The sequence below is a fragment of the Neoarius graeffei genome, chromosome 16 (assembly GCF_027579695.1).
Source record: "Neoarius graeffei isolate fNeoGra1 chromosome 16, fNeoGra1.pri, whole genome shotgun sequence".
NCBI classification, from domain to species: Eukaryota; Metazoa; Chordata; class Actinopteri; order Siluriformes; family Ariidae; genus Neoarius; species Neoarius graeffei.
Genome location: NC_083584.1, coordinates 47,880,017 through 47,952,105, shown reverse-complemented (window position 1 = coordinate 47,952,105; position 72,089 = coordinate 47,880,017). Strand labels below are relative to the sequence as shown.

Sequence of the window (72,089 nt, the reverse complement as noted above, 5' to 3'; positions counted from 1 at the left end):
TAGTCAGCAAGGTCACAAAGGACCCCAGGGTAACTTCTAAGCAACTGAAGGCCTCTCTCACATTGGCTAATGTCAATGTTCATGAGTCCACCATCAGGAGAACACTGAACAACAAATGGTGTGCATGGCAGGGTTGCAAGGAAAAGGCGATTGCTCTCCAAAAAAAGCATTGCTGCTTGTCTGCAGTTTGCTAAAGATCATGTGGAAAGGCCAGAAGGCTATTGGAAAAAATGTTTTGTGGATGGATGAGACCAAAATAGAACTTTTTGGTTTAAATGAGAAGCATTATGTTTGGAGAAAGGAAAACACTGCATTCCAGCATAAGAACCTTATCCCATCTGTGAAACATGGTGGTGGTGGTAGTATCATGATTTGGGCCTGTTTTGCTGCATCTGGGCCAGGACAGCTTGCCATCATTGATGGAACAATGAATTCTGAATTATACCAGCGATTTCTAAAGGAAAATGTCAGGACATCTGTCCATGAACTGAATCTCAAGAGAAGGTGGGTCATGCAGCAAGACCCTAAGCACATAAGTCGTTCTACCAAAGAATGGTTAAAGAAGAATAAAGTTAATGTTTTGGAATGGCCAAGTCAAAGTCCTGACCTTAATCCAATCGAAATGTTGTGGAAGGACCTGAAGCAAGCAGTTCATGTGAGGAAACCCACCAATATCCCAGAGTTGAAGCTATTCTGTACGGAGGAATGGACTAAAATTCCTCCAAGTCGGTGTGCAGGACTGATCAACGGTTACCGGAAATGTTTAGTGGCAGTTACTACTGCACAAGGGGGTCACACCAGATACTGAAAGCAAAGGTTCACATACTTTTGCCACTCACAGATATGTAATATTGGATCATTTTCCTCAATAAATAAATGACCAAGTATAATATTTTTTCTCATTTGTTTAACTGGGTTCTCTTTATCTACTTTTAGGATTTGTGTGAAAATCTGATGTTTGAGGTCATATTTATGCAGAAATATAGAAAATTCTAAAGGGTTCACAAACTTTCAAGCAACACTGTATTTGATAAAACTATGATGGTGTAGGCCTACGTAACTCATCAGATAAGTCCCCTAACATAAAATAAGTTAGTATCATATTAAGATAATTCCACTATTTTGTAAATTGGTTTCTGTCGTAATCCCTGATGTGGGTGGAGCACAGAAGCACGGCAGGCGAAAGTTGGGGTTCACACAGACACTTTATTTTACTTATTTTCATTAGCTTTTCAGCTTCTCTCACACGTGTTCTGGTCAGGGGCGACTCTTCTCTGCTCTCCCCCTCCTTTTATACTCCATCCCTGCAACACACACACACACACACACACATTAATTGACACCAGGTGTAATGACTTAGCCACTTACCTTCCCCGACCCCGCCCTCCATTCAGACTGCTGCTTGGCCACGCCCCCGTTGCCACAGTTTCATTTTCGGAGTAAAAGCTTCCACACCCAGTGAAACTGGCTAATTACTGACATTTTCTCATATGTAGAGGGTCTCTGGTTATTACTTCCTTTCATTCCTGTTAAGATGTCACAAAAAAGCTGCTGAGCTAAGATGTATAAAAAAGAAAAGAATAAACACAAACTGTATATGCAAGCGGTTTTGAATAATGCATTAGGTTTCACTCTAAGAGTTATAGTATGCATCACAACTGTTTACATTTTACGGGTTGTGTGTATAGGTGTGTGTTTGCTGTTAATTAAGTGTTGTATTTTCTCTAGTTACAAATGTAGCTTTGGATAACACCTGAATATCACACTGCATTCCAGATTTGGTCCGTTTTTGCTGTTATAATAATATTCACTTTTCTGATGAGGCGTTCCACTAGATTTTGGAGGATGGCTGTGGGGAGTTGTGCTCATTCAGCTTCAAGAACATTACTGAAGAGGTCTGGGGCACAGTCAGTGTTCCCATTCACCTCAGTTAATATTAGTGTCAAGGTAGCCCAGAATACACCTGGAAGTACCTCAGGGTCAGGATGATCTCACATGGATGGCACAAAATGTTAGGAAGAACGCAACTAATTGGAATGACTCTTCATTGTATTGTTCTAGGGCGGCATGGTGGTGTAGTGGTTAGCACTGTCACCTCACAGCAAGAAGGTCCTGGGTTTGAGCCCAGCAGCCAGCGAGGGCCTTTCTGTGTGGAGTTTGAATGCTCTCCCTGTGTCCGTGTGGGTTTGCTCCGGTTTCCCCCTTAGTCCAAAGACATGTGGTTAATTGGTGGCTCTAAATTGACCGTAGGTGTGAATGGGTGTCTATGTGTTAGTCCTGTGATAACCTGGCGACTTGTCCAGGGTGTACCTTGCCTATAGTCAGCTGGGATAGGCTCCAGTTTGCCTGTGACCCTGTAGGACAGGATAAGCGGATACCGATAATGGATGGATGGATGGATGGATGGATGGATGGATGGATGGATGGATGGATGGATGGATGGATGTATTGTTCTGGTGTTTGGATAAAACGCCATAAGATCATCTTTGGAAAGACTTCATCTCCCATCTGCCTTACCATAAGATCTTTTCTGTAGAATATATCAGCCTGAATTTGTGTTACATATTTGCACATTTTAAATATTTATTAAGATCAACACCTGCACTCAGACATTACTGCCCACAGTTTGTGCCTAATATGGAAGTATGATACCAATGGCCTAATATTCTACTGATTTGTCATTGACGTCAGCAAAGCAAAACTGTTACAGCAGTCCTCCAGCTCATGTATTAGTATAATTATGTGTAATTATCTTGTTGAAATCAAGCATGTTTGTTAAATGACCCAAATTATGAAGGTGAACCATTTTATTGAGCATAGGCTACTTCTCTGTCAGATGTTAATGCATTTATGTCATAGTAATATATAAATGCCTTGGTTTGAAAGTTGTGGTTGATGAGATAATCCAAAAATATAACTAATTGAAAAGATGTATAAAAACTTAAATGATTCACCGCAATCAATCACAAAATATTGTAGTGAAGCTACTACTTGCACTTAGTGGTTGGTCATTATAATAAGTTAATGATGACAAGATTTTAGAGGATTTGTAATTTTGTAGTATTTTTTTGTTGATAATGTTTCTTTATATATTCTCTGGTGTCAATTCACTGCAGACTTTTTAAATATGCCCCGTAAACCCTAGTTAGTTACTTTACTCAAACCAAAAATGGTTTGTAAATGAGTAAAATAGTAGGCCATTGCTTTCATATTTCCATACTAGGCTCATACTATGAGTAAGCAAGTCTAAGAGCAGTTGGTGAATTTATTACCTCCACCAGTTTTGTTGGAGGTTATACTTTTGTCTCTGTCTGTTTGTTTGTCTGTCTGTCTGTTCCCAACGTAACTCAAAAAGTAGTAAACTGAATTTGATGAAATTTGGAGGAAAGGTGGGCCATGGGCCAAGGAACAATTGATTAGATTTTGATGCAAATCCGGATATGTATATGGACCCAGTTCTTTTTTTTTTGGTCTGTTCCCAACATAACTCAAAATGTAGTGAACGGATTTTGATAAAATTTGGTGTACAGCTTTAGTATAATCCTATTTTGATGTTGATGATATGTGGCTTGGTGGAGGTATGCAAAACAAGCAAAAGTTGTCAACATACAGTACACAAATATGTGAATGGTGAATATCATTTAATAACATTCAAAAATGAATTTCTCTTGCTAGATTTGAAATACAAGATCCTGAAAGCATATAAGCACATTCTCCTTTTGGCTATGCACTCCCTTCAGGACAGAGTAACCACATGAATATGAGATTAAAATAAAATGAGATTGTAGTAGTACCCCAAAAAGAATAATCAGTGGTGTAAAACTGAGTTATATTGCTTCTATTATTATATTATTAAAATATCATAGTAATTAACCTGAGCCCATGGTCTACATGGAAGCATTGGAAGTAAATGTAGATGTAAAGTTATCTGTCATGTAATGTAATCCTGAGCTATCAGGAAGTGATAGATTAACCCTGATCTATCACTTTAATCTAAGGATCATATTGTATTTAATATGGATGTGTAACTCCTCTGAATAGAAATGTTACTACTGGAAAGTACTATCTAGAGAGAGAGAGAGAGAGGCCAAGTTAAAATATTTGGCGTAACTTAGATTTAAAGAAATAGAATTATGAGCTCCTGTAATTTGCCGTTATTATTATTTTTCAGTAAAGATTGAGTCCAAGGATTTTGTTACATAAATTATGCTGCCCTTGAAAGGCATTTAATTTTCACACCTATTATAAATACAGTCAATAGTTATCAAATCTGTTTGCAGCTCATAAGAAAATGGTGTTCAGGTTTCCATTCTAATGGTATGCACTAATAAAATGATGAAGCTTTGTGACTCCAGTACTGCAGGACAAGGAAAAGAACTCTGTGAAAAACTAGAAAAATAAACCATGGAAACAAGAAAGCTAATGAAATTGCATGTGTGCTATTTATTTATACAAAGATACAAAGTTCTGTTGCTCTTAAAGCTAGACAGCCTTTCGATTTCATAAAATTGGTGAAATTTAATTCCCTCTCAAATTTGGTCATTGTGATATATGTTTATTTTTGTAATATCTCACAAAATATCAGACCATTCTGTGGCTGGGAAGTTGTTTAATTTGAGGGGATTCCCTTGCAATTAAATGTGCATGAAATCGCTTGCTTCGTGCAGTCAAGCAGACAGAGGAAGTCCTTGTGCGCATGCGCAGATTTACGTTCTTCTTCTTCTTTTGGAAAAAAACTAATAAAATTGGAAGTCTCTGATTTGAATTCAGTAGCTTTCGGTCCACTAAACAAAAATAATTGGGCGTCAGGGAAAATTCTTTTAACGACCTACACTTAAAAAATCTGAAAGGCAGATTACCTTTAAGCAGACCTCTAAGGAAAGGTAAGATTTGTCCTTGTATTCCAAATGGGGAAAATAAGTATGCATGAATATATAAGTCACTATTCTGTGAATAGTCTTGCTTTACTCCTAGAGAACAACTGCCCTCCTCCCATGGTGCTGATCATGACCAGCTCAACAGGGACTGGCTGTAGCTAAGGGTCTGCAGTCAACAAACATAATCTACAGATCTAATAATAATAGGAAATGTGGCTAGGGGCCACTTACCAGTAGTGCTGTCAGCTTCTTAGCTCAATTAATGTCATTATGCAAAATATTCACATCCACACACCGAACCCAATCCTCCTAGGGTCCAGTTCATTTTCTCACATAGCCTGGTCAGCAATTCAGGCTTTGTTTAACTCAAGTGAGACCTAAAAATCCAAGTGCAACAAAAAATATAACAACATTCATCATGCTCATGTTCATTTGCACTTGGATTAATATTTTACTATTAATTGTTGTTTCTTTCCTGTTTATGTGGTGGTAAGTAAATGTGCTATTGCTTTGAACTAGAAAGGTCATAATATACCGGTATTGAGGTATTTCACCCACGTGACCAAGTCATGTGATGCTGCCATTTTGGACGGCACGGCTCGAATCAGTTTGAATGCGAGGAAGGCGACAAACGAAAAACATAAAAGAAAAAGGAGCGAGATGCAGAAAACACCTTCACTATCCAGTGACGTAGGGCATTTACAGGGCGAGCAGAGGGAAAGGTATTTGCAAAAATTGAGGTTAGCAGGCTTAGAGAACGACGTTTACCTGCTTCCACCAGGATTGCTCACTGACGTACGGAAGTACACGAAGCCCTCGTCCTTACCTGACTTCGGCCCACATGATCTGTATACCTATGTCGTTAAAAACCCATCGCCATACACAGGTATTGATCTGAAAGCGTATAAGAGTTTGGATGCCTAAAAATATTTTGTGTCAGGCTGGGTAACATGCCTACATCAGCGGATCGTCCCTGGAGCCAGTGGTCGCCATCTTATTACAGCTAAGGTTTGTTCACATTTTCATTTACTTTCGGTCCTCAGCATAAACAAAATGTTATTAAATGTCATTGAAATAACTTCTTAGTCTGTTGAGACATGGCCCGTTATAAATTTGCTGTTACCAGGCAATGTCCAAGAACTGTATTATTAGGGTCGGTGTAGTTGTAGCAGTGCACTAGCAGCTAGCTGTTAGCACTAGCTAATGTCAACAACAGTAGCTGGTATGTTACTGTAGCAATGTTTACGTTCAGTCATTTGGATGACTGTTAAAACCTTTCAGTCTCAAGTTTTTCCTTTACTGGATTTACTAGTTTACTGAGCTAGCGCGCCGGCCGCCGGGGAGCTAGCGCGCGCTAGCTCCCAGCTTGCCCGAGCGCGCTAGCTCAGTAAACTAGTAAATCCAGTAAAGGAAAAACTTGAGACTGAAAGGTTTTAACAGTCATCCAAATGACTGAACGTAAACATTGCTACAGTAACATACTAGCTACTGTTGTTGACATTAGCTAGCTTGACGTTCAAAATGGCGGACACCGGGGCTTCACGTGACCCTGTGACGTCAGGTGAAATACCTCAATAGTCCTACACCATTGTAAGGTGTAGAAATCAGAGAAAACAGCATTTTGACTAAAAGTAATCTCCATCAAACATGTCAAATAAATGCAGATACAGTGTGATATTGGGTTGTATAATCACTTAAATTGTGTTTTTTTTTTATTTATTTAAACATCAACATGTGGCATTTACCCTCACAGGTGAAATACAAATAAAAATAGACATAATTAAATATAAAATAAAATGAAATGAAATAATTAATATATAAATATACACTATATAAAACCAATTCTTTTGTATTTGCTATCCAGGAAAGATGTTTGGGTTTGAGATGAATGAAAAATGAATATGAGATGATAGGTCAGAATTTCAGCTTTCATTTCCTGACATGCACATCTACATGTATTTGATAACTAACAGTGTCTTGCAAACGTATTCCTCCCCCTTCATGTTTGTCCTGTTTTGTCGCATTACAAGCAGGAATTAAAATGGATTTTTGGAGGGTTAGCACCTTTTGATTTACACAACATGCCTGCCACTATAAAGGTGAAAATTGTTGTTTTATTGTGACACAAACAATAATTAAAATGAAAAAACAGAAATCTGGAGTGTGCATAGGTATTCACCCCCCAAAGTCAATACTTTGTAGAGCCACCTTTTGCTGCAATTACAGCGGCAAGTCTCTTGGGGTATGTCTCTATTAGCTGAGCACATCTAGCCACTGGGATTTTTGCCCATTCTTCAAGGCAAAACTGCTCCAACTCCTTCAAGTTAGATGGGTTGCTTTGGTGTCCAGCAATCTTCAAGTTATGCCACAGAATCTCAATTGGATTGAAGTCTGGGCTTTGATTAGGCCATTCCAAGACATTTGAATGTTTCCCTTTAAACCACTCCAGTGTAGCTTTAGCAGTATGTGTAGGCTCATTGTCCTGCTAGAACGTGAACCTTCGTCCCAGTCTCAAACCTCTGGATGACTCAAACAGGTTTTCCTCCAGAATTGCCCTGTATTTAGTGCTATCTATCATTCCTTCAGTCCTGACCAGCTTTCCTGTCCTTGCAGATGAAAAATATCCCCACAACATGATGCTTCCACCGCCATGCTTCACTGTAGGAATGGTGTTCTCAGGGTGTTGGGTTTGCGCCTCATGTGGTCTTTCCCATGATTGCCAAAAAGATTAATTTTAGTCTCATTTGACCAGTGAATCTTCTTCCACATGTTTGGGGATTCTGCCATATGCTGTTGGGCAAATTCCAAAAGCAATGGCTTTTTTCCAATCTGTGGAGTGTATGGCTTAAAGTGGTCCTATGGACAGATACTCCCACCTCCGCTGTGGTTCTTTGCAGCTCCTTCAGTGTTATCTTTGTTGTCTTTATTGCATCTCTGATTAATGCCCTTCTTGCCTGGTCTGTGAGTTTTGGTGGGCGGCCTTCTCGTGTCAGGTTTGTAGTGGTGCCATATTCTTTCCATTTTGCTATAACAGATTTAATGGTGCTCCCTGGGATATTCAAAGTTTGGGATGTTTTTTTATAACCCAACTTTGATCTATACTTCACAACTTTGTCTCTGACCTGTTTGGAGTGCTCCTTGATTCTCATGTTGCTTGCTTAGTAGTGTTGCAGAGTCAGGGTCCTTCCAGAACAGGTTGATTTATACAGACATCATGTGACAGATCATGTGACACTTTGACTGCACACAGGTGGATCTTAATCGACTAATTATGTGACTTATGAAGTGAATTGGTTGGACCAACTCTTATTTAGGGGTTTCATACAAAAGGAGGTGAATACTTATGTACACTCCAGATTTCTGTTTTTTCATCTTATTGTTTGTGTCACAATAAAACAATTTGCACCTTTAAAGTTGTAGGCATGTTGTGTAAATCAAATGGTGATAACCCCCAAAAAATCCATTTTAATTCCAGTTTGTAATGCAACAAAACAGGACAAACACCAAGGGGGATGAATACTTTTGCAAGACATTGTAGAAGATGACGCTTTCTGTTTGAACCCACCCATTCTTTAAGTAACCAGAAGTATTGGAACATGTGCTTGACAGTTGTTTCTTGTTGCTAGCTTGATTGTTTAAACAGTTAATAGCTCTGAATGTCTATGCTTGGTTTGAGCCCTGGGTTTCACCTCTGGTGACTGCATTTGTTATTAAAAAGGATAAACCACCAAGAAAACCAGACAGCTGTCTCTGGGAGAAAAGCAAGTCCTTTCAAAGCTAAGAAAAGAGGTGAAAATGAACAGAACCGTTGCACAAGAATTAAGCATAGCCAGTACAACAATTTTGGAATGTCCTGAAAAAGAAAGAAACCATTGGTATAACAACAACCAGACATCAAACATGTTGGCTAAGGAAAATAACAGCAGTTGATGACAATCTTTGTAAAAGCTGTGAAGAAAAATTCAAAAACCACATTCAGTGTCATCACCCACAAGAAGAATCAGAAGGCCACATTGGAATTCATAAAGAAATTCATCCATCCTTCGTCTATACGACTTGTCCTCCTGAGGGTCATGGTGAGCTGGAGCCAATCCCAGCTGATTTAGGATGAGAAGCAGAGTGCATACTGGACAGGTTGTAAAGATATCACAGAGCTTAAACCAAGAGATAAAAAGCCATTCACACTCACACCTATGGACAACTTAGAGGAGATAGTTGATGTCTTTGGACTGTGGAGAAAACTGGTGCACTCGTACAAAACCTACACAGGCACGGGGAGACCATGCACATTCTACACAGAAAGGCTCAAGTCGACTGACAGATTTGAACCCAGAACCCTGCTTGCTGTGAGGCAACAGTGCTTACCGCTACACCAGCTTGCCGTGCCTTGTAAAGAAATACAAGCTCATCAGTCAAGCATGGTGGAGGTAGTGTCATGGCTTGCATGGCTGCTTCTGGAACAAGCTCAATAATCTTTAGCAGCAGAATTTCAGAAACATTCTGTTTGTCAACTTACAGAGAAATGCATCCATTCTAAATGGGAGGACCTTCATCATTCAGCAAGACAACGACCCTAAACATACTGCCAACACAAAAAGGACTTCACCAGGGGAGAAAAGTGGAAGGTTTTAGACTGGCCAAGTCTATCACCAGACCTTAAACCAACCCCAAGCAGTATTTCATCTCCTGAAGAAGAAACTGAAGGGAGACACCCACCAAAACAAACAACAGCTGAAAGAAGCTGTGCTACAAGTCTGGAAAAGCATCACAAAAGAAGAATGCAACAGTTTGGAGATGTCACTGGTTCACCAGCTTTCTCCAGTTATTGCAAGTTATATGCAACCAAATATTTAAGTTATTCCATGAAATCGAGTCGTACATGAGCTGACAATTGACAAGGAGTGTAGTGCTTAGTTGGCTATAAGCCATGTATGACGAGATTGAGTGGAATAACTGTTTTATTCTATCCACATTCACTGGATTTTGAGAAACAGAGCATATTTATTTATTTATTTTTGCAAATTCAATAAATAAAAACTTTATACAATACGTCCGACAAAATAATTTCCACTTAGAATGTAAACAAACTGGCGAAATGATGGTAGCAATTTGTGAAAAATGCTATAATAATAATTCTTGAAAAATAAAAAAGATACGTTCTTACCATCAAAAACTTTTAATCCCTATTTTGTTGCTTTTTTTCTATTTTGGGGGGTTCTGTTTTCAAGTAGCGTTTTTATTTTGTCCTCGGTTGGTTCAGCAACACACTCTGCTATTTTCCATCCAGCCGTTATCTGTAGCCGCTTATCCTGTTCTACAGGGTTGCAGGCAAGCTGGAGCCTATACCAGCTGACTATGGGCAAGAGGCAGGGTACACCCTGGACAAGTTGCCAGGTTATCGCAGGGCTGACACAGAGACAAACAAGCATTCACGCTCACATTCACATTTATTTTTCTCTATTCACAGTCTATGAGCTGATAACCTATTAGTATAGTAGCCAATCAGAGCATATGATTGCTCATATCCGGTGAATGTGGATAGAATAATAAGTGTTAGTTTTACCATGAATATCTGTTCCATTACTTTTGCTCATCAAAATTTGGGTGGCCTGATATCTAAGGTACCATGTTCTAAGTTCCATCCATCATCCGTAACCGCTTATCCCATGCAGGGTTGTGGGCAAGCTGGAGCCTATCCCAGCTGACTACAGGCGAGAGGTAGGTGTAACAGTTTGTATGGGTGGGTGAAGCACAGAGGACGGCAGGACAGAGATCAGGTTCAGCAACCGGGGTTTTATTGCCACACTTTTCAGTGAACAACTTGTGAATTCAAACAGACACACACACAACCGGCGTCTGGTTCGGGGATGAGCTCCTCTGCTTTCGCTCTCCCTCAAGTAGGGCGCGGTCACTGGGAAGACACACACAAACACAGGTTAATTGACATCAGGTGTAGTGATTCTGCCACTTACCTTCCCTGACTCCGCCCTCCTGTCACAGACCGGCGCTTGACCACGCCCCCGCTGCCACATACCCCCACCGCCCAACTCAGGCCGGGCGGCCGTCCAGCCTGCAGCCGACTCCCCCCGACGGGAGAGGAAGTCCACCACGACCATCTGCGACCCCGGTCTGTGGACCACCTTGAAATTAAAGGGTTGGAGCACCAGATACCAACGGGTGATCCGTGCGTTGGCATCTTTCATGCGGTGGAGCCACTGGAGGGGCGCGTGGTCTGAACAGAGGGTGAAAGGGCGTCCCAGCAGGTAGTAACGGAGGGCGAGGACCGCCCACTTGATTGCCAGGCACTCTTTTTCGATAGTGCTGTAGCGCCCCTCCCGCACCGACAGCTTTCTACTGATGTATAAGACTGGGCGGTCCTCCCCCTCCACCTCCTGGGACAAAACAGCCCCCAGCTCTCTGTCCGACACATCCGTCTGTAACATAAAGGGGAGAGAAAAGTCAGGGGAGTGTAAAAGTGGCCCCCCACACAGTGCGGCCTTTACCTCAGAAAAAGCCCGCTGGCATTGTTCGGTCCACTGGACCGGATCTGGTGCCCCCTTTTTAGTGAGATCAGTCAGTGGGCTGGTGATGTCCGAATAATTAGGTATAAACCTGCGATAATAGCCAGCCAGCCCCAGGAACTGTCTCATCCCCTTTTTGGTCTTGGGCCTCGGGCAGGCTGCAATTGCTGCGGTCTTGTTAATTTGGGGACACACCTGCCCGTTGTCCAAGTGGAAGCCCAGATACCGTACTTTCACCCGCCCAATCGCACACTTCCTCGGGTTGGCTGTGAGACCCGCTCACCTCAGCGACCTAAGGACGGCCCTCAGATGTTCGAGATGCCTCGGCCAGTCATTACTATAGACGATAATGTCGTCAAGGTAGGTGGCCGCATAGGTGGCGTGGGGGCGGAGGACCCTGTCCATCAGCCGCTGAAATGTAGCGGGCGCCCCAAACAGCCCAAACAGAAATGTGACAAATTGGTGTAAACCAAACGGTGTGGAAAAGGCTGTTTTTTCTCGGAATAGTGGAGTCAAGGGGATCTGCCAATATCCCTTCATTAAATCCAGTGTCGAATAAAAGTGAGCAGTGCCTAGTCGATCGAGCAACTCATCAATACGAGGCATTGGGTACGCGTCGAATTTAGACACCGCATTGACTTTTCTATAGTCCACACAGAACTGGACTGACCCATCGGCCTTGGGTACCAAGACCACCGGGCTGCTCCAGTCACTGTGGGACTCCTCAACGATGCCCATTTCGAGCATGGCCTCGAGTTCCTCCCGAACCACCTTTTTTTGTGTTTGGGTAGCCTGTAAGGGCAGCTACGCACTACCACCCCCGGGGGCGTCTCTATGTGGTGCTCTATGAGGTTGGTGCGGCCGGGCAGGGGCGAGAACACGTCCGAAATCTCGGTCTGCAACTGGGCAACCTCCGCGAGTTGGGTTGGGGAGAGGTGGTCTCCACAGGGGACCGGAGAGGTATGCGATGTCAATGCGCCTTTTTGAACCTCCGGCCCCAGCTCCGCCTTCTCCGGAACCACCGACACCAATGCTACGGGGACCTCCTCATTCCAGAGTTTGAGTAGATTGAGGTGGTAAATCTGTAGTGCCCCACCCCTGTCCATTCGCCTCACCTGATAGTTGACGTCCCCGACTTGCCGTGTGACCTCAAAGGGTCCTTGCCACTTGGCGACTAATTTAGAGCTTGATGTGGGCAACAGTACGAGTACTTTATCTCCCGGTACGAACTCTCTAAGGCACGTACCCTTGTCGTACAGGCGGGCTTGCCGTTCTTGGGCCTGCCGCAAATTCTCCTGGGTTAGGTGCGTGAGGGTGTGGAGTTTTGCGCGCAGATCAATAACGTACTGAATTTCGTTTTTACTTGGTGAAGGTCCCTCCTCCCAATTTTCTAGCAGCACATCTAGAATGCCGCGCGGCTTACGCCCATATAATAATTCAAATAGGGAGAACCCCGTGGAGGCTTGGGGGACCTCTCGCACTGCAAATAACAAGGGTTCGAGCCATTTATCCCAGTTACGTGCGTCCTCACTTATGAATTTTTTAATTATGTTCTTGAGGGTGCGATTAAACCGTTCAACTAAACCGTCCGTTTGTGGGTGATACATGCTGGTGCGGATCGGCTTAATGCCTAATAACCCATACAGTTCGTTCAGTGTTCGTGACATAAACGAGGTGCCTTGATCAGTCAGAATCTCTTTCGGGATTCCAACTCGGGAGATGACGCGGAAGAGTGCCTCCGCAATACTGCGTGCTGAGATACTGCGAAGAGGCACGGCTTCCGGGTATCACGTTGCATAGTCCACCAGAACTAATATAAAGCAGTACCCTCGTGTTGACCGATCTAATGGCCCGACGAGATCCATCCCAATTCTTTCGAACGGGGTCTCGATTAACGGTAGGGGGCGCAAAGGCGATTTTGGAATGGCCGCAGGATTTACTAACTGGCATTCACGGTACGCCGTACACCACCTACGGACATCGCCGCGAATCTCTGGCCAATAGAATCGGGCCATTATTTGAGCTAGTGTCTTATCCTGCCCTAGGTGTCCAGCCATGGGATTAAAGTGAGCCGCCTGGAATACCAATTCCCGGCGGCTCTTCGGAATTAAAAGCTGCGTGACTCGCCCTTTAGTTTGAGTGTCCTGTGTCACTCGGTATAATCTATCCTTCATAATCGTGAAGTAGGGGAAGGACTGGGTGACGTTCGGCTGGAGCGTTTGACCATCGATTACTCTCACTTGGTCAAACGCATGCCGCAGAGTTTCGTCTCGCGACTGCTCTAATGGGAAATCTGCGAGGGATTCCCCAACAGAGAGAGGAGGGACCGGCGGCTCCTCACTCTGACGCGGAGATGACGTAGACGGCTCTGCGACAGCTGCTCCCACCAAAGCGACACCAGGACCTCCCCCTATTGAATGGCAGGACCCACTCTTCGCTAAGTGTGTCATTAAATCCCGAAATCCCGGCCAATCAGTCCCCAAAATTATAGAGTGGGTAAGGCGAGGATTAACCGCCGCCTTCACTATAAATTTTTCCCCTCGGAAAAAAATGTGGACCAACACCAAAGGGTAGCTGTGAACATCTCCGTGCACACACAACACCTTCACCCCCTGTGCTCCCCCAATGCCTCGTTTTGCACCAGGCTTTGGTGAATTGAGGTCTGATTACACCACGCCCACCTCCATTACCGGGCACTGTTGTTGGAGGTGGCCCGGCTCCCCGCAGCGACAGCAAACCGGCCCGGGCTTCCTCTCTGCACTGGTGTTCTGGGGCTCACTCACCTGAGGGGGGGGGAGAGACAGACACAGAAGGGAGAAACGGGAGGGCACCGCGGGTGTGGCAGGCTGGCACCGGTGGCGCCGACCCCCACCTCCGCGGTGGGGGAATGGGGCGAGGGCGAGACACAGGAGGAGAGGGAGAGAGAGAGAGAAGAGGAGAGGAGAGAAGAGGCTGTCTGCTGTCCTGCCGCTGGGACAACCGCCATATGGTCCTCCGCCAGCTCGATTGCCAGATCCAGCAACACCAGGCGGTGGCACTGGACCCACTCCGCGGTTCCTGCTGGCAGGCTCACAACGAATTGCTCCAGCACCACCTGGTCGATGATCCCCTCGGCGTCGCGGTTGTCGTCCCTCAACCACCGCCAGCAGGTGTCCCAGAGTTGCTGGCCAAACTCGAATGGCCGGCTGACTTCCTCCAAGCGCAAAGCGCGGAAGCGCTGATGCTGCTGCTCAGGGGTGCGCCCCACACGCTGGAGGACGGCCTGGCGGAGGTCCGCGTAGGCCAGCCGGCGGTCGGTGGGGAGCTGTAGCGCGGCCAGCTGTGCCTCTCCCGTTAGCAGGGGGAGAAGGCGCGCTGCGCGCTGCTCCATCGGCCACCCCGAGGTCTCCGCAACTTGCTCGAAGAGCGTGATGAATGCCTCAGGGTCGTCCTGCGGGCCCATCTTGGTTAGGGTGAGGGGGACGGGCCCGCGGTGGGAGCGCTGGTGGACCCCGCCGACGCGAGGAGGTGCCGGAACGCCTGACGATCTTCTTGCTGGGCCAGCACCAGGGCCTCGAACCGCTGTTCCTGCTCCTTTCGGAGGGTGACTAGCGCCTGGTGCTGGCTTTGCTGGGCCGTGGCGAGGGCGTGGACCAGTTCGGTGAACAGGGAGGACTCCATGGGGCTGTTCGGCTGCTGTGCTCCAGATCCCGGGTTTCGGCACCACTGTAACAGTTTGTATGGGTGGGTGAAGCACAGAGGACGGCAGGACAGAGATCAGGTTCGGCAACCGGGGTTTTATTGCCACACTTTTCAGTGAACAACTTATGAATTCAAACAGACACACACACAACCAGCGTCTGGTTCGGGGATGAGCTCCTCTGCTTTCGCTCTCCCTCCTTAAGTAGGGCGCGGTCACTGGGAAGACACACACAAACACAGGTTAATTGACATCAGGTGTAGTGACTCCGCCCTCCTGTCACAGACCGGTGCTTGACCACGCCCCCACTGCCACAGTAGGGTACACCCTGGACAAGTCGCCAGGTCATTGCAGGACTGACACATAGACACAAACAACCATTCACACCTATGGTCAATTTAGAGCCACCAATTAACCTAACCTGCATGTCTTTGGACTGTGGGGGAAACCAGAGCACCCAGAGGAAACCTACGCAGACATGGGGAGAACATGCAAACTTCACACATAAAGACCCTCGTTGGCCACTGGGCTTGAACTCGGAACCTTCTTGCTGTGAGGCAACAGTGCTAACCACTACACCACCATGCCGCCTTATGTTCTAAGTTGTTTAACACATGTGGATGTAAATATCAGGAAATGAAAGCTATAATTTTGATCTGTCATCTCGTATTCATACTTTGATCTTGAACCCAAATATCTTCATTGTACAGCAAAAACAAAAAAATTGGTCTTCTTGTTCCAATACTTTCAGAGGGGACTGTATACTATATAACTAGGTAGGATAAGTTCTCAAATTGAAACGCTAATGAAGAAAAGAAGCATCTTTTATTTGTTTAATTACTACAATAAAGCTCTGTATGTCCAACCTACATACTAGGCTTTAGTTAGGGATCAAAATGCTTGATACCTATGAGAAACTTTATGTATTTCCAGTATGGAATACCAAAAACAGCAACTGATAAACCATTTTGAAGAAATTTTATATTACTGTTTTCACATGGCTCAAGACTGTCATCTAGTGGTCCAACCAGTCCAGACACTTCAAAAAAATAATTATTCTAGTCATGCACAGACATATTGAGTGCCATTTCCAGTTTCCAGAACATGACATCTGACAAATTTCCAACTTAATTAAGAACTCTACCATTGCTGCTAATAAATAAAGCCCAACTTTCAGCCAGTTTTAGATGGTTTAGTAATTGTGTCCTATCTGATTTTAATGCCAAGAACAGGGTCTAACCAATATCTGTCCAGGAGGGCAATTTGTTGCCAGTCACTATTGACAAAACCATGGTGAAAAAGCATTAATATTGCTTCTTGAAATAGGTTGTTTTAGAACCATGACATCACATGAATTGATGAACCTTAGCTGTATTTCAACAGTGGAGCAAGTCTGTCCAAAAGCATGAGTTAACTCACTTCATAGTACTCCCCCAGTTGGCTCATATTTATATAAACCAATATGGACTGGCCACTTTATTAGAAACCCCCTTTGCCTTCAGAACTGCCTCATTTCTTTGTGATTCCACAAGGTGTTGAAAATCATACTTAAAAGACCAAACTTTAAGTCATCATATAATTGCTGCAGATTTGTCAGTGGATTCACATCTGGGGAGACCACTGAAGCACACTGAACTCTGTGATATGTCACATTACTGTGCTGGAAGTAGCCATTATCCACCATCTATACTGCTTTTCTATCAGTTGCAGGGGAAGCTGGAGCCAATCTCAGCTGACATTGGGTGAGAGACAGGATACACCATGGACAGGTCACCAATCTATCACAGGGCTAACACAGAGGAACAACCATTCACAGGAAGTTTTAGAGTAGCCAGTTGTTGCATGTCTTTGTACTATGAGAGGAAACCAGAGCACCCGACAAAACATGCAAACTACACACAGAAAGGTACCAGAACCTTCTTGCTGTGAGGCAACAGCATTGGCACCGATGCTGTGGGTGCTCAGGCGGTCAAGCAAGCACAGAGAATGCTGAGCACACGTGTATCAGCATAAGTCTAGGTTAAATTTACACTGATTTGATATAAGAACTTCATGGCTGGTGCTAGATTAGATCAAATGAAGGGACTACATGCCTATGATTGGTTATTTTGCTGTCGGTCCCTTGCTCCAAATCCTAACTACCAATCAGAGTGTTATTCCAGACGATCTAATCTATTTCCAAACTACTCCTGACTCAGTATTCATGGCGTGTACAATAGCCTTGAAAAGACAGACTTAGGCCCTGTCCACATGGCAACGGATTCAGGTGAATCCGATACAATTGTTTATCGTTTCGGCCTGGCGTCCACACGGCACCGGCGTTTTGGGTGCCCCAAAATGCAATCTTTTGAGAACGGGTTCCAGAGTGGAAAGATCTGGCAACGTTGCCGTTGCGAAGTCGTCTGGATGAGTAGAACGGATTTGTTTACGATGACGTCACAACCACATGACTGTGAGTGCTTCACGCTGGGTAGAAGTGTAACGAACTCGATGCGAGTTGTCAACAAATCCTATAACTTGGTTCATGAAACATGCTTACAAAATATTTTCACTGTGAATATTTATTGTGTAATGGTGCAAAGTGAGAGAGAGAGAGAGAGAGAGAGAGTGAGAGTCAATCCCGCCAGCAAAAATAGGGAAAAAAAGGAGCGATCTCACCTCTTCAGATGTTGGTTTAAGTCCTACAATACATTCCTCAAAAAGGGTGTAGAAGAACAAATTAATCCATCAACGTGTAGCATTCAATTTATTCCGGACCATTAAAGACGCCGCCTTCCACGTAGAATCATACGTCATCCTCGCCGCCATATTGGATGGGTCAAAGCGGAGAATAAAGATGCCTCATTCATGTGCTGCGTTTAACTGTACCAACAGGTTTGCCGTCCAAACGAGATCACATGGGATTACCTTTCACAGGTGAGACTGGAAAAATACTTTTCATTGTATTTGGTCATTATAATGTAATTTTACGAACAGATTTTTCTGACTTTGTGGCTAATATGAAGTCTCGCGCATAATAGTTTATGCGCATGCGTCCTTACTTCTTCTATTGTTCTGGTGTCTCCGAAGGGACCGTCTTACAGCGCCCCTAGAGGTGTGGCATGTGTATTGCATCGTTTTCAGCAAGCATTGTGTTGCCATATGGACCTGATATTTTACTGATCATTGCCCATATGGACGCAATATTTTTTTAAATAACATCTCGTTGCTGTTGTCGTGTGGATGTAGCCTTAATGTTAACAAAATGGACAAATTTGTGGTTAGAAAACCAAAATCAATCATTGAGTGATGCCTCGAGTGCCTCACTGAGGATGGACAAAAGAAGGGAAGGACTTATCAGTGCCGAGTTTCCCAAAAGCATCGTAGCATAAAGATCACCGTTAAATGGTAGCACGAGCAGCACAATGAACACACTCTCTCTCTTTGCTTGTTAAGATGCTCTTAGTGTTAAGAGGCTTTTGGGGAAACCCACCACAGGCTAGTTGGAAAATTAAATTTCTCTGGATAACCTCCAACTCCACAAAAAACAAAGTGCTTTTAAGGTTTGCACTACAGCTAAAAAGATGAGTGCCCCACTTCAATCATCAACACATAAGCTTTTATTAAAGATGGCATTTCAAGCTGGGCTAAAGCACTTGAACAATTCAGACGAAAAGTCCAGTCTGCACTGCACTTTTGCTAACATTGTTTCAGCTACTAATCCAGGTGTTAATGTTGCTGCTTCTATGTCTGTCAGTAAACAAAAGGAGGTGGATGATGCTAGAATCACTTTGTTGGTTATTCTAGCCTCACTTCATTATCTTTCGTGTCAGGGATTGGTGATTTGAGGGAAAGCAGATGCAGAGTCCAATTTGATCTAGTTGCTAAACTTGCGTGCTAAAGATTTACCAGAGTTGCAGTCATGGCTGGTTCATGAGGAGACCAAGTGGCTGTCTTACAATATCCTTAACAAGATGACTGAAATTATAGCCCATGATGTGCTGAGAATGCTAATTGAAGAAATAAAGTCTGGTGAGTTTTTCCTCTTTGATTATGGATGAGACAGCTGACATTACAAAGAACAGGTGTCTATTTGCTTATGTTTTGTGACTGAAAACCTGGAGACATCTCATCTCATCTCATCTCATTATCTCGAGCCACTTTATCCTGTTCTACAGGGTCGCAGGCAAGCTGGAGCCTATCCCAGCTGACTACGGGCGAAAGGCGGGGTACACCCTGGACAAGTCGACCTGGAGACATTAAAGACTGAATCATGTGGCTTTAATGAACTGTCACAAGAATATTTCATGAAATCTGAACCTGGATGCAATTGCAAATGAATTCATCAAGCACACAGCTACAAGGAGAGACATTTTCCTCATGAAGAAGTAGACTAGCATCAATGGTGAGTGAAAACAAATCCAACTTTAAGAGCTTATTTAGCTGTGTGGGCCAATGTGTTGATTGACTGTATTTTACTGTGTGGGCCTGTAGGCTATCTTTGTGTGTGTAACATTTATTACGTATAACTCCTTTTACCTGTTGAGGAGACCTGCAGCATCTCACATCAGGCACGGTGGTATCAGATTTATGTTGGCATTTATTATTACTTTCACGTTTCATCAGTTAAATTTTTCATGTAAAAACAATTGGAGCTGTCCACTTTCAGCAGTATGTGAGCATGTTTGTTGCCGCAAGGTGGGGGGGCATAAATTGGCGCCTATGGGCGACAATACTAACCACTGCTGCCCAGTTGTCATTATGTGATGGGTAAATTGTGGCCGTAAAGGGGTGCAACATAGTCAGCTCCAAAACTCAGATTGGCTGTGGCTTTCAAATGATGCTTGCTTGGCATTAAGTGATGCAATGTGTGCCAGGAAAACATTCCCCATGCCATTACAACAGCACCAGCAATCTGAACCGTTGGCAAAAAGAACCTAATTTGGGTCCACGAATTTATGGTGTGGATGCCAAATTCTGATCCTACCATCTACATATTACAGTACAAATCAAGATTATTCAGACCAAATGACATTTTCCCGGTCTTCTACCGGGAAAATGTACACACTGTAGCATCCGATTCATGTTCTTGACTGACAGGCGGTGAACCAGAAAGGTTGTCACAACCTTTCTGAAGTCCACAACTTTGTACCGGAGTCTGTTAAGATCTCCCCTTAAAGCTCATTCAGGATACTGAACAGAAATAAGTTTCTCAAATAAAGATTGCTGCATGGCTTGCCTTGCCTTGTATACACTGGCTAGATGACACTGGAGTGACCTTGTGGACCAACCTATGGTTTCTGCTCAAAATTAAATAAAAAATTCTATTGACCATGCAGAGTTGCATGAAGGTGAACCTGCTGAATGTTGTTAGCCGCAGTACCCACCTTATGCTACTATTTAGACCTAATGGCAGCATTTCAGCGATCCATCATCCATAAGCACTTACGGTATCCTGTGCAGGGTCGCCGGCAAGCTGGAGCCTATCCCAGCTGACTATGGGCACTAAACCTCGCTCATTTGCACTATTCTGCACTACCTCACCTAAACAGCTATTAGTTTATTCTGCTTATCTCATGTTTACCTGCTATACCTCAAGTGCCCTTGACTGTTTATTTGCTTCAATTTGTGTGTATACATACGAGTGTTTAGTCCATGTCTAGTTCTTATCTAGCGTTTATACTGTTTGTATTGTTTATTTCAATTATTCTATTTTTATCTGAGTGTTTAGTCTATGTCTAGTTCTTATTGAGTGTTTATACTGTTTGTGTTGTTTATTTCAATTATTCTATTTTTTTTATTTATGAGTGTTTAGTCTAAGTCCAGTTCTTATCTGTTTATACTGTTTATTATTTCAATTATTCTATTTTTGAGTGTTTAGTCTATGTCCAGTACTTATCTAGGAGTGGTTATACTGTTTGTATTGTTTATTCAATTATTTTTTTTTTTTTTATTGCATTGCCTGTTTGCACCGTGGGTCAGAGAGGACTGTAATTTCATCTGTGCTGTATGTCAAGCATGTATAGCATATTTGACAATAAAGTTGACTTGACAATGTTCTTCAAGACAGAGTAAACCACTTGGTACTTCTGTCAGCAACGGCTTTGCAAGATTCATGACGAATCAATAAGTGGTATTTTGAGCCATTTGCAACTCATAAATGCTGATGTTTTAAAAAATAACAGTAATTTTGTCAATACTAACACCAGTATTGTGTTGCATCATCACAGTCATCACGTTTAGATTACAGCTCAAAGAAATTTGTGTGCAGTCTCATATCATCTCTCGCCACTTTATCCTGTTCTACAGGGTCGCAGGCAAGCTGGAGCCTATCCCAGCTGACTACGGGCGAAAGGCGGGGTACACCCTGGACAAGTCGCCAGGTCATCACAGGGCTGACACATAGACACAGACAGCCATTCACACACACGGTCGATTTAGAGTCACCAGTTAACCTAACCTGCATGTCTTTGGACTGTGGGGGAAACCGGAGCACCCGGAGGAAACCCATGCGGACATGGGGAGAACATGCAAACTCCACACAGAAAGATCCTCATCGGCCATGGGGCTCAAACCCGGACCTTCTTGCTGCGAGACAACAGCGCTAACCACTACACTACTGTGCCACCCTTAGCGGGCAGTACGTCTTTAAATTTGAAATAGGTTTTGTGAAAATATTTCCAGTACAGCAGTCTTAGGCCTAATATCAGGATGGAGTTGAGTTTGGAGCTTCAAACATCACACACAAGGTTTTACATTTCTGCACCAACAAGGATTTATGTTGCTGATAGCAACTGTTTATAGGAGAAAAGGAAAAAAAATAAATAAAAATTCAACCGGTCACATGTTCATGCATAATACTTAAAAACAAACAAACAAAAAAAGGTACAGAATACAATTTCCTGTAACTTCTTTAAAATGATCATGACCTGGCCAAAAAAAAAAAAAAAAAAGTTATGCGCACACACATCTAGTTGGACCACTTTTAGCTTTGATTATGGTGCGCATTCATCATGGCATTGTTTCAACAGTTTTATGCAACATCACAACATTTATTTCTATCCAGAGTTACATTCATTTTTTGCCAAGATCTTATCTTGATGACGGGAGTCTCAAGCAGTTCCATAAAGTCTTCTCCAGCACATCCCACCCCAAAGACTTTTTCAATGCAGTTAAGGTCAGGACTCTGTGGTGGTTAATTCATGTGTAAAATGATTCCTCGTGCTCCCTGAACCACTTTCACAATCTGAGCTTTAATTTTATTCCTGTGCCATCAGGGAAGAAAAAAATCCATTAATAGGATAACCTGATCATTCAGTACCTTCAGACGATTTCATTTTATTGCCCCATAATGTTTCTGAGCCTCAACCTAACCAACTGAAGCAACCCCAGATCATGACACTGCCTCCAGAGGCTTGTCCTGTGGCCACTATGCATGATGGATGCATCACTTCATGAGCTTCCCTTCTTACTCCAGACACGCCCATCACTCAGGAATAGGGGCAATCTGGATTTATGACCTTTCCATCGCTCCAGAGTCCAATCTTTATGCTCCCTCACAAATTGAAGCCTTTTCTCCTGATTGGTCTCAGTAACAAGTGGTTTTCTGACAGACACACAGCTGTTTAGTCCCAATCCTCTGAGTTCTCATCACACCACGACTGCGGAAATGAGCCTACTTGCACTATTAAACATAGCCGCAAGTTCTACCGTCGATTTTATGATTCGACTTAAAAAGTGCTTAAGTGATCTCTGATCAGTCAGTTAAGATTTCCCCCTCCCCCACCACATTTTTCCCCATGAAGTTGGTTCACCACCATTTTCCCAGGATTTAAATAACGCATTAGACAGTTCTTAATCCAATTCCAGTAATCTCAGTGGTTTTCTTTGCTTGATGTAGGACAATAATTTGACTCTTCTGAAACACAGTAACCCCTTTCCCATGAGCACAGGATACATCTGACATGTTTGTGTAAGAAATGAGAAGTTGCTCACTATCAGTTAGGGTTAAAAATTGGTGCAGCAGAAACAATACTAATCACTGAAGTAATTATCCAATCAAAGGCTCCCAAGTATCTGCTTATTTAACTCAAATTGGTGACTTAAGCCAGGAAGTGAATTGTTCCAAGCCAAGAAACCCAGTTAAACTGAATTAAATGGATAAACCACAACAATTTTCATATTGGTCAGTCCCTGTTTTACACTAGTTCACAATCTCATAACAATTCACGTTAAAACCTGTTCTTAAGTGCTGACCTTGAAATGTCCAGCCATGTGCCGGGGGGGCACACACAGGAGTTAAAACTCAGCAGGCAAAATGTTTAAAATAATTTATTTTCAGAAACTTCTACAATGAATATTGATTAACATTGTCACTATATAAAATATGTACATAAAGCTCAGTCTGAAAAATAATTGCATTGGCAGACCCAGAGGTTTGTGTGCTGGGTAGATAAGTTATCCATTCAGATTATTGGTATACTCTGTTGAAAATGAGGCCGATTGCATCAGGTCAGCATGATCCGAATTTAAGACAGACGACAGTTAGACTGCTTGGAATCCCTCCCCTGTTGGTTATGAAAATAGATTTAAAAGAAGGAGAGAAAGAGGGGGGGAAAAGTTTACATGTTCATCGGTGCCAATAAGTCATCTATACAAACACACACATGCTATGGTAGTGAAGACTCTCCCCCCCCCCCCAAAAAAAACAAAAAACCACACACAAAATAAATTATATATTATATACACATACATACACACATACATACACACACACACACACACACACACACACTATTTTTTTATTTTTTTTTTATATATATATATATATATATATATATATATATATATATATATATATATATATAAAAACACACATGGGCTGTCAAACGATTAAAAAAATTAATCACGATTAATCTCAATTTCAGACAGTTAATCGCGATTAATCTTTTTTTTTTTAATCTATGTAAATTAAAAAGGCTTTTAAAGTGAAATGTTACAATTAAAATGGTGAACACATTTTATGCTAAAAGTACTTGTTAAAAACTGCTGGACAAGAGAAAATGGTACGGGAGTTTATTCACTCACATACTAGGCAGTACTGAACATACAAAACACAAAATTGGATTTTGTGATGGATTAGGGAACTGTAGTCTCAAATAGAAAACATGTAGTCACATACTACTGTGTCTCAGTTCAGACATGTGTGACAAAAGAAAAAAATGAAATAAATTGTGCTGGAGTTGTATTCAGTCACAGCCAATTGAGGTTTTTCACCCACGTGACCAAGTCATGTGATGCATCGTTAGGCTGCCATTTTGGACGCCACGGCTCGAATCAGTTTGAATGCGAGGAAGGCGACAAACGAAAAACATAAGAAAAAGGAGCGAGATGCAGAAAACGCCTTCACTATCCAGCGACGTAGGGCATTTACAGGGTGAGCAGAGGGAGAGGTATTTGCAAAAATTGAGGTTAGCAGGCTTAGAGAATGACGTTTACCTGCTTCCACCAGGATTGCTCACTGATGTACGGAAGTACACGAAGCCCTCGTCTTTACCTGACTTCGGCCCACATGATCTGTATACCTATGTCGTGAAAAACCCATCGCCATACACAGGTATTGATCTGAAAGCGTATAAGAGTTTGGATGCCTACAAATATTTTGTGTCAGGCTGGGTAACATGCCTACATCAGTGGGTCGTCCCTGGAGCCGGTGGTCGCCATCTTATTACAGCTAAGGTTTGTTCACATTTTCATTTACTTTCGGTCCTCAGGATAAACAAAATGTTATTAAATGTCATTGAAATAACTTTAGTCTGTTGAGACATGGCCCGTTATAAATTTGTTGTTACCAGGCAATGACCAAGAACTGTATTATTAGGGTCGGTGTCTGTATTGTAGCAGTGTACTAGCAGCTAGCTGTTAGCACTAGCTAATGTCAACAACATAGTAGCTAGTATGTTACTGTAGCAATGTTTACGTTCAGTCATTTGGATGACTGTTAAAACCTTTCAGTCTCAAGTTTTTCCTTTACTGTATTTACTAGTTTACTGTAATTATGATCCGGCAGCTATTTACACCGGATCCAGTGTAAATAGCTGCCGGAGCGCGCTCCGGCTTGCTCCCCCTCAAATTAAGCAGCGTGCTCCGGCTTGCTCCCCCTCAAATTAAGCAGCGCGCTCCGGCTTGCTCCAGGAGCAAGCCGGAGCGCGCTGCTTAATTTGAGGGGGAGCAAGCCGGAGCGTGCTCCGGCAGCCATTTACACTGGATCCGGTGTAAATAGCTGCCGGATCATAATTACAGTAAACTAGTAAATACAGTAAAGGAAAAACTTGAGACTGAAAGGTTTTAACAGTCATCCAAATGACTGAACGTAAACATTGCTACAGTAACATACTAGCTACTATGTTGTTGACATTAGCTAGCTTGACCTTCAAAATGGTGGACACCGGGGCGTCACGTGACCCTGTGACATCAGGTGAAATACCTCAATAGGACTTCACAGTGCTGTGCAAACAAAAATAAATTGCAGTTGGACTTCAAGAAAGACATTTAGTGTCATATCACAGTGCTACAGCATACTGAAATCTCACTTTACAAAAGTATTTTAGAACTGCAAAGTGCATACCAAAACCAACTCAATCACACTCTTCTTTTGAAATGAAACTTCCCGTTTAACAGACCTTTCTCCATCACTCACACTTACTCTTACTGAAGCAGCGCACGACAAGCCTCAACAGGAACTATGGGTGACTCGCAGGGCCAAATTAGAATTTGCGTTAACGGCACAGTTTTTTTTAATCGCGATAAATTGAGATCGCGTTAATATCGCATTAACTTCGACAGCCCTAACGTGTGTGTGTGTATATATATATATATATATATATATATATATATATATATATACATACACACGGAGTGCAGAATTATTAGGCAAGTTGTATTTTTGAGGATTAGTTTTATTATTGAACAACAACTATGTTCTCAATCAAACAAAAAGACTCATAAATATCAAAGCTGAATATGTATGGAAGTTAGAGTGGGGTGTTTTTAGTTTTGGCCATTTTAGGAGAATATGTATGTGTTCAGGTAACTTTCACTGTGCAGAATTATTAGGCAACTTAATAAAAACCAAATATGTAGCCATTTCACTTATTTATTTTCACCAGGTACACTGATATGACAACTCCAGATTTGCTAATAAACATATCTAACATTCAAACACAAAACAAAAACAAATCAGTGACCAATATAGCCACCCTTCTTCATGAGGACACTCAAAAGCCTTCCATCCATAGATTCTGTCAATTTCTTTATCTGTTCACGACCAAAATTGTGTGCAGCAGCAACCACGGCCTCCCAGACGCTGTTCAGAGAGGTGTACTGTTTTCCCTCTTTGTAGACCTCACGTTTTATAATGGACCACAGGTTCTCTATGGGGTTTAGGTCAGGTGAACAAGGGGGCCATGTCATTATTTTTTTCACCTTTCAGACCTTTACTGGCTAGCCACGCAGTGGAGTATTTGGACGCATGAGATGGAGCATTATCCTGCATGAAAATCATGTTCTTCTTGAAAGATGCTGACTTTTTCCTATACCACTGCTTGAAGAAGGTTTCTTCCAGGAACTGGCAGTAGGTCTGGGAGTTGAGTTTGAGTCCATCCTCAACTCGAAAAGGTCCAACAAGCTCGTCTTTGATGATACCAGCCCATAGCAGTACTCCACCTCCACCTTGCTGGCATCTGAGTCGGAGTGGAGCTCTGTGCCCATTACTGATCCAGCCACAGGCCCATTCATCTGGCCCATCAAGAGTCACTCTCATCTCATCAGACCACAGCACCTTAGAAAAATCAGTCTTAAGATATTTCTTGGCCCAGTCTTGACGTTTTATCTTGTGTGCCTTACTCAGTGGTGGTCGTTTTTCAGCCTTCCTTACCTTGGCCATGTCCCTCAGTATTGCACACCTTGTACTCTTTGACACTCCAGGAATGTTGCAACTCTGGAATGTGGCAGAACTGGATGCTAATGGCTGCTTGTTAGCTTCACGCTTGATTTTCCGCAGATCATGTGCAGTTATTTTGCACCTTTTTTTCCCCCCACACGCTTCTTTCGACCCTGTTGACTATTTGCAATGAAACGCTTGATTGTTCGGTGATCACGTTTCAACATCTTCACAATTTCAAGAGTGCTGCATCCGTCTGCAAGACATCTCACAATTTTATACTTTTCAAAGTCTGTCAGATCTCTCTTCTGACCCGTTTTGCCAGAGGAAAAGAGGTTGCCTAATAATTATGCACACCTGATATAGGGTGTTGATGTCATTAGACCACACCCCCTCTCATTACACAGATGCACAGCACCTGATATACTTAATTGGTAGTAGGCTTTCAAGCCTAAACAGCTTGGAGTGGGACAACATGCATTAAAAGGATGTTGTGGTCAAAATACTCACTTGCCTAATAATTCTGCACTCAGTGTATATAGAGTCAGTCACCAATTGTGCAAGTTCTCCCACTTAAAAAGATGAGAGGCCTGTAATTTTCATCATAGGTACACTTCAACTATGAGACAAAATGAGAAAAAAAAATCCAGAAAATCACATTGTCTGATTTTTAAAGAATTTATTTGCAAATTATGGTGGAAAATAAGTATTTGGTCAATAACAAAAGTTCATCTCAATACTTTGTTATATACCCTTTGTTGGCAATAACAGAGGTCAAACGTTTTCTGTAAGTCTTCACAAGGTTTTCACACACTGTTGCTGGTATTTTGGCCCATTCCTCCATGCAGATCTCCTCTAGAGCAGTGATGTTTTGGGGCTGTCACTGGGCAACACGGACTTTCAACTCCCTCCAAAGATTTTCTATGGGGTTGAGATCTGGAGACTGGCTAGGCCACTCCAGGACCTTGAAATGCTTCTTACAAAGCCACTCCTTCATTGCCCGGGCGGTGTGTTTGGGATCACTGTCATGCTGAAAGACCCAGCCACGTTTCGTCTTCAATGCCCTTGCTGATGGAAGGAGATTTTCACTCAAAATCTCACGATACATGACCCCATTCATTCTTTCCTTTACACGGATCAGTCACCCTGGTCCCTTTACAGAAAAACAGCCCCAAAGCATGATGTTTCCACCCCCATGCTTCACAGTAGGTATGGTGTTTTTTGGATGCAACTCGGCATTCTTTCTCCTCCAAACACGACAAGTTGAGTTTTTTACCAAAAAGTTCTATTTTGGTTTCATCTGACCATATGACATTCTCCCAATCCTCTTCTGGATCATCCAAATGCTCTCTAGCAAACTTCAGACAGGCCTGGACATGTACTGGCTTAAGCAGGGGGACACGTCTGGCACTGCAGGATTTGAGTCCCTGGCGGCGTAGCGCGTTACTGATGGTAGCCTTTGTTACTTTGGTCCCAGCTCTCTGCAGGTCATTCACTAGGTCCCCCCGTGTGGTTCTGGGATTTTTGCTCACCGTTCTTGTGATCATTTTGACCCCACGGGGTGAGATCTTGCGTGGAGCCCCAGATCGAGGGAGATTATCAGTGGTCTTGCATGTCTTCCATTTTCTAATAATTGCTCCCACAATTCATTTCTTCACACCAAGCTGCTTACCTATTGCAGATTCAGTCTTCCCAGCCTGGTGCAGGTCTACAATTTTGTTTCTGGTGTCCTTTGACAGCTCTTTGTTCTTGGCCATAGTGGAGTTTGGAGTGTGACTGTTTGAGGTTGTGGACAGGTGTCTTTTATACTGATAACGAGTTCAAACAGGTGCCATTAATACAGGTAACGAGTGGAGGACAGAGGAGCCTCTTAAAGAAGTTGTTACAGGTCTGTGAGAGCCAGAAATCTTGCTTGTTTGTAGGTGACCAAATACTTATTTTACCGAGGAATTTACCAATTAATTCATTAAAAATCCTACAATGTGATTTCCTGGATTCTTTCCCCCCATTCTGTCTCTCATAGTTGAAGTGTACCTATGATGAAAATTACAGGCCTCTCATCTTTTTAAGTGGGAGAACTTGCACAATTGGTGGCTGACCAAATACTTTTTTGCCCCACTGTGTGTGTATATAAAAATTCTTTGGACCAGCCTGACTTCATTCAAGATATCTACTCAAATGCAGCAAACCAAATGTAGTTTCAATTCTAAAAATGTATCATTACTGCTATTAGACAAGACCCAACATGCTGCAAACCATCAGCCCAGATCATCATGCACCCAGTATATAAGATGAAGCCAAGTCCAAGGTCCTGCTAGCATAGCATGCTACAGACTGCTAAGGGTTCTTGATACCTGTTGTCTCTGCTGCTGTCGTTGGTATTCTTCCTCACTAGCAGCAAGGGCCTGAGCCAGGGCCAGATCCTCCTGCTCCTGAGGACTGATCACGCACGCACGCACACACACACACACACACACTTTAAAACAGGTGAATCTTCGCATAAGGCATTATAAGATCAAGGTGTATCAACTTGGCAACCTGAGCACAGTCGGCGTATTTCGGGCCGTTTCAGCCAGTGACATCTCTAATGCACGCTGGAGAGCCTGCTCATCTGTCTAGACCCCAGGAAAGACAAATGTGCTTCATTATTTATGGCCATTTCCAATTCACTAGCATTTCAGAAAGTATTGGACATTAAATATTTAAAGTCAGAATGAATGAATATAGTACCAGTCCAGCCTGATAGGATGCTGATGAAGGTATTACATTCTGTGCCGCAGGGGAAACCACAGAAGGGGCTGGAGTCCTTTGTGCACTGCAGAGAGAACAATATTACTCCAAACTAAAGGCACATAACACAATCAAATGAAGTTTAACAAGGTATTTAATCAATATGTCTGACAAATACCACAATTATTCACAGAATTTTCACTCACCTACTATTCTGAGCACGAGCTGGTCGCCCTGCTCCAGTCAAGCTCCCTATAATGGATGAGCCTGCAGCAGTACCGCTGGAGGCACCCTGAGCTCTCATTAAAGCAGCATGTCTGTAAATAAATAAAACACAGATGGATGAATGGATAGATTCACTATATGGCCAAAGGTATGTGGACACCTGACCATCACACCCATATGAGGCGCTTTCCCAAACTATAGAATGTCTTTATATGTTGTAGCTTTATAATTTCCCTTCACTGGAACCACGAGTCCCAAACCTATTCCAGTTCCAATATTCCTGTTTACAAAAGGGAGCTTCATGAAGACATGGTTTGTCAAGGTTGGAGTGGAACTACTCGACTGTCCTTCACAAACCCCTGACCTCAACCCCAATGAACATCTTTTACCTCTTTTCCCATTAAGGCAGTTCCATGGCCAGTTTGGAGCTAGTGCCTAAACTCAAACCAGTTCCTTGTTTCAACAACCAAAGAACTGGCTCTCAGCCAGAAATGCTGGTTCCAGAGCGATACCAACTCTTTGGTTCTTAGTGCTAGACCAGCACTCATGTTAGGGGCCGGGATTATCATGACCAACAAGACTGAAACTTTGTGACCAACGTTTTTAACCCCCCCCCCAAAAAAAAAATTAAATTAAAAAAAAACCAAAAAAAAAAAACCCAGAGCTGGTATACATCCAGCCTGACTAATCCAATGAAGGAGAAAAATTAAAAAATAAAGACGACAATGTAGTCTGCCACTGTTGTGCTCAGCAGTAGCGGAGCTGGCTAGTGGTGATAGAGTTGGCCAACACCGGGGAAAGCGAAGATGTATAAAGTGATGTATAAGGGGGAAGCCATGGCCTAATGGTTAGAGAAGCAGCTTTGGTACCAAAAGGTTCCAGTTCAATTCCCTAGACCAGCAGGAATGGCCTGAAGTGCCCTTGAGCAAGGCACCTAACCCCCAACTGCTCAATAAGTTGCTCTGGTGTGTTGCATGTTGCTCTGGATAAGATGCCAGTAATGCATCTTATCTGCTAAATGCCAGTAATGTAATGTGGAAAAGCAAACCTCTTCTCAGAAGCTTTCCAAGTTGAACCAGCTCCAAACTAGCACCTGGTTCACAATGGTGGAAAGGTGACTGCACCCCAGCCATGTTTCAATATCTAGTGGAAAGTCTTCCCAGGAGTTATGTATGTATGTATAAATAAATAAAAAGAGAAAGGGGGGGGCAGCAACATCTTAATATCCATGGTTTTGGAACAGGATGTTTAATAAGCCCTGTGAGGACCTGGCGACTTGTCCAGGGTGTACCCCGCCTCTCGCCCATAGTCAGCTGGGATAGGCTCCAGCTTGCCTGCGACCCTGTACAGGATAAGCGGCTACAGATAACAGATGGATAGGTGGATGTTTAACAAGCATGTAGAGGTGTGATGTCAGATGGTGTCCACATTTTTGGGCATATAATGTATATTACACAAAGTATTAAAAAATAGATCAGGCCCTGAGAGATAAACAGCATTATTCGACATGTCCTTCCAATAGGGTAAGGCAATGCTTACCCTGATTTAGAGACTGGTTTGCCATCAGTCTTACAATCATGGTCCAGTGGATGTCTGTGCTTAAGACAGTAGTTCAAGTGGCATTGGTCACATGTTACATGAATCATCTCCTTCTGCTTGCAGCCTCCCTTAGAGCACTTATTTGTAAAAATCTTGATCAAAACAGGAAACATGGTTCAGTTCACGTCAGAGATAGGAGCATATACTTCAAGTTTAAAATGTTAATACCTTTCTTTTCCTCTGTGCAGGATCGGACTTGCAGTCACGGTCTATGTGCTCTCCAACTTTAATGTCTGGCATTTCCCCTCTTTTAATCGGAATGGGAGTATTACACAGTGGACACACTGGGACCTGGACATCCTGAGCAAGAAAACCACAAAGCAAAGCAATCATTATAAGGACCCTGTTAAATTGCTACTCATTCAATGGAGCAATATTTAATCGACCTATAACCAGTAATGGGCACAAGTAGCTGACTAACATCCTTGTTAACTAATTAGCTGTGAAATTTTAAGTATGCAGCTTTTTCTGTATAAAGATGGTCTACCTGTGGGAAAAGACTTGGTTATAGAAAGGTGAAGCAGTCCAACAAAGGAGTTCACCATTGTGCAGCACAACATTGTCTGTTTGCTACAGGGTTTTTTTTCCTCTTTTCCAGGCCTCTCACTAGAATTTTATCTCCTCGTTTCTCATCAGGTTCTGATCGATGTTTTAGGTAGATCTTCCTTTGAGGAACAAAATTTAGTCCCTTGTTGATTTTCCTGTTGTAAACAATTTGTCATGGAGGTTTGTCCCCTCTCACATGGTCACATTTTCTGTTCTGTTTGATGTTTTGGTAGTCATGATTGTTTTGGTGGCAGGCCAGATGAGCTACTATATCCTTGGTGTTCTGGTTGGAATTGGTGCTTCACAGTGCAAAAAGAAAACGGAGGAAACTCACCCACAGATCTTGCCATGACTGGGCAATATTTGCAAAGTTCATCTCTCCCTTGCTTCCACCAAGACTTTAATACTAAAATTAAACAGCTGCATCTCTGACCCAAGTAGACTGTCATCATCCTTTTCAGCTGACCATGAGTTGTCAGACTTGCTTGCCTCAATGCAACACTTCACCAGCCAGCTCAATTCAAGATTCATTTTATTGTCCTACTGTACACTGTAGGAAATTTGGCTTCCACCCATAAAGCAGCATCCTACATAAACAACCTCCGGTGTGCCAGTCAGTCAAGGCCATGAATTCCACAAAAAGGGTTCTGCTGGTAGTCACTGAAGCTTAAAGTGCCATTCCACCATTGGATGTATTTTTTTGGCATAAAATACAATATATTTTATGACAACATGACTAGACAGAAATCTTTTAGCTTCAAAATGATATATCAAACATAATTTGACAACGACAAGTATATTAAATTTTGCGACCAAAGTCACCTACCCTTTTAATTTCCACGCGGTAGTGAAACGTGATGTCATCGGCAGGTTCCCCTTCTTGTGTACCACGTCATGTGTGACGTGGCACAGATTATCAGCAATGGCGGATAGAACGCGATTTCCACTTGTCGATTGCTGTGCCGATATTCACCATCGACCGTCTCCTTTGGGCATCACTTGCTATTTTCCTTCGCTTCTTTTCCGAAGCTGACAATCGCGTTCTATCCGCCATTGCTGATAATCTGTGCCACGTCACACAAGAAGGGGAACCTGCCGATGACATCACATTTCACTACCGCGCGGAAATTAAAAGGGTAGGTGACTTTGGTCGCAAAATTAATATACTTGTCGTTGTCAAAAAAATTATGTTTGATATATCATTTTGAAGCTAAAAGATTTCTCTGTCTAGTCATGTTGTCATAAAATATATTGTATTTTATGCCAAAGAATACATCCAATGGTGGAATGGCACTTTAAGTCAAAACCAGAGAAAACTTGATGTCTTTTGTCCTCATCCTCTTTGATCCATTTGCTGCTTCTGAGGGCATACCCCCACTGGGCGATCTATACCATGCCAGAGTGCATTCAAACCCCTTCCCTAAAGTCTGGTTCGTTTGACAACTATTATGCTTAGGTGCAGTTTTACTCGCACCACTTGGAAGAGGTGCGCTTCCAAGAGACTCTGGGTTAATACCAGGTCTGGTTCTCACCCTGTCAATGAATGTGAATGGTCATAGTCAAGTAAAGCCACAAATTTCTCCTTTGACGTCAGCAACCTCTGTAAAAATCTTATCCTTATAGAATGATTTACTAAAAAAAAAAAAAAATCAATTAGATTTGATAGCTTTGCCATAGCAAGATCTATACATGTACATACATTATGGCTGGGAAACCACTATAGCTTGTGCCAATTACAGTGGCCCCATTGTACCGAATCTGCATGTCTTTGGACTGTGGGGGAAATCGGAGCACCCAGAGGACACCCACACAGACATGGGGAGAACATGCAAACTCCACACAGAAAGGCCCCCGTCAGCCACGAGGTTCGAACCCGGAACCTTCTTGCTGTGAGGCGACAGTGATAACCACTACACCACCATGCCACCCTGTTTGTATAACAGACTTTTGTTGTCTGCAAGAGGGCTGTGGCACCAGACCCAAAACAATCCTCAAATGTTTATTTACCCAAAAAAAAAAAAAAAAAAACCCACACACACACACACACACACACACACCATGAAACCAAAAACATCCATTATGCTATGCAAGAACAGTTTTCTTCAACACCATCACATCACGATGACAAAAGCATACTCGGACATGGAACGATGAGCACAGGCCAGTGGGGGCGTGAGGACAATTGCTTTTGGGTGTGTTCTGAGGTTACCATCCCTAGTGCGAGTACACCCTGACTCATCATACCTACAGGATCCATCCTCACATGCAGTGCTTCACTTTCATCACACCCTTACAGCTGGAGTCCTTCATGGGTCAGTTCTTGTGCCACTTGTCCTTTTCATATACCAAATCACTGGGCCCAGTGAGCAGATCTCATGGATTACTACCATTCCCAGACTTGACTACTTGCTTCCTGGTCTCATCTCTGCGACAGAGGCTTCAGAATGCTACTGCTGCCTGCTTGATTCCCACACTCCTAAATTTCTCATGTGACCCCTTACTGAGTTTAATCCACTTTCTTTCTGTTGCCTGGAATGCAAAGGAAAAGTTGTGAATTTGATTTTTGCTGCATCAAAAGGCTCTGCACCACATCTACAGACCCTGGTTCAAAGCTACACACCTGAAAATGTTAAAAGGCACTATTGCTTACTGAGGCAATGAAAGGGAGATTTAAAAAAAAAAAAAAGGTTGCAAGGTGCATCTCTATTCTCTCTAACCAATTCTGTATCAGCGCACAGATTTCCAGTAGATTTTTTTTTTTTTAAAAAGAGTCAGAATAATTCAAGCACAAAATGCAACACGTTATAAAAAATTTTTTGGCCACAAACCAATTTGGGGGTTACAAGAAAAAGCAGAGGTTAGTGTGTGCACAATATACACTTCAGCCAGCAGGTTTAAAGAAAGCCACTCAGATCTGCACCATCTAGTTTACACGCAACAACATGGGCACCTTTTGTATTTTATAAGCTAGAAAAGGCAAACAGGAGAAGAAGGATGCCTTCTCCATGCTCAGTCATACCAAATAAATAATTCAGAAATAAAACCAACTTTCGAAACACCCTATGGCTCCATCTTGTGTTGGAGGGAAAACAGACTTGAGCTGTTCCTGCCAAACAGAGAACCTTTGATCATGTGGTAAAATGTCTACATAATTCAGAAAGGGTAAAGCAAATCCCAGGTCAACTGCAAATTTTGCCACAAAAGATATGCACTGCATGACACTGCTGAAAACCTGAGTGTTCATGTTGTGTTGCAAATGCTGGAGGGAACGCAACAGGGAAAAAGTTTAAAAGGAAAAGGTTCTCAAGTGCAGATGTGTTGAATTTTTTTTTTTGTGTGGATTTCAGGCAGCTTAATAAATATAGATTCTAGCAAAATATCAGATTGGAAAAGTTACTGTATTGTGGAAAAAAAGTGATTTGTGATTATACAGTACCCTCCACAATTTAGGAGGGGAAAAAAAAAATAAATCCGCCTTTTAGTGAAGTTGCTTCATCTCACACGGAGGGAAGAATATCCAACCTTTAAATGTAAATAAATTTATTCAGAGAAAAACCAATCCCCCATTAAGAAAATTTAACAAAAACCACTATTATTGGCACCCCTGGAAATTATAGTGAACACACTAACAAGCACGTTTCCCATTTAAATTGTACAGTATGTGTGCGCGCGTTGATCGGAGTGTGTAGGAACTTTCAATCTGTAATCCATGATTTCCTGATTAACTGGGGAACAAATATGAGGTGTGACAGAGGCCAAATTCCCTTAGTCATCCATCTCCATGGGAAAGATAAGACAACACACAAACCAAATAAGCAAGAAGTGTGTTGACCTTTATAAAAGTCAGAGAAGGGTTTATTTTTATAACCAAAAATAGCTACCCCTGAAAAAAAATGTCCATTTCTACTGTTAGGTCAATAATAAAAAAGGGGACACCAACTGGAACTGTTACAAACTTGCCTGGAAGAGGACCCAAGTTTATTTTGCTCCCATGTACAGTGAGGAGGGTAAAGGCCTCTGCATGCTCTTGCGACAAGGCTTTCGCAGACAGCTTTTCGCAGACAGTTGTAATTTATTGTTGAGCGGGGAGTAATAGGCGTGCGCAATGTTATTCACCGCCACAACACAAGGGGGCGCAAAGTCGCGAAATTGCTAGGAGTAGTTGGTGGGTGTGGTTAGTGGAGTGTTTATCCTCCGGTTACTTATAATGACTAGAACTGGAGTCATATAGATGTACGTACTTCCTCACTTCCTCGATCAACCGCTCTTCGTGCTGCTCCATCTTCGCTCGTGTTTTTAAAAATGGCGGTTGTGAAAACAAACCAAACCGGGAAAGTAGGGAAGCGGAAGTGCGTGTACAGCAGATGTAGAGTGGACCAATCAGAGCCCTCTTGTCTGCGAGGCTGTCTGCGGTGGTCACAATTTTTGGGAGGTGCGTGCAGAGCGTCCGCGAACGGGGGGGGCTTCGCAGACGCCATCTGCGAGGACTGGGTTGTCAGCATAAATTGGCCTTAAGAGTGGCACAAAAAGGCCCCCCAATGATCACTGTTGGTGAATTACAAGAAAAAGTAAAATCTTGGGGTTTCCAAATCTCCAAACCCACCACCAAACTCCACTTTCATGCCAACAGATTTGGAAGGTTTGCCAGGAAGTGGAAAAAAGTACCCTATAGGGACATGTGGCTACTGCTTATAAATAAGGATTCTTTTCTGATACCATGTCCATACAGTAAATATAGCGCAGTAGCCACAAAAATGAAGCACAAAACACAGAAGTAAAATCTACCAAGTGTCTATAGTTTGTTATTCTACTCTGACAGTTTTTGAAACTGAAACTTCTGAACCGAGGCCGACATACACACGCATTCACCATGACCGAAACGCTCATTTCCCGGAAATGGCCTGGCGCTAGAGCTCAGTGGTCTCAATACTCTTTTCAACGACTTCCCACAACAACTCAAAAGTGCGTCACATCTACACCACACATGAGACCACTGGATGAAGGCAGCGAGGAAAGGGGACAACCTGGAGTACATTTTAAAATAGGAATGCACATTCCCTCGATAATAAGCATAAACATGTCTGAAAGCGATTTCTTTAGCCTAGTCCATTTATTTCAAATGGTGAACTGAATTGTATACGCTCACTGGCCATTTTAATCGAACACGTGTGCGTGCAGTGAGCTACTGTTACATTCTTACAGCACGATGACATAGTGGCTAGCGCCTCTATATGAAGCAGTAGCCACAAAAACCCTTTTTCTGTCAGTTAACCACAAACATAAGCAGGTGAAGTTTGTGAAACACTACTACAACTTTGACTGGAACCATGTTCTATGGGCTGATGGAACGAAAATGGAGCTTTTTGGCAAAAAAAAAAAAAAAAAAAAAAAAAAAACTCAAGGTGGGTTTGGTGTTTTTAAAACAAACCCCTCTATAATGAAAAAGAACCCAATCCCAACTGTAAAATATAGTGGAAGTTCTGTGATGTTTTGGGGCCGTTTGTCCTCCAAAGGCCCTGGAAACCTTGTTAGGGTACATGGCATCATGGACTCTTTGAAATCAAAATCTGCAAGATATGTAAACTGAAATAATATAAAAAACAGTTTAATGGCTTCAGCACAAGTGTATTAAGTGGTTGAGAAAAACCTTTGGGAAAATAGATGTCCAGTCCAGAATGCTTGTTTGCGTTTGGAAGTACCTCCTGTCAGTTATTCTATAAGAGCTTTACTTTACAGACCACTGTAGGCAGGGCTTAGTTAACATGGCCAGGACGTAGGGAAAGGGGTGTTTTCAAGGAGTATAAAACAAGAATTCAAGTCAACCTACTTCGCCATTAGAGACCCAAGCTTAAAATAAAAACTCATTACCTAGTGCATCTTTAAGCTAAAACTGATGCTTGTTAAACTGCTGTGGTTTCATGAGTGTGTCTCACCATTTTATTTAAAATTAATAACTTGTGTTTAAGTATTGGACTACAAATTTAAAAATACCAGCCACGTTACCTTTTTATACGATGAAGTACACTTGTGACTTGCATAAGTTATGTGGTCTTTACAGAAAATCCCTTCACAGGCGTCACATCTCATCGGCAGGAAATCTGTTAGTTAAAATTTAATAAAGTAATTTTCTCCTCAACAATAAGTAGGTAGATATTTTAACTGATTAGTCCAGAAGAGAAACAGGTAGATACTTCCACTGAAAAGCTTTCACTCACCCAGGCGCTTGCAGGATTTCTCTGAACAGTGTTCGCCCAGGTCTGGAAACTCCATGGCACTGTGGTGAAAAGGATCTGCTTTCCCACTGTATTCACAACATTAAGATTCAAGATATGCTTGTCATTATTTCCTGCACATTCAAAAAAGTCAAGAAAGAAATACTGTTCCACCTAGCCTAAACAACGCACATAAATAACTTGAGAGTTTCTTATAGTAAGTACTTTTAAAAAAAAAAAAAAGCCTCAATGAGGCTGCAGCTCATACCGGCCAAAATGACACCCATGAAATTGTAAAAATGACTGGTACAAGACCATCAGTGCCTTCCAGGCTGGAGACTAACTGTGCAAACCTAAAATCAGTGAAAATTCTACCAGCACGTCGAGTTTGCAACCCGTGGAACAAACACTTGTTTACATCAACATTCACATGCTTCCAAGACTGCGCCCCGCTTCCATCTCGGCTGCTCAGACCACATCACGGCGATACTGATCCCAGCATACAGTACTTCTGAACCATTCCAAAGCAGTTCTGAAACGGGTGAGAACCTGGTCTGAGGGAGCCATCTCAGCACTTCAGGATTTACATGGATACATTCAGAAAAGGTGCTAAATACACAGTACAACCACACCACCGACTTGGAGGAATATGCAGCATCAGTGACTCGCTACATTAGATGATAAGACTTCCTTCAAGACCACTACACATGCAAACCAGAAACTGCTGAAGTGTGCTTGCTACTGAAAAAACACAGAGGCGGTCAATCTGTCCTGGGTTATCAGACAGACAAACCCATGGTCACTTCCTACACACCACGGACACATGACATACATGGCAAGGCATTCAGACCATCACGGACTACAAAAATTCATGACATGCCTCTGTCCCAGACACACCAGCTGATTTCTATGCGCAGTCTGAAGCACAGAACAATATCCACCAACCAAGTACTCCATCTATATGCAGCACACATCAGATAAACTCTATCCTGATGGAAAGCCACTGGTTCTGACAACATACCTGGCCAGGTGCTCAGGGAATGTTCTGATCAGCTTGCAGATGCCTTTAAACAGCTTCAGTATCTCCCAGAGTGCTTTAAGATGATCACCATAGTCACGGACTACTGACTGGTTACACAACCATCCTCATGAAGTGCTTCAAGTGAATTCCCACTGCATTAGACCTGAAACCCATTCCAGTACACCTACCATCCTGCCCACCTTTCCTGATTCACCTACACCAAAAGGACACTTATACAAGGATGCTGTTTTTAGACTTCAGTCCAACATTCAACACAATCATCCCACAACAACTCCAACCAGTATTCTCATTTCGTAGTCAGCGTGCACTGCGTCTCTATAGTAGTGGGGTTTTACTGTTCTGCAAATACACAACTGTGTGAGACACTATGTAGTCTTGTGTACTGTAAAACTGTACTGTTTTGCTCCATGGTGCTGGAAGAATCACATTTAAATAACTTGATGCTGTATATGAAAGCACCAGACTTCGATGCTTTCAATTTCTCTCTCACACAAACGCTCAGTTTCTATGAGATGTCTAGCCATTGCAGTCAAGGACCACTCAGCATCATTTAAAGTGTTCGTTTAGGCAAAAAAAAAAAAACTCCTTAGTGCTAACCCATAATAAAAGTTCAGCTAACGTCAATCCAGTTCCTAAATAAAACTCTTAATAGGTTTTTCTGCAAATTAAACCTAAGTAGCATCAGGTTGCTATGCAGCTTGTGCCTTTTTATAACCTGGCTATATATGCACCTTTTTTTTGTTTACAAAATATGAAGGGATCTCTTGGTACAAAATCAAAAAGACATTGGGACTCAGGACTCCTCCATCAAGCTGAATATAAACAAATTTGTTCGTACAAGCATTTACACAAGAAAATTAATTCATGAAAATCCAGTTAATTCAGAAAAATATGTTTGCATCCTATTTGCGTTCGAGTGTGTAAAGCCTCGGTCACAACCGGCCGTACGTGCTCCTACGGCCGGTCTACGTGCAAAAAACGCAAGAAACGCACGGAGGGCGTGCGCGTGACGTGCTGATTTGAGCCATAGACTGTCCGCAGAGGTACTTTGTCATGTCAAACAAACTCTATGGGCGCTTACGTTTTTTTCAGGTTGCAAGACAAACTTACGGCCAACGTGTCTTTCTCCACGAACAAAAAAAAAAAAAAAAAAAAAAAAAAAAACGCGATTTGGGAAACGCCAAAAATCGCACGGCCTAAAAAAAATTAAAAAAAATAAATCGTACGTCCGGTTGTGACCTAGGCTTTAATGTACGCATAAGAAAACTAATGTCAACCTTGACTTGATCAGAAAACATCTTTATCTAGAGTGACTTAAAGAAGCGCTTTGGGGTTTCTATTAAAAGAGCTAGTTCACCAAGTCAAGGAATAAGCATACCATCGAGAACATTTTCTGAAAACCTATTGCCATCTCATCTCATCTCATCTCATTATCTCTAGCCGCTTTATCCTTCTACAGGGTCGCAGGCAAGCTGGAGCCTATCCCAGCTGACTACGGGCGAAAGGCGGGGTACACCCTGGACAAGTCGCCAGGTCATCACAGGGCTGACACATAGACACAGACAACCATTCACACTCACATTCACACCTACGGTCAATTTAGAGTCACCAGTTAACCTAACCTGCATGTCTTTGGACTGTGGGGGAAACCGGAGCACCCGGAGGAAACCCACGCGGACACGGGGAGAACATGCAAACTCCACACAGAAAGGCCCTCGCCGGCCCCGGGGCTCGAACCCAGGACCTTCTTGCTGTGAGGCGACAGTGCTAACCACTACACCACCGTGCCGCCCCCTATTGCCATTATTTAGAAAATTAAGCCAACAAAATCCCATAAATTAAGACAAATTAAAACATTCAATTATAAAAGAAATGATGCCGTACTATAAACAGAGGACGGGCCGGTCTGTCTGCGCAGGGCTGTAAACAAATGCCTTAGCTGATAGATTTAGGGCTCTCTTGTTCCAAGTCAAAGTGAGTCAAAATAACTTCTTTTTCTGCCCTTCATTTACTCTCATTGTTCATTTCATGCTCCTAGCTGTCTGTGCTCTTGACCTTTTATGGAGTTTTGTGGGCGTCACTACATGCAAATGAGCTGCGTCAGGAACAGACTTTACAGGCGATCAACATCATGTGCACGAGAGTGAGAAGAAAATCAGTATTTAGAAAAGTTTTGGAAACAATCAGGTAGAAAATGTTAGTTTGGTCTGTCTTAGGAAAAACATTTACTTAAATCCATTTCTAAAATAACTGATTGATAAATGAGGCTGATCATCTGTGTAAATATGAAGTAGATAAGCACTGGAAGCATGTGGAACAACAAACCTGTCCGAATAATTATTTCCCCTCACTGTAGCCTACATCCTTCTATACCTAAAGACACCAGCCTCTCAAAAATAAACAAAAACACAGGACTGAGTTTCCTTAAAACAAAGGAAAGTTAAGATCTTAACTAGGAGTGTGTGTTCACTGTGCTGCTCGCTCTACTGTTTAACGATGATCTTTGTGCTGCGATGCTTTTGGGAAACTCAGTCCAGGTCAGTGGATTCACTGTGTTACGTCGCCCCTGGGTGTGAAGGCATATGTGCATGGTGTCCTGAGACAGACTGGCATCTCATCAAGGGTGTATTTCTGCCTTGTGCACAGTGTTCCTGGGATAAGCTCCAGATTCACCACTGACCAGGATAAAGTAGTTACTGAAGAGTGAATGATGAATGAATGTGCATCACTGTCACCTATAACAGCTGGACTATTGGATCGGATTTTGCCTCGGCTATAATCACTTTGGATAAACAGTTTCTGGAAAAAAAAATAGGTAAAATTAAATGAACAGATTAAAATATGAAAATAGTCAAGAGTGCTAACTAAAGCTGCTTTTACACGGGCAGCGGAAACGAGTCACACCCACTTTCCTTCGTGTTCACACCCTCACCACTGAGCTCTATATAAAATCTGGAGAGCTCATAGCTTATTCCCCACTGCAGAGACGAGTGAAGCCATCTGGTCGGCGTATTACCACTCCCACCATGCGTATTAAACCGTAGTACCCAATCAAATTTCCCTCCAAGAAAAGTATCTCCTGACTCCCCCACCCCCCACCCCCTTTCATTACCTCCTCGTATTTTCTCAACTTGACCCACATTCCTTACATATCTTTATAGCACTCCCCTTCACTCTTATTGTCTCTTCCCCCCCTTCCAGTTCAGTCTCTAATCATTTTTTAATGGCTCTTTTTTACTACTGTATCTTTATGGAGATTATTTCACTTTTTCTTTCATATTTTATTTATATCTCCATCCATCATCTCTAGATGCTTTATCCTGTTCTACAGGGTCTCAGGCAAGCTGGAGCCTATCCCAGCTGACTACACCCTGGACAAGTCGCCAGGTCATCACAGGGCTGACACAGACAACCATTCATACTCACATTCACACCTATGGTCAATTTAGAGCCACCAGTTAACCTAACCTGCATGTCTTTGGACTGTGGGGGAAACCGGAGCACCCGGAGAGAACATGCAAACTCCGCACAGAAAGGCCCTCGTCAGCCACTGGGCTTGTACCCAGGACCTTATTGCTGTGAGGAGACAGCGCTAACCACTACACTGCCACATATATTTAAAAATAAAAACCAAAAACACAGGTGAACACCACCTGTATGTCCACAACCTTTGACCTGATGACATACAGTTCACTGCTGCACATGTAGGCATTTTTCTTCTAATTTCTCACCAACTACATAAATAACTTGTCCCAGTTTGTGCATCTTCCAGTGGTCTAAATGACCATTCCGCTCGGTGATCGGAGTGGTAAGATGGCGGCCAGCTGGCTTCACTCTGACAAGCCTATGAGCTCTCCAGGTTTTAGAGAGCTCAGTGACCCTCACTCACTACCGGTAGCAAACACCAAAGCGTGCATGTGCAAATTAGTGATCAGAAGCTTGTTTTAACTTTTTTTTTATTGAAACAAAAGAATACAATGCAATGACAAACTCACTACAATACATTTAACAATTCTATCAAAAAACAAAAAAAACCCACCTCCTCTAATGAGTGGATTAAAGACAAAGAAATAAGACAAAGAAAGACAAAGAAAATAAATAAATAAATAAAATACAAGGGGTTAGCACAACTGATATGACAATATAAGCCAGTACAAGTTCTTAGCCTGGGCATTGTTAATTTTCTTGAGACATTTGTGAAATAAAGATAATTCCTGTTTAAGTACAGACCATGATGGAGAGCACTTTCTAGATCGACATTTGTGTACGTAATATTCTGTAACTATGAGATTCTTCACTAGAAACTCAATGTCCTTATTTTTCAGAATCACACCCATCTGAATATTTTGGAAGGAAAAGAAATCTATACTTATGGATTTGGAAGATATCTAATTGTTAAGGGATTTCCATAAGTTCTGAACTGCATCACAAACAAACAGAATATCTGTTTTATGTTTGTGGTACAAATAACAGTTTTCTACTTCAGAAGTTTGTTTTTAACTCGCTTATTGTCCCCTCACTGCTCGTTTCCGTTTAAAGATCATAGGCAACGGTTTTCAATTTATGAACATTTGAAACTTTGTATGTTAAAAAAATCCTCTATAATTTTCTTCTGGTCCCAAGAAGTATTGGTAATAATTAGTTAGTGAGGATCGCGACAAATTTCCGTTTGGCGATTTTCATGACCACTCGGCGTGTGACGTCATTCAAGACAAACAAACCGCTTGAGTTGAGGCCACTTCAGTTTACTTGCATTGCCGTTCGGCTTGAGTGCAGACATGCGTTTGGGAATTTCCAAAGAAAAAACATGCCTTATTGTTGTGCGGTGAACTGTAACAACGGGACCGGCTCAGGAAGAAGTTTTTACCTTTTTCCGAGAGAAGAGAAGAGGCGGAGCGAGTGGGTTGGCTTTTTCTGGAAGAGGAGACACAGCAGAGAGAGTGGATTGTGCGCGTGAAACAAAATCAAGCAGTCAAAGAAGAAATGGAGCAGCAACGCTCAAGTAAAAAGGAGAAGATTGGAGGTAAACAATTTTACCTTTGCTTGCAATTGACACGTCAAGAATCTTGAGGGATCCTGTACAATCATTGTGGGAATGAGACAAAGGGATATTTCCTTGCTTAGAGTAGGCTATAAATGGTATAATGCCACGAATGGCAGGCTAATGTGGCCTACTGGCGCACTGTCCAGTAATCGTTACCTAAATCCACTAGGGAGGGCGGTTTAGTTATTCTTCAAAAGGACTCTTATTTAGTATTACGACGAAAGTAGGAATTTATCATAACTACCAGGATATACCTGTGATGAATCTCCGTCATCCAGGTACATAGTAATCTGTGGGTGAAGAGAGCAACTGGACTTGCTTGAAGATCCTTGAAAACGTTTCACCCCTCATCCTAAAGGCATCCTCAGTTCTGCCTGTCTAATAGGGAGTATCCAGTATTTATCCTCTCATGGATCATCATAGAATCCAAATCAGAATGCTGATGGCTGCATTGTAGGTGGCTGATAAGATGTCAGACACCCACCTCTGTTCAATGATGGTCGTTCCAGGTTGACAAAAATGAGAGGCGAAACGTTTTCAAGAATCTTCAAGCAAGTCCAGTTGCTCTCTTCAACCAACCACAGATTACTATGTACCTGAATGACTAAGATTCGTCACAGATGTTTCTACACACTTTGGGATGAAATCCCTATGAGAGGACTTCCAAAAAACTGGCAGACATCTTAGCCAGAAAGGATCATTCATTTTTGTCAACCTGGAACGACCATCATTGAACAGAGGTGGGTGTCTATGACATCTTTTATCAGCCACCTACAATGCAGCCATCAGCATTCTGATTCGGATTCTATGATGATCCACGAGAGGATAAATACTGGATACTCCCTATTAGACAGGCAGAACTGAGGATGCCTTTAGGATGAGAGGCGAAACGTTTTCAAGAATCTTCAAGCAAGTCCAGTTGCTCTCTTCAACCAACCACAGAGAACTACCAGGATAAATCGTTTGGGCGCGAGTCTTGAGGTCCGGGGTCACCGCGATCAGAGTCGGCCGAATCGCTGTCCGATTCCGAGGCCGCACAGTCAAACCTGGCGACTTGTCCAGGGTGTATCCCGCCTTTCGCCCGTAGTCAGCTGGGATAGGCTCCAGCTTGCCTGTGACCAGCGCTCCAAACTAACGGTGTCCCGATGTCCCGGGGACCATAAAAAAATGTCACCGGGACACAAAATTATCATATCTGGGACAATCCCGGGACAATGGAAAAAAAAATAGATCTAGAAAAAAAGTTCTACATTAAATGTGCAGTACGAGATTTTGGAATAACGGTTCTCGCAAGCCATATTTTGAAAAGAAACACTCCCACCCCCCGCGTCTCCACCCCTCCTCCCCCTTATAAAGCCTGAGAAATTCCGGCTTTATAATGGGTGTCTATTGCGTTACACACCAGTGGAGCTCGTTAAGTTAGAGTGTAGAGAGCTTGGAAAAATAGCTCAAACTTTCTCATTTAAGCTGTGTTTTCAGCCCCAACTTTCACTCCACACACAACTTTCTCAAAAGTAGTCGCCACACTTGTCCTGATTCACACAATGTGTCACCGGCAGCACCCCCTGGTGGTGCGGCAGCACCCCCTGGTGGTGCGGCAGCACCCCCTGGTGGTGCGGCAGCACCCCCTGGTGGTGCGGCAGCACCCCCTGGTGGTGCGGCAGCACCCCCTGGTGGTGCGGCAGCACCCCCTGGTGGTGCGGCAGCACCCCCTGGTGGTGCGGCAGCACCCCCTGGTGGTGCGGCAGCACCCCCTGGTGGTGCGGCAGCACCCCCTGGTGGTGCGGCAGCACCCCCTGGTGGTGCGGCAGCACCCCCTGGTGGTGCGGCAGCACCCCCTGGTGGTGCGGCAGCACCCCCTGGTGGTGCGGCAGCACCCCCTGGTGGTGCGGCAGCACCCCCTGGTGGTGCGGCAGCACCCCCTGGTGGTGCGGCAGCACCCCCTGGTGGTGCGGCAGCACCCCCTGGTGGTGCGGCAGCACCCCCTGGTGGTGCGGCAGCACCCCCTGGTGGTGCGGCAGCACCCCCTGGTGGTGCGGCAGCACCCCCTGGTGGTGCGGCAGCACCCCCTGGTGGTGCGGCAGCACCCCCTGGTGGTGCGGCAGCACCCCCTGGTGGTGCGGCAGCACCCCCTGGTGGTGCGGCAGCACCCCCTGGTGGTGCGGCAGCACCCCCTGGTGGTGCGGCAGCACCCCCTGGTGGTGCGGCAGCACCCCCTGGTGGTGCGGCAGCACCCCCTGGTGGTGCGGCAGCACCCCCTGGTGGTGCGGCAGCACCCCCTGGTGGTGCGGCAGCACCCCCTGGTGGTGCGGCAGCACCCCCTGGTGGTGCGGCAGCACCCCCTGGTGGTGCGGCAGCACCCCCTGGTGGTGCGGCAGCACCCCCTGGTGGTGCGGCAGCACCCCCTGGTGGTGCGGCAGCACCCCCTGGTGGTGCGGCAGCACCCCCTGGTGGTGCGGCAGCACCCCCTGGTGGTGCGGCAGCACCCCCTGGTGGTGCGGCAGCACCCCCTGGTGGTGCGGCAGCACCCCCTGGTGGTGGACCCTCAAAACTGACATGAAAAAACAAAACTTACGTGAAAATATATTTGTTTATTTATTTGTTTTCATTTGGCTCTGCTGATTTTATATGTCATGTTTTAGATGTAGGATGATGAGGGCTACATTTTAGTTATTTAAAAAAAAGGATTTAATTAAAACTTATAACTTAATATGTAGCCTAGTGGACCATCAGAATTTTTTGTCGTGACGTTGACGTTCAGCTTTTCAGCGCGCGAAATTACAACAGGAAGCGAGTACGAGTCGACCGTCTGTAGAGAAGAGTAAGAGTTAGTTAGTTAGTTGATACTTAATAGTTACTATGTCTCAGAAGAGAACCGTGTGGATTTAAGTGGAATAATTGCGAGAAGTCATATGATCAAGACAGCGTTTTAAGGTAAGGCCATTTGGTTATTAATTTTGCCCGCTGTGTCGTGTTCATTTGAGCCTATTTGGTATGCCTTGAACAAGTGCAGGTGTTGCTAGCATCTTGCTTTGAAGTTGACTCAGATGTAACTACAGTCTTAAAAAATGTTCGTTTAAAACGGTGTGTCCATGCTCATCATGTTTTACTTTTCTTAATGGAGAGTGTGAAATACCGCTGCATCACTTTTATGAGTGATTTTTGCAATAGAACACTAAGTTAGTGTCACTAGCCCATAGTAGTAGGATGAGTGGGTTCATGGATTTCGGTCTGTTGATTGAGAGAACCATGGTGTTTGTGTTGTTCCAGCGAGAGTGTTGTTCTGTTTCATGTGTATGTGTGTGCGTGCGTGCGACTAACTACTGTATTTGAAATGCACACTCGCTTGACTGGATCTGGGTATGTAAGGCTGTAATCGGGTGGAATCCGCGTCTCCTTCAGTTTATCTAGAGCAGATGTAAAACCTGCGACTGTTAAACCACAGCTGTGCGCTTCTGCTTCTAAAATAACCTGTCCTTCGTAATCGTGTTAACTGAGAATTGTCATTGACAGACAGGCTTCAGATTCTTCCGTCATCACTCCAAAAAAAAAAAACCCGTCGTTTTTACGGATTAGGCCTATAAGTAGTAGGCAGTTTAACGAAATATTGCAATTGCAAGCTTAAAAGGATTTCGGACGCCTGATTGGTTAAAATGCAGGAAATTGCATCTAAGAAATACAAAGTTTTCTGGGGGAGGACCCCCAGACCCCCCTTCAAAAAAATGTCCCAGGTCATGTCACAGCACCCCCTGCCGACAATGTCTTCCCGCGCCGCTGCAATGTGTCTACCTGAGCGATAGGATTTACAGTTTTTGAATGAGAAGCCTGAAAGTAACGAGAGCACAGCCGCGCAGCCTCATAGACTCCCATTATAAACGTGGCAGAAAAGTCACTCGTTTTTAACTCGCTCTAGTGTCCTCATTTTTTACACTACAGACAAAAAGAATTACATCCGTGTGTTCAGGAGAGCCTTGTGGCGCTCACTGTGAAAGAATCTTGTGAATATCTCCTTTTGTTTTCGTGTAAATCCCCATTGTTTGGAGGGAGTGCACAGAGAATCCTGCGCTCTGTGTGACACTCTGCTCGCGCTCTCACACACACACACACACACACACACACACACAGAAGGGCCGGGCTGCTCGCGGGCTTCAGTCTGATTGATGTATCAGTATCCAATCATTTTGAGGTGGTACCTCGATATGATTGGATGGCGTTATTCCTTTATTTTACACTGTAGACTGGATTAAAATATTTCGTTTTTGGGTCAAACCTTCTATTGTACTGCTTGCAACATGGGTGTGCATTTCATCCATTGATGGTATGGCTGATTGCTTTCAAAACATCTCTGAATGGGGCAACAGGTATATTACATAAAAATGGATAACGGTAATGGTGAAAATGATAAGTTGGCCTTATATATGCCAACAGATATTCAAGGTATAAGTAGATGAAACGAACATAAAAGGGGTCTTATTTTCAACTAAAGTGTACTGCAGATGTAGGGAGTTGAAACATTTTCTGAATGAGCTAGTTGGCCCCTTTAAATAAACGGGTATCTATTCATACAGTGAGATCGCCAAAGTTTAATAAACTGAAAATGCAATAACTAATTTTGAAGTAGATGATGTATAGGACATGTGTCACTTGTGTTTTGTGACTTATTGTAAAAATTATAAAGGGTTCAAAATCGTATAGTTACAAATATAATAGTAACTTCATATGATAATATTAACCACTGGTTATTTCAGAGAGGAAAAAAATGGGGACACTATTGCTTCCATTCGGGACAATACAACACAGAATTCGGGACCACTGGGGGACACAAAGAAAAAAAAAGTTAATTTCAAGCCCTGCCTGTGACCCTATAGAACAGGATAAAGTGGCTAGAGATAATGAGAACTTTCAGTCAAAGTTTGCAAATGAGCAAATTCCTTTGATGCATCCCGACAGATTTTGATAGTATTTCTCATCTCATCATCTCTATCCGCTTTATCCTGTTCTACAGGGTCGCAGGCAAGCTGGAGCCTATCCCAGCTGACTACGGGCGAAAGGCGGGGTACACCCTGGACAAGTCGCCAGGTCATCACAGGGCTGACACATAGACACAGACAACCATTCACACTCACATTCACACCTACGGTCAATTTAGAGTCACCAGTTAACCTAACCTGCATGTCTTTGGACTGTGGGGGAAACCGGAGCAAACCCACGCGGACACGGGGAGAACATGCAAACTCTGCACAGAAAGGCCCTTGTCAGCCACGGGGCTCAAACCCAGAACCTTCTTGCTGTGAGGCGACAGCACTAACCACTACACCACCGTGCCGCCCTTCTAAAGCATCACTTGTGTTATTTTCTGTGGGTCTCTGTATGTAGACAATATTCAGGCATGAGATTTTTCAGCTAAAAATCTGATTTAAGACTTCAAGTCAAGTCAACTTTGTCAAATATGCTATACATGCTCGACATACAACACAGATTAAATTTCAGTCCTCTCTGACCCACGGTACAAACAGGCAATGCAATAAATAAAAATAGAATAATTGAAAAAAATATAAACAGTATAAACACTCTAGATAAGAACTAGACAGACTAATCACACACACACACACACACACACACACACACATACACACACACACACACACATACAACGGTATACTAGTGCATCTCAAAAAATTAGAATATTGTGAAAAAGTTCAATATTTTCCATCAGTTATTTAAGAAAGTGAAAATGTTATATTATAGACTCATTACACAAACGAAAATGTTAAGCATTTTTCTGTTTTAATCAGTATGGCATACAGTACAAAAACATTAAAAAAACCCATCTCAAAATATTAGAATATTTCATTTCGAGTTTGAGTAAAACAGTATGAACACAGTATCTCTCTGTCTAGTTCAGTACACACAACCACAACCATGGGGAAGACTGCTGACTTGACTGTTGTCCAGAAGATGATCGCTGACGCCCTCCACAAGGAGGGTAAGCCACAAAAGGTCATTGCTGAAAAGGGTGGCTGGAAAAGGTGCACAAGCAACAGGGATGGCCGCAGTCTTGAGAGGATTGTCAAGAAAAGTTGATTCAAGAACTTGGGAGAGCTTCACAAGGAGTGGACTGAGGCTGGTGTCAGTGTATCAAGACCCATCACGAACAGACATCTTCAAGAAAGAGGATACAACTGTCGCATTCCTAATATCAAGCTACTCCTGAGCCAGAGACAATGTCAGAAGTGTCTTATCTGGGCTAAGGAGAGAAAGAAATGGACTGTTGCTCAGTGGTCCAAAGTCCTCTTTTCAGCTGAAAGTACATTTTGCATTTAATTTGGAAATCACGGTTCTAGAGTCTGGAGGAAGAGTGGAGAGGCACAGAATCCAAGGTGTTTGAAGCCCAGTGTGAAGTTTCCAGTCTGTGATGATTTGGGGTGCCATGTCATCTGCTGGTGTTGGTCCACTGTATTTTATCAAGTCCAAAGTCAACACAGCCATCTACCAGGAGATTTTAGAGCACTTCATGCTTCCATCTGCTGACGAGCTTTTTGGAGATGCTGATTTCCTTTTCCAGCAGGACTTAGCACCTAGCTACCCACAGTGCCAAAACTACTACCAAATGGTTTGCTGACCATGATATTACTGTGTTTGATTGGCCAGCCAACTTGCCTGATCTGAACCCCATAGAGAATCTATGGGGTATTGTCAAGAGGAAGATGAGAAACACCTGACCCAAAAATACAGATACACTGAAGGCCACTATCAAAGCAACCTGGGCTTCAATAACACCTCAGCAGCGCCACAGACTGATCACCTCCATGCCACACCGCATTGATACAGTAATTCATGGTAAAGGAGCCCCAACCAAGTATTGAGTGTATAAATGAATATACTTTTCAGAAGTTCGACATTTCCGTATTGTAAATCCTTTTTTGATTGATCTTAGGGAATATTCCAATAATTTGAGATACTGGATTTCTGATTTTCATGAGCTATAAGCCATAATCATCAAAATTAAAACAAAAAAGGCTTTAAATATTTCACTTTACATGTAATGAATATAGAATATATGAAAGTTTACCTTTTTGAATTAAATTATGAAAAAAAGGAACTTTTTCATGGTATTCTAATTTTTGAGATGCACTACTGTATAATATATATTAGTGCTGTCAAAGTTAACGCGATAACGCGATCTCAATTTAACGCGATTTTAAAAAATAGTGCCGTTAATGCAAATTCTAATTTGGCCCTGCGAGTCACCCGTAGTTCCTGTTGAGGCTTGTCGCGCACTGCTTCAATAAGAGTACGTGTGAGTGATGGAGAAAGGCATAGACATATAAACATCCTCGCCGCCATATTGGATGGGGCAAAGTGGAGATTCTTCAACCGTCTCTGGTATAGCGTCTAGACAGTAGCCGAGAATAAAGATGCCTCATTCATGTGCTGCGTTTAACTGTACCAACAGGTTTACCGTCCAAACGAGATCACCTTTCACAGGTGAGACTGGAAAAATACTTTTCAATACTGTTCCTTCAGTCTCCCAGCTCATCTCCACCGGGTAGGTGTAGAGTTATAAGCAGTGAGAATTAGATAATACAGTGCCACACTATGATGAACGTTTTTGAACGTATGTTCAATGTTTTTATTTTTGTTATCTGTTTTTTTCTTCTTTTATGGCAAATACTTCTCTTCAAAAGAAACTAATGAAGAGTAAAATAAAACTTTATTTTCACAGTAATATGCACTTTATTTTTCATCCCTTGGTTTTCTCATCTAATATGGAAGTTATGGATGTCAGTGGCTGTGACAAGACGTGTTATGCTCTGCAATTAAAAAAAAAAAAAAAAAAAAAAAAAAAAAACACACATTGGTACAAAGCAAGCCCATTCACTTTTTTGTGCTGATAAGAGAATTACAATGGTTTTTCATGTGACAAAAATGTGCGATTAATCGCGAGTTAACTATGACAGTCGCGACATTAATCGCGATTAAATATTTGAATCGCTTGACAGCACTTATATATAAGTGATTCCACGCTTATGGGTACTGAAATGGGGACATGAACTTATTCACCTAAAACCATTTCTTTTTTTTACCATCAGGTCACAAAACATGTAATCTTTAATGAATGATATGTTAAAAGATAACTTTAATTTTCTGAGATGTAATAAAAACATATTTATATGCCAAAGTCAAGCCTATGAGTTCCAAAATGATGTCTGTTACATTACTTCTGTTACGATTGTCCATCTCGCGTCTGTTACAAATTAATTACAATCTAGCTATATACCATGTTAATCTTATTGAAAGAATGTGTATGTTTATTCTACTACACATGTTTATTAATTATATTTGCTAAAACATCACCTTCCTATGTTTCAAAAAGTAATTCTACATTGTTAAAATTGAGAATATATATGTCCACAACACTTCTGTTACGTTCTGACTTTGGCATATAAATATGTTTTTATTACATCTCAGAAAATTAAAGTTATCTTTTAACATATCATTCATTAAAGATTACATGTTTTGTGACCTGATGGTAAAAAAAAGAAATGGTTTTAGGTGAATTTTTAAAAATAAGTTCATGTCCCCATTTCAGTACCCATAAGCGTGGAATCTCTCTCTCATTCATTCATACATACATACATATATATACATTATATATATATATATATATATATATATATATATATATATATATATATATATATATATATATATATATAAATTGGTGCAAATAAACAGTCAAGGGCACTTGAGGTATGGCAGGTAAACATGAAATAAGCAGTATAAACAAACTAGCAGCTGTTAAGGTGAGGTAGTGCGGAATAGTGCAAATGAGCGAGGTAAAGTGAGATGTGCGGTCCCTGAGTTCAGTGTGTTAATGAACGTTGAGGTGTGTGGGTGTGTGTTGGGGGTTGTGCGAGCAGAATCTGTGGCAGGGGGCAGAGGGAGTTGAGCCTCCTGACCGCCTGGTGAAAGAAACTGTTCTTGAGCCTGCTGGTTTCATTGCTGTTATATTAAAATTCAACTGATTCACTCCGAGTGATGTGTCGTTCAGGGAACGAATCGACTCCGAGTCGACTCTTTTTAGATGAATTTTAAATTGAGAAAAAAAAGCAAACAAATGATCTGCATCTCCCCACAACTGGATGACAGCAAGAACAACTTCTTTAGTCCAGTTATCACTCGACTCCGTGGTCGAAAGATGGAGAAGTTTAACAAGGAAAAGCACTCGAGAAGAACCGACTATAGAATTTGCTGAGAAACGGTGTTGAACGCGACCGCGCATGCGTAAAAACAAGCTTCGGAGCCACTGATCTCTATTATACCGTAAAATACCAAATAATAGCCGAGTTCCAATTAACCGCCGAGTTCCCTTTAACGGCCGGGTGTACGCGTGTGTTGTGACAAATAAAGGCCGGTTCCGAATACTCGCCGGGGTCTAAAAAAAAAAAAAAAAAAAGCGTCCGAACGTTCTATCTAGAATCTTGAGGCCCAGCACTTTTCTGGTTTTCTGGTGTTTAAATGATTTTGCATTGCATAGTTTTCTACCGAAACAATATGAATGAATGAATGAATGAATGAATGAATGAATGAATGAAATTATTTCTATAATACTGTTTACAACATTTTGTTACGTGATAATAAACATGCCATTTCAGTGTTATAATCTTGGTCTACCGTAATATTTCTTGAGGAATGCAACTCCGTAACTTTTGACAGATGTCTTAGCCAATTACGTTTGACATGGGTGTGTGGGATATCACTTACGTCATCGAATGAGGAATACCCAGCGTGTGTGGTGACATTGAGGACTGCGGGTTTCCAAGGTTGGACTGCTGCTTCTGTTAAACGACCTAAATTGCCGAATGCATGCGTCAAAGCACACACTGAGTTTTATTAAAGACCTTATACCATTTCACTTGCCCTTACCCATTCGGATCTGGAAGACGCTTTACAAAAAAGGTGAGAGCGTTCTAACATGCATTTCAGTCTGCTCGCGGCCAATCTAATCCAAGGGGCCTTTTCAACAAGTAATCTGTCGTGCAAGTTGGGCAGAAGCACGCGTCAGGCAGGCAACATGTAGGCCTACAAGTCAGTAACCTATTCAACTAACTTTCATCCGAACTTTAAGTTTTCTACGGGGTCGAGCCACCGTACCAACTCACTCTGGGAATAGGCTCATATCGGCCAAATAGAGAGACGTCTTGGAGAGAAACGTGAGAATGCAAGATGACAGTATGTAGCCACTGCAGGTCACTTATTTTTCAGCATAAGAAAAAACCCTTTGGTTTGACACTTCGCACCCTAATTATGTTGCTTCAACGTCGCGCCCTCCATGCAATTTCAGATTGACAGACATCGCGAAGCGCAAAGGGTGGAGGCTGCATGGGTGAGGGTGATAGCAAGTGACCATAACTTTGCAGAGTAATTAAATCACAGTGCTGCGCACAGACAATGGTGTGGTTTCTTGATTATTTTGTAAAGCATGCGCTTAACTAGTCATTAACAGGAAAAGGTGTGTGATTTATCCTTTATCCACCCCGACTGTGCCATGCGAAGATGCATTCTGCGTCTTCAAAATTCCCCGAAGTCGGCACCGTGCTATCTGTAATCTAACTCTAAACAAACTGTAAGTTATACTGGTTAAAAGTAGGCCTATCTGAGAATGATTTTTTCCCCGTTTTGAGGTAGATTTTGGGGAAGGTGTTTGTGAAGAAGGAATTAATCGCCTGTTCCAAATAGCCGCCTAGTCTCTAATACGCGCCGGGTCTCTTACGTGATTGAGACAAATAATAGCCCGGGCTATTATTTGGTATTTTACGGTATGTAGTCAGTCAGTGTTCTGGTCTGATGAAGCTGTTGATTTGCGCATGCGCACGTTTGTGTTTACCCGTCAAACATCCTACTTATCAGAAATCACTTTATTAATCCCCGGAGGGAAATTCAAAAGCCACCGGTTGTGTTAAGACGATAAACGGGAACAAAGTTGCGTCCATCGGTGTAAAAATGTTCCAGAACAAATCGTGTTTAGACAGGCAACTTGTTGTGGAACAAGTCCCAGTGTAAAAGCAGCTTAACTAACGAACGCTGACTCATGCTAATGATAATCATGTACACCTAAAACCTCAGCAGATTCACTACAAAACTGAATAAAAGTATCTGAATCTATATAAAATCATTAAAAGAAAGACCCAATTAGCATAACAAAATCATGCTAATCCTGTCACGGTTTACACACACAGTGGTAGCTGGGTTTTTATTGATCGTGCTAACTCCTAACACACTGCAGGCGCTCGGTGAACCTGACAAGGGGAGAATTAAGTTAGACTGAAAACAGCTGACACGGTTTGCTTCTGGTTCTGTCTCTCAATAAATGACCTGCTTTCTCGAATAAACGGAGGCCACTAATAAACAGAGCTAACTATCCGGATAACAGAGGCAAGTTTAGTTTTAATAACATCACAAACATGCATAAAATCACTGTAGAAACATGATGAGGTGTTTCTTACCGATATTATCCACCAAAAGGCCCTCGCTGGTCCCTGGTTGTCTCTGTGTGTGTAAACACGGATTCCGTAAACACACGCTCAGGGTTTAATTCAGCACTCCGACCTCAGGTTCCTTCCTCCCATGTTAATGTCATTGAGCGCCGTGAAGCAGCCAACAATAAACCACAGACACACTCTTCAAAATAAAAGTCTCATTCCAGGCGACTCATCAGTTATGGAATCCATCCATTATCTCTAGCCGCTTTATCCTGTTCTACAGGGTCGCTAGCTGACTATGGGCGAGAGGCGGGGTACACCCTGGACAAGTCGCCATGTTATCACAGATCTGACACAGAGACACACAACCATTCACACTCACGGTCAATTTAGAGTCACCAGTTAACCTAACCTGCATGTCTTTGGACTGTGGGGGAAACCGGAGCACCCGGAGGAAACCCACGGGGAGAATATGCAAACTCCGCACAGAAAGGCCCTCGCCGGCCACGGGGCTCGAACCCAGACCTTCTTGCTGTGAGGCGACAGCGCTAACCACTACACCACCGCGCCACCCTCAGTTATGGAATTTTTTTAAGTCTATTCCAGACATGGAAAGATAGGAGATCTGATCATTTTTAAGCCAGATCATGGAATATCAGGGGATTTTTTTTTTTGGTAGCATGTTTACATTTTGGTCGCTATTTATCAAAATGTAAAATTTTCCATTCAATGTTTTTCTTTTTGGCCGCACGGTGGTGTAGTGGTTAGCACTGTTGCCTCACAGCAAGAAGGTTCTGGGTTCGAGCCCAGTGGCCGGCGAGGGCCTTTCTGTATAGAGTTTGCATGTTGTTCCCGTGTCCGCGTGGGTTTTCTCCGGGTGCTCCGGTTTCCCCCACAGTCCAAAGACATGCAGGTTAGGTTAACTGGTGACTCTAAATTGACCGTAGGTGTGAATGTGAGTGTGAATGGTTGTCTGTGTCTATGTGTCAGCCCTGTGATGACCTGGCGACTTGTCCAGGGTGTATCCCGCCTTTCGCCCGTAGTCAGCTGGGATAGGCTCCAGCTTGCCTGCGACCCTGTAGAACAGGATAAGCAGCTACAGATAATGGATGGATGGATGTTTTTCTTTTTCTGATTATTTCACAATGCTTAAGCATTAAAAAATGTCAAGTTTTTTTTTTTTACTGTGAACAAGTAAATAAAGCTCAAAAACTGATGGGTTTAAAATATGGTGGGTGGGTTTTTTTCAGCCTGCTTTTCCGTTCATTATCGATCATGGAAATTCAGCTTTTTAGTCAGAGGAAGTCAGCGAATTTGACATTTGACAGTGGGAACCTTGTTATACTTGTTATACCAAAAGTTTGTGGACACCGAACTGTCACACCCATATGTGAGCCTTTTCCAACCTCCATCCATCCATCCATCCAATATCTGTAGCCGCTTATCCTGTTCTACAGGGTCGCAGGCAAGCTGGAGCCTATCCCAGCTGATTACGGGCGAAAGTCGGGGTACACCCTGGACAAGTCGCCAGGTCATCGCAGGGCTGACACATAGACACAGACAACCATTCACACTCACATTCACACCTACGGTCAATTTAGAGTCACCAGTTAACCTAACCTGCATGTCTTTGGACTGTGGGGGAACCGGAGCACCCGGAGGAAACCGACGGGGACACGGGGAGAACATGCAAACTCCACACAGAAAGGCCCTCGCCGGCCATGGGGCTCAAACCCAGAACCTTCTTGCTGTGAGGCAACAGTGCTAACCACTGCACCACCGTGCAGCCCCCTTTTCCAACCTGTTCCTATAAAGTTGGAAGTATACAATTGTATAGAATTGTATGCTGTAACGTTATAATTTCCCTTCACAGGAACAGCCCAAACCTATTCCAGCATGACAATGCTCCTGTGCACAAAACTCTCCTCAAAGAGATAGTTTACCAAAGTTGGACTGGAAGAACTCTAGTGTCCCAAGTCCCTTTCTTGTATGAAACCTGTTAATGTAAAAGGTAAAAGCAACATAAGATTGATAACAAATTTTCATTCTCAACCAGTCTTCCATAGCAGTCAAGTAACAGGTGCTGTGTATTTCCACCTGACTGTATTTAAAAGGATTCTACAGAGCACTAACCTCTACAAGACGTATAAAACATGTGAGACCAGACATGATGCCATGTCCAACTGGATCTGTGGATGTTTTCTTTCCTTTTTTTCCCCCCACCGGTCACTTAACAGTGAGGCAGTGTTCAGTGAGTATTCAGATTACATAGGTGTCAGTAGTTACAGTGCAATATCACTGCATCATCATTTACATTACAGCCAGCAATGTCAAGACCATTCACAACACATTAATCCAATGGTTCCCATTCACCCTGAAGCTGTAGGAAAAGATTATTGTTAATGTTACTAGGTCACCAGGGGATAGATTAACGATTCAACTTTACCATTTTTCTTTCATTCCTACACAACACCAACAAATAAACAGTTTGCAGTCGAGAGTGAATAGGGTATTGTACAGATCTTTAAACTCAATCTTTGGGATGAACTGGAAACCAACTGCACCCCAGACCTCCTCACCAACATCAGTGCATGATCTCACTAATACTCTTGTAGCTGAATGAACAACAACATACAACATACCCAGAGCAATTGGGGGTTGGGTGCTTTGCTGAAGGGCACTTCAGCTATTCTTGCTGGCCCAGGGAGTCAAATTGGCAACCTTTTGGTCCCAAAGTTGCTTCTCTAACCATTAAACCATGGCTTCCCATGTATAACAGCAAAGTGGGGGATCAACTCCATGGTTTTGGAATGGGTACATATGGGTGTGATGGTCAGGTGTCCATATGCCTTTGACCATATAGTGTACTGTACATACAGTGTGGTCCAAAAGTCTGAGATGACGAGTAAAAATGCTTCTGTTTGGCATTCTTTTTTGAAGTCAACACAAAGGTTTTCATTACAAAAGCTACTGAGTGAAAACTAGAAGAAACATTTGGACAAATTTCAGAATTTCTTAGTATTTGATCTGTCCCGTTTTTGTTTTCATGACCTTATGCACTTAAGCTGGCATGGACTCCACAAGTCTGTGTAAAACCTGATCAAATCTATCGGTGTGTCGTCTGGACACATGCTCCAATGGAAGGGGTAAGACTCACAGAAAATCTGACCTTTTTGTAGAAAGGAGTTAATATGGCAAATATCACACATTTGCATAAATTTAAATCATGAACTATAAAGTGTGCAATAGCTTGAATAATCAAGATGTTGCACTTTTTTTTACATTGCAAGCATTTAGCAGGCGCTCTTATTCAGAGCAACGTATAGCAGGACCCTGACATACCCACAGCAGTTGGGGGCTAGGTACCTTGCTCAAAGATGTTTCAGCTATTCCTGCTGGTCTATGGAATCAAACCGGCAACCTTTTGGTCCCAAAACTGCTTCTCTAACCTTTAAGCCATGACTTCCCACAGTGCTTTTTTTTTCCTCCCCCCCCCCCCCCCCCCCAGGTACTGCAAAATAAATTCCATTGCTTATTCATGCTAGAAATATATGTTTGGCATAGTTACAACTGGTACAGGCTGGTCTGATTGCTACTTGGAGCGCAGGTGGCCAAGTTGTTAGAGCGCTTGACCACTAAGCGAATGGTCCCTGGTTCGAGCCTCGGCTCGACGGGGATCTGGAGCTCGCTCCCTGTCCACCCAGCAGTGAATGGGGACCTGGTGGAAACGCTGGGGAAGTTAAAGGCGGCAAGGAAAGGAACTGGCCACCCTACCTCACTATGCCGATGGCCCAGGACAAGTGCGCTCTCTAACAGGCACTCCCCCAATGTACGAATTGTATATGGGACTCCCCTTTGCTTTTTTTTTTTGATTGCTACTTGTTTTGGTTAGTTAAATCCTTGAGATTTATCTTCACTCGCTCATTCTGCTCTCTGCTTAATGAAGGTTATATTGACCAGAAATGTCTTTCTTCTTTTCATAAGACTATGATCCTGACGGGTGATGTAATGGTACATAATGTCTCTCTTCTTTACATACAATAGTGTAGTCTAAACCAGTGATGTAATGCTTAGATAACTTAGTTTCATCACTCAAATCATCATCATCATCATCATCATCATCATCATCCAATCGCATAACTACAACACTCTTGAATGTGAATATATACTACAAAAAACTGAGAAACATCTCTGAACAGCTGTGTCAGTGATTGTTCCTGGATTGAGCCGTGAGGCAGAATCTCCTATGTGGCATAGATCTACATTCCACATACGTGGTTAATTCAACTTCCTTCACTACAGACAGATTAAAACCTAACAATTCAGAACTACTCTGACCAATCATGAGGGCAGCCATGGCCTGAAGGTTAGACAAGCAGCCTTGGGCCCAAAGGGTCACTGGTTCCATTTCTGACCTCGGCAAGAAAAATATGAGGGGAGTTGAGTGAATGAACAGCACTTTCCCCTCCCTCTGTATTGCGGCTGAAGTGCTCTTGAGCAAGGCACCGAACCCTCAGCTGCTCCCCCGGTGCTGTAACAAAGCTGCCTGCTCTTCTGGGTATGTGTGTGTGCTCATTGCTCACTTCTGTGTATGGTACATGTGTATGTTCACTGCTTCAGATGGGTTAAATGCAGAGGAGGAATTTCACTGTGCTTGAGTGTGCATGTGACAAATAAAGACTTTTCCTTCTTCTTAGACATGTCTGCAGTGATGAAGTCTTTCTCCAAAAAAGCAAAGAAATATGCAATATTTTTATTAGATTCCCGAAGAATCTCGTATGTACCCGGTTCCTTATTAGCATGATACACAGAATGGATGCACTGACCTCAACACACTCTACTGCTCAGACACATACAATTTCTTTGCTGCTCACTTATTACTCCACTGATAAACAGTGACAGAATTTATGCTGAAAAAACTCAATGTCCTGTTCACAGCCACTAAAATCACAGGCCCACATTGATTGATATGGGAAGAACATCATATAGACACTCTGCACAAACAGTAAGCCAAGACCAGGATCAAACACAGACTCTGGAGCTGTAAGGTGGCAATGCTGCTGCACCACCAGGCCACACTAAGACAATAAAACAGTCCATAATAACATTTTTAAAAATACAGTATACAAAAAAAGGCACACTTACTCCATGCTAATATGCAAATTTATACAAATTTCTTGGTTACATTTGACATTATGACATTTATTTAATTTTCAAAGCAGACACTGCACTGCTTTTTACAGGATCTCATCTCTCTCATTATCTCTAGCCGCTTTATCCTGTTCTACAGGGTCGCAGGCAAGCTGGAGCCTATCCCAGCTGACTACGGGCGAAAGGCGGGGTACACCCTGGACAAGTCGCCAGGTCATCACAGGGCTGACACATAGACACAGACAACCATTCACACTCACATTCACACCTACGGTCAATTTAGAGTCACCAGTTAACCTAACCTGCATGTCTTTGGACTGTGGGGGAAACTGGAGCACCCGGAGGAAACCCACGCAGACACAGGGAGAACATGCAAACTCCGCACAGAAAGGCCCTCGCCGGCCACGGGGCTCGAACCCGGACCTTCTTGCTGTGAGGCGACAGTCTTTTTACAGGATAAAACAATGAAATAATTTTTAAAGCATAAATTGAAAGAGAAATTTTATAATAAAGGGAGGAATAAAAAAACAAGAGTATTGTATTAAAACGGTGTGAAAATTGTTATAAATACAAAAAAAAAGTTCATTTAGTTGCTGAGCTACGACCACTTCTACACTGAATTAAAAACGCGCTGTAAGACTTTTATTTTGGAAAAGAGTTGGTGTTTTATAGTAGCTAGCTTCCTAAACGTTATCAATGTTGATTTCACACTGAGTCACTGTGAGTCACGCATGATGAGTGCTGGAGCTTTCCAGAAAGTAACACCTGAGACAGTGATGCAGCATTTTGTTTACTACTACTACTTTATTAGGGCCCGAGCCCTAATGGGCGAAGGCCCTATTGTTCTTGTAAGAGTTCACTATTATTATTCTTCCGTCTTCTTCTTCTTCTTTATTTTTCTCCGCTGTTGGGCCATTTTCGGGGCGCTTGCCATGGGCGAAAACGCACGAAATTTGGCACCAGTTCCGAGAATTGCCACCGCTACTCAGAACCAAAAGCCCAAACTTGGCCGGGGCTCAGGGCCTCTATAGCGCCCCCTAAGTCGTTGTGATTTTGGTCTCCCGCATTAAGGTGCCTGGTTGCCATGTAGTTTGTAGTAGTGGCATGCCATTTGGTTCGCATACGTATCTCACTAAGCCGGACAAAAATGTAATGCCAATGCATTAGCCACGCCCAACAGGAAGTGAGGTAATTTCACTTTTGTGCGAAATGCATGGCCACGAAGACGGCGCAACTCCTCCTAGACCGTTCATAGGAATGTCACCAAAATTGATACACATCATCTACAGACATGGCTGACAAAAGTTACTAAATACGTTTCACGTGGCATAAACCGTTCAGAAGTTATATGTCAATCAATTTTCGATGCAAAATTTTACATGCTTAAAAATTCATAGCAAATCTTCTGATTGCTCAAAACTGCTCATACTTCACACGCAAATCACTCATTGGGCTTCTGACATGTTACCCAATTTCTGTGCTATTTCGCCACTGGGGGCGCTATTTTTGGGCAAAAATTCCAATCTTTCCTCAAATTTGGTCAAACTTCACGGCCACCCTCTTACTACCTCCCATGTCATGTATACCACATTTTGGGAATTTTCGTCCATGGGGGGCGCTGTTTTTGGCCGACGCAATTGCTCCAAAACGGGTTTTTGGTAAATAATTCCATAATGCTTTTCCTTCACACCACTACCTTGTGATAGTGCGTTGCTGTTGTAGACACTTATTTTTCCAACTCATAATCGCTCATGTACAGCATAGCGCCACCTACTGACATGGGAAAAACCAAAAAATTTATTCTTCAAAAATCTATATCTCATCTTCTATTTACTCAATTGTCATCAAACTTCATACGCAAACTCTTCATAGCTCACCTGACATGCACGCCAAATTTTGTGCACTTTCGCCCCTGGGGGTGCTGGTTATGGCAGAAATGATATTGCAGCTTCTGATTTGTCAAACTTGGCAGGCAAACTCTTTACAAGACCCTTTTTGGGGCGCTTGCCATGGTCGACAACGCACGAAATTTGGCTCCTTTTCCTTAGACTGCCACCGCTACTGAGAACCAGAAGCCCAGATCCAGGCGGGCCTCAGGGCCTCTTTAGCGCCCCCTAACTCGTTGTGACTTTGGCCTCCCGCATTAAGGTGCCTGGTTGCCATGTTGTTTGTAGTAGTGGCATGCCATTTGGTACGCATATGTATCTCACTAACCCGGACATAAATGTAATGCCAATGCATTAGCCACGCCCAACAGGAAGTGAGGTAATTTCACTTTTGTGCGAAATGCATGGCCACGAAGACGGCGCAACTCCTCCTAGACCGTTCATAGGAATGTCACCAAAATTGATACACATCATCTACAGACATGGCTGACAAAAGTTACTAAATACGTTTCACGTAGCATAAACCGTTCAGAAGTTATACGTCAATCAATTTTCAATGCAAAATTTTACATGCTTAAAAATTCATAACAAATCTTCTATTTGCTCAAAACTGCTCATACTTCACATGCAAATCACTCATTGGGCTTCTGACATGTTACCCAATTTCTGTGATATTTCACCACTGGGGGCGCTATTTTGGGGCGAAAAATCCAATCTTTCCTCATATTTGGTCAAACTTCACGGCCACCCTCTTACTACCTCCCATGTCATGTATACCACAATTAGCCACGCCCAACAGGAAGTGAGGTAATTTCACTTTTGTGCGAAATGCCTGGCCACGAAGACGGCGCAACTCCTCCTAGACCGTTCATAGGAATGTCACCAAAATTGATACACATCATCTACAGACATGGCTGACAAAAGTTACTAAATACGTTTCACGTAGCATAAACCGTTCAGAAGTTATGCGTCAATCAATTTTCAATGCAAAATTTTACATGCTTAAAAATTCATAACAAATCTATTTGCTCAAAACTGCTCATACTTCACACGCAAATAACTCATTGGGCTTCTGACATGTTACCCAATTTCTGTGCTATTTCACCACTGGGGGCGCTACTTTGGGGCGAAAAATCCAATCTTTCCTCGTATTTGGTCAAACTCCACGGCCACCCTCTTACTACCTCCCATGTCATGTATACCACATTTTGGGAATTTTCGTCCATGGGGGGCCCTGTTTTTGGCCGACGCAGTGGCTCCAAAACGGGTTTTTGGTAAATAATTCCATAATGCTTTTCCTTCACACCACTACCTTGTGATAGTACGTTGCTGTTGTAGACACTTATTTTTCCAACTCTTAATCGCTCATGTACAGCATAGCGCCACCTACTGACATGGGAAAAACCAAAAAATTTATTCTTCAAAAATCTATATCTCATCTTCTATTTACTCAATTGTCATCAAACTTCATACCCAAACTCTTCATAGGTCACATGACATATACGCCAAATTTTGTGCACTTTCGCCCCTGGGGGTGCTGGTTATGGCAAAAATGATATTGCAGCTTCTGATTTGTCAACCTTGGCAAGCAAACTCTTTACAAGACCCTTATTGGGGCGCTTGGCATGGTCGACAACGCACGAAATTTGGCTCCTTTTTCTCAGACTGCCACCGCTACTGAGAACCAGAAGCCCAGATCCAGGCGGGCCTCAGGGCCTCTATAGCGCCCCCTAACGTGTTGTGATTTTTGCCTCTCGCACGCCATTGTGGGTGTAATGTCTCTTGCCGAAGAAGCTGTGGAAGGTTTTTCGCGGGGACGCATGCCCCCGCCCCCCTTGGCCGCTGGCGCGAGGGCCCGTCGAGGCCGCTTGCGGCTTTAATTATTATTAGTGTGCTTGCAAAAGCACACTGTTGTTCTTCTTAAGTTTTATTAGGGCCCGAGCACCGAACGGTGTGAAGACCCTATTGTTTTTCGAAGGATTATTATTATTATTTCTGCTGCGTTTGGCCTTATTTGAGGCATTCCCCATGCACCAAAACTCATGAAATTTGATACGCACATAAGTCATTGTCATCGCTACTCAGCCACAGACTTTTGGCCCCGGGCATGGCCCAGGGACTTCATAGCGCCCCTTTTTCCATTTCCCATTGAAATGAATGGGTAGAACTTTGGAATGATGATGTCATAAGGCCATTTGGAGTGAAATGGTCTTATGGTCATTTTTAACGTACTCCTCCTAGACGGTTTATCAGATTCATGTCAAACTTGGCAAACATAATGCCAAGATATTGCTGAAGTTGAATTGCTGAGGGATTTTTGATATGTTGTAATATGTTGAAATATTATAACATATAATATGCCAAGATATTGCTGAATGTTGAACTTGATATCTTGTAATATGATTCTGATTCTGATACTCTTTAGCCGTTATGGGCCTGTCTGTTATAGCACCACCAACTGGCCAAGGAAAGAATAGGGTTTGGGATATGTGTGTTTTGTCATGATGAATTTTAACATGCTCCTCCTAGACGGTTCATGAGATTCATGTGAAATTTGTTATACGTGATGCCAAGATGTTGCTGATATTAAATTGCGAAGGGATTTTTGATATCTTGTAATATGTTGAAATGGCCTTATGATTTTAATATCTTGCCACATAAACAGGAAACGTGTCAGAAAGCCACAGTGCTTTGACTGTATGGTTGGACACTTCTTACTTCAATAGATATTATGATTATTATGATAACCTGACGCCCAATGGGCCTGCCTGTTATAGCGCCACCACCTGGCCAAGCAGGAAATGTGCCAGAAATTGGCGATATTCACATGTGTAATTCAGATGCCTAGCACAGCGCCATCATCTGGCCAAGCAGGAAATGGGGAAAAATGTTCAATTCATTGATGGATTGATCTGAAACTTTACAAAATATTGGATATCATGAGTCTGATGATACAACATATACAATTCTGTGCACACTCATACACACACAGTCATATGCATATTTATGCATACTCACATGCACACGCAACATCTATGAGCACACTCTCTTTCACACACACACACACTTTCTCTCTCTCTCTCTCTCTCTGACAAACAGACACACACACGCACACACAATAATAGCGGAGCTCCAGCAGAGCACCATACCTAAGAAAAAATGGTAAACCCATCGAGTCAATTTTTTGTGGTTTGTCCGTGTACGTGTACCACCAGTCATACACACCGCCTAGTGGCCAGTGTTAGTAATTACCAGTCATACACACCGCCTAGTGGCCAGTGTTAGTAATTACCAGTCATACACACCGCCTAGTGGCCAGTGTTAGTAATTATCAGTCATACACACCGCCTAGTGGCCAGTGTTAGTAATTACCAGTCATACACACCGCCTATGGTGTAGTGGTTAACGCTGTCTCCTCACAGCAAGAAGGTCCGGGTTTGAGCCCCGTGGCCGGCGAGGGCCTTTCTGTGCGGAGTTTGCATGTTCTCCGCGTGTCCGCGTGGGTTTCCTCCGGGTGCTCCGGTTTCCCCCACAGTCCAAAGACATGCAGGTTAGGTTAACTGGTGACTCTAAATTGAGCGTAGGTGTGAGTGTGAATGGTTGTCTGTGTCTATGTGTCAGCCCTGTGATGACCTGGTGACTTGTCCAGGGTGTACCCCGCCTCTCGCCTGTAGTCAGCTGGGATAGGCTCCAGCTTGCCTGCGACCCTGTAGAACAGGATAAAGCGGCTAGAGATAATGAGATGAGACAAGATGAGATGAGACACACCGCCTAGTGGCCAGTGTTAGTAATTACCAGTCATACACACCGCCTAGTGGGCCAGTGTTAGTAATTACCAGTCATACACACCGCTTACACGGTGGTGTAGTGGTTAGCGCTGTCGCCTCACAGCAAGAAGGTCCTGGGTTCGAGCCCTGGGGCCGGCGAGGGCCTTTCTGTGCGGAGTTTGCATGTTCTCCCCGTGTCCGCGTGGGTTTCCTCCGGGTGCTCCGGTTTCCCCCACAGTCCAAAGACATGCAGGTTAGGTTAACTGGTGACTCTAAATTGACCGTAGGTGTGAATGTGAGTGTGAATGGTTGTCTGTGTCTATGTGTCAGCCCTGTGATGACCTGGCGACTTGTCCAGGGTGTACCCTGCCTTTCGCCCATAGTCAGCTGGGATAGGCTCCAGCTTGCCTGCGACCCTGTAGAAGGATAAAGCGGCTAGAGATAATGAGATGAGATGAGACACACCGCCTAGTGGGCCAGTGTTAGTAATTGCCAGTCATACTCACCGCCTAGTGGCCAGTGTTAGTAATTACCAGTCATACACACAGCCTAGTGGCCAGTGCTAGCCAGTAAATAAATAAAACAAAAGAGACTGGCTAGGATATAAGAAAATTCTACAACCCAGAAACAGATGGGAGCTCCGCTTTTAGGCAGTGCCTAAATCTGTGACCTGCCATCATTGTGCATTTTGTTGCAGACATATGAAAACTCTGCATGTACACACAAACACACACACACACTGCAGACACAGGAAAGCTAAGATGACTTAAGATTACAGCGTGAGATAGGGAGGAGACACATCTATAGTTTTGTACATATATAAATGTACATTTTCACACCACAGAAACACACAGAGACACACACACTTACCGTCTTTGTCTGTCTATCTCTCATCCGTCAAGCAGTCATGGCATTTGCAACATGCACATCACCTTTGAACATTTGATGAATATATGACATGTGACTGTTTTGTTGGGTGGCGGGATGTCCTGGGTTGCGGAACCACATGTGCGAGGGCCCATCAAGGCCACTAGCGGCTTTAATTATTATTATTATTATTATTATTATTATTATTATTAGCCCTGTGATGACCTGGCGACTTGTCCAGGGTGTACCCCGCCTTTCGCCCGTAGTCAGCTGGGATAGGCTCCAGCTTGCCTGCGACCCTGTAGAAGGATAAAGCGGCTAGAGATAATGAGATGAGATGAGATGAGATGAGATGAGATGAGATGAGATTATTATTATTATTATTCCATTTCACCTGTTTTTTGGATCCACTACTCATAGGGCTTTCGAGATAGAGACACCGTTCCAACGCTGAAACGTTGGGCCCGATCTGGAATGGCGTGCTTGTTTTCAGCTTTTGGATCAACACACCTGTTCTCTCGTTCTTGTCATTTTTCTGTCATTTTTTTCCCATAGAGAATGAATAGGGCTCACGAATCAAATCGTCCTGCTCAGACACGCTTCATCGCAGACGCACCAAACCTCATGTGATACCTCAGGCCAACTCCCCAGACACATATATGCATTCGGTTCTGACCCGCACTCATTTTTTCCTTTCTTTTCATGCCCCCCTTTTTCATCCATTCACTTCCATTCATTTTTGGCCCCATTGAAAATGAATGGCATTTCGGGAAAAAAGCTTTCACTCTCCATCAAATTTTTTAACTGAGTGACCAAACTTCAAGAGACTTCATATGATGCCTCAGGGCAAGTCCCCACACATATCCATCCCCTCATCTGAGACCTGCACTCATCTTTTTCTTGGTTTTCACACATCCTTTTTTCCCTCCATAGGCTTCCATTGATTTTTGGCCCCATTCAAATGAATGGAGTTTTGCTCAGTAACACTTCACCACATATCCACTGGTGTAGTGTGCTTGGATACAGCTTTTGGACCGGTGCACCCGTTCTGTCATCCTTGTCATTTTTCTGTTGTTTTTTCCCATAGAAAATGAATAGGACTCACGAATCGAGTCGTCCTACTCAGACACGCTCCATCGGAGATGCACCAAACTTCATGTGATACTTCAGACCAACTCCCCTGACACATTCATGCAATCGGGTCTGAACTGCACTCGTCTTTTCCTTTATTTTTCCTTCTTTTTTTTCTTCTGTTCTGCTACAGCTCAGCAAGCACACTTTGCATTTTCTTTGCGGAAATGCAGTCTAGTTATTATTATTATTATTATTATTAATAATAATAATAATAATAATAAAGCGGCTAGAGATAATGAGATGAGATAAGGCTACTACTTCTATTATTATTATTATTATTATTATAAGACTACTACTACTAATAATAATAATACTAAGGCTACTACTAATATTTATTAATAATAAAGCCTAAATTAACATTGTGTAATTTTAATTACAGATTACACAATATTTGTTCAAAACATTCATTTAAGTGTTTGAGTGGGCAGCATGGTGGTACAACATGCACATTTGCCTCGCAGCTCCAGGGTCCCTGACCTCGGGTTACTGTCTGTGTGGAGGTTCTGTGCATGTTCTTTTGATGGGTTTCCTCCTGCCTCCCAAAAATACACCAGTGGGTGAATTGTCTAAGAGAAATGACTCCTAGTAGTGAATGAATGAGTGAATGTGTGTCCATGTTGTCCTGTGATGGACTGATGTCCCATCCATGTTGTATTCCTGCTTCACATCCAGAGTTTCCCCAGCAGGGTCCAGATCCACAGCCAACTTGACGAGGATAAAGCAGTTACTGAAAGGGGATGAGTGACACTCAAGTTCTTCCACTCCAACCTCGGCAAACCCTGTCTTCATGGAGCTCGCTTTGTACGCAGGGGCACTGTCATGCTGGAACAGCTCTGGGCTTCATAGTTCCAGAGAAGGGAAATTATATTCCTCCAAAGCATATGTGCTTCGATAACTCTACTTTGCCAAAATAAATCCAGATTTGTTTGTGAGGACAGCTTTGAGGAACATAGGTTCTGTGGTTGGCTTATATTATGGCAGGTTCAGATTGTTATTGACATGCAGACCACTGGGAACTGGTGACTTTGAGCATGGATCTGATTTCAACACCTGGTGATTGTAATGATGAAGAGTTGAAAAAGCAGGTATGCTTTTATGTGGTGTAGCTTAGGCTATGGTCACATTACAGCTCGCAATGCTTTGTTATGGGTCATCCATAAAAATGAGGAATTTGGTGGCGATGCTTTTCTGAGCTTCGGGAAATATTCCCGAACCCATCCGCAAGTATTCGCTGCTTAGTTTGCTGATGAAAACGTTGCCACCAAATTTCAAAGCATGCATTGTTTTTGGCCACTCACAAGATGGAGATACACCAAAAAACAACTTGCGAAGCTCTGAGAACATTCATTGTGTATCACATGATTGGTGACGATGCTACCAATTTTTCATCACCAAGTATTCGCAAACCCGTCATGAGCTGTAGTGTGAGCAGGGCCAACACTAATCAAACCTTTTATTTTAGGACTAGTTGGTATTGTGCCATGTTACGGCACCCCCTAGGGTCCAAAGGACCAGAGCGCCAACATTTGTACAACAGACTTAAGTGAGGAAAACAGACTCACACAAATAACAGTTTTAAGGTGCAGATTAAGTTTTATTAGTGCTACACCAACAAAAGCAACCATAGGGGGAAAACGAAGGGTTTACAAAACTAAATGGTGACACCAAATCAAAAGAAAAAAAAAAACCCACCAAAACAACCACCAATAACAGGTGCTCACAAAAGCACCTCAAATTACAAAATAGGGAGTGGTGTCACCATTAAACTAAACATAGGGCAATGTGGCTAACAGGAAAACTAATGTATGCCAAAAAAAATGTACACCCCGGGGCAGGTCTACGTAAACCTCACCCAACGCCCCCCCTAGGAGCTTAAAACAAGATAAACCAAAATAACAATGTACACAACTAAACTAAAGTAAGACAAAATAACGACTGGTCAGAAAAAGAACCACAACACATCAAAAGGATACAACATAACTGAAGATTTCTAAACCTAACACAAGACAACCAAAGATAACCAAAAACAAACCACAAACAAGGGCGCTGCCACCACCCTGGCCAAAAACGCGCCATGAACAAAGAAACATGGGGATTTAAATAGTGCTAGCAACTAGGGGACTGGTTGCTGGGTAAACGGAGATAAGTGGAAAACTGGATCCAGGTGCGCTGATCTGTAAGGAAAATGGTAAGTAGAACCTGAAGGGGGAGACAAAGCACAACACACACATAACAAAACACAAAATAGCAGGCCTGCATACACAAACAGAAAAAGAAACAGACGAAGTCGTAACATGCCAAAATCCCACAGTTTTTTTGTTTTGGTTCATAGATTTACTAACCTACTTAAAGAGATGACAAACTAGCTTAATTAGTCTTCATGAAACAGACCTTTGATACTACAGTTAACAACCAAGCTTGATATGAGCTAGCTAGGATAAACTTGCAATACAATGCCTCCATGACTTCACTCTATGCCAGGCAGCATGTACATACTGTATATTGGTGCCACAAACACTTTGGTAGAGGCTTCAGAATTTTTAGTAGTGCTGATTCTTTTTGAAATGGGTGCATCAGCACTATGTGATGAAATCTAATGTCAATCCCAACAACAGAGTGTTTTCATATCAGAAAGGGTTCCAAGTAGAACCTTTTCGGAAGTTAAGAAGGTGTAACTTCACCCCAGCTCTGAGCCTAACTCCGCCCACTGCATAATTTTGAAAAATGTTAAAAAGTAGGCAAGGGGCTGGGAGGGGGGCAGGGAGTGACTGAGGAGGGGGGCAGGGTAGGGGAAGGGTTGTAAACCCTGTGAATGATGAGTCTCTATTAGTACATATTTAAAATGAGTACGACTTTTCACAGACTCCCACTCAAGGGAGGGGGCTGGGGGAGGTGAGCCGCCTACCTCTGACTAGAAGGCATTAACATTTTCTTTTTAAATAAATAAATTAATTAATTAATAATAATAATGTAGAGAAGGGCGGCACGGTGGTGTAGTGGTTAGCACTGTCGCCTCACAGCAAAAAAGTCCTGGGTTCGAGCCCAGCAGCTGATAGCCTTTCTGTGTGGAGTTTGTATGCTGTCTGCGTGGGTTTCCTCCAGGTGCTCTGGTTTCCCCCACAGTCCAAAGACATGCAGGTTAGGTTAATTGGTGGCTCTAAATTGACCGTAGGTGTGAATGTGAGTGATTGTTTGTCTCTGTGTCAGCCCTGCGATGACCTGGCGACTTGTCCAGGGTGTACCCCGCCTCTCGCCCATAGTCAGCTGGGATAGGCTCCAGCTTGCCTGCGACCCTGTAGAACAGGATAAGTGGCTACAGATAATGGATGGATGGATAATGTAGAGAAGTACCAAACAGTCAACTCTGTCAGCATCGGCCTTGCAATGTTCAGGATGATTTTAA

At 43.0% G+C, this 72,089-nt stretch overlaps 1 protein-coding gene across 3 annotated transcripts; it reads right to left on the bottom strand.

Annotated features, from left to right (window-relative positions):
• Positions 1 to 23,374: 23,374 nt before the first annotated feature.
• zfand2a (zinc finger, AN1-type domain 2A) lies at positions 23,375 to 56,032 on the bottom strand. Of its 3 annotated transcripts, XM_060942119.1 has the most exons (10): positions 55,906 to 56,032; positions 38,313 to 38,398; positions 38,101 to 38,195; positions 31,720 to 31,851; positions 31,492 to 31,643; positions 29,934 to 30,044; positions 29,728 to 29,812; positions 29,536 to 29,612; positions 29,352 to 29,436; positions 23,375 to 23,623 (listed from the first exon to the last, which is right to left on the bottom strand). In XM_060942119.1, the coding sequence occupies exons 2-10, from the start codon at positions 38,365 to 38,367 to the stop codon at positions 23,585 to 23,587; spliced, it is 831 nt and encodes a 276-aa protein (XP_060798102.1). In that variant the 5' UTR covers positions 38,368 to 38,398; positions 55,906 to 56,032; the 3' UTR covers positions 23,375 to 23,584. The 3 variants fall into 3 exon arrangements, with proteins under 3 accessions (XP_060798102.1, XP_060798103.1, XP_060798104.1); XM_060942120.1 differs by lacking the exons at positions 38,101 to 38,195; positions 38,313 to 38,398; XM_060942121.1 differs by lacking the exons at positions 23,375 to 23,623; positions 29,352 to 29,436; positions 29,536 to 29,612; positions 29,728 to 29,812; positions 29,934 to 30,044 and having other exon boundaries at positions 31,488 to 31,643.
• Positions 56,033 to 72,089: the final 16,057 nt, after the last annotated feature.

Bases quoted from the DNA above. Each gene is read 5' to 3' on its own strand.
- zfand2a (XM_060942119.1), bottom strand. From the start codon at position 38,367: ATGGAGTTTCCAGACCTGGGCGAACACTGTTCAGAGAAATCCTGCAAG. The intron at 29,813-29,933 runs GTGAGTGAAAAT...TTCTCTCTGCAG, and splicing joins GCTCGTGCTCAGAATAGTAG to TGCACAAAGGACTCCAGCCC. The intron at 29,437-29,535 runs GTTGCCAAGTTG...GTGCGTGATCAG, and splicing joins AATACGCCGACTGTGCTCAG to TCCTCAGGAGCAGGAGGATC.